The sequence below is a fragment of the Heterocephalus glaber genome, unplaced genomic scaffold, assembly GCF_053883595.1.
Source record: "Heterocephalus glaber isolate CG9 unplaced genomic scaffold, H.glaber_assembly_v1.0 deba00001572, whole genome shotgun sequence".
Lineage (NCBI taxonomy): Eukaryota > Metazoa > Chordata > Mammalia > Rodentia > Bathyergidae > Heterocephalus > Heterocephalus glaber.
The window spans coordinates 20,104,417-20,176,505 of NW_028258357.1; the positions used below are offsets into that span (position 1 = coordinate 20,104,417).

Here is a 72,089-nt window from a genome sequence, read left to right on the forward strand (position 1 = left end):
AGAGAGGTAAAGTCCATCTGCATAAGATAAGCACCAGAAAACAAACCAGAGGGGCCCATTACAAAACAGAATTCTCCTTTAGTGTTTTTTCAGTATCTTAAACAGTAGCCCCACATAAGAATTTAGACTCTTTGGGGGCCAGGGATTTAGCTCTGTGATTCTGCCACCTGCCTTGCAAGCGCGAGGTCCTGAGTTCGATCCCAGGTACCAAAAAAAAAAAAAAGAATTTAGACTGTTTTATAAATGGGTGCTTCTCAGAGCCTTCACCTATAATAGTGCATAGAAGGATTACAAAACCATCCTGCTCCCCTGGTTATTCATGGAATTAATACAAGCAGCAAAGTGGACTTGAAATTAGCAGAGTTTGGAGTTGATGTTCTGGCTCATAGTAAGTTCTCGATTTCTAGAAGCTGATCCAAGCTCCAGGTTTAATATTTCCCTGAATAAACAATACAAACTTTTAATTTAATTTCCTCCATGATTATCAACATACAGGAACCAAATATTTAAAAGGAAACACAAAAGAAATTTGATGACATACTGTTTGTGAGTTACAACAAAGATTTTTTTAATTTGGTACTGGGGATCAAACTCAGACCTTGGGCTTTTGAGGCAGGCACGGTGCCACTGAGCTATATCCCTGGCCCTTTCTGTTGATTTCTTTTTGTTACAACAAAGATATTAAAATACTTTCTATTCTACTCAAATATTTTAATCAGGAAGTAATTTGTATGTATTATATCCTAAGTCCCCAAACTTGAAAGGGATATGCACTAAATATAATGCTCCAAAATATCTAACAGTCTAGTAAAACTAGGTTGAAAATGAAAAGATATAATTTCACTTTTTGATAAGTTTGTGGCATTGATCAATTAAATCATACAATTATTGAGTATTTATCCATCTATATATGCTAGCTGAGTCAGGTAAGATGAACAAGAAGTAGAAATAGCATTCTAGTAGCCCCCAGTTTAGCAAGGGATACAGACACACAAACCAATAGTTTAAAAAACCCCTAACATCAGGCCTAGAAAAAAAGAACATGCAAAAGCTGGGCATAGAAGGTACACAGAGGCCAGGACTGCAGAATGGAGGATGCACCAAGAACATAAGAATCCTTGTCACTTTGACCATTGCAGACCATGCGAGACAAAACTGATGACAACAGACACCTCCTTCAGATAGATTTGAAAAAATGAAGAAAGTATTGCATCCAAGGAAAAGGGAATTTGTTCTTTTAGCTGAAATAGAAGATTTGTTTTCTATGGATATGAAATGCTATATTTGTAAAACTATTTTTAGTGTTTCTGCATTTCAAGCAAATATGATCGAAAGCAGTGCACAATCAGAAACATTGCCTTTTTCCCCCAGAGAACAATGCAGTTCACATAACATTTTATAGCCAATGTTCATCTCTATGTATTGGGCAAATATGCCAAGTTTCTCATGGATAAAAGATTTGTGTGCCTGGAGAAGAGAAATCTATTTCTGAAACTTGGTGCTATTTTCCATTTGATTAGAAAATATGCTCCCATTTTCCCTAACTGGAGAATATTTTTGCCGATGAACAAATTTATCCAATCTTGTCACACCTGCAATTTTTCCATTATACTCAAAGAACATCGTTGGCCTGATTCTATACACTACCTGTAATTATAGTTTTCTCTTGCATGATGAAATCAAGCTTTTTATGTCTATGCTGTTCAGACACTCAAGGCAGAGGGGACAGGCCTCCTATCACATAGGCTGTGCCCACAGGCCAGACTCACACTTTGGCAGGCCATCTTGCCCACAGACTCAGAGAGCTGATGATGAATGGCTGTGAAGGCTTTGTGATTGCTCAGGCTCCTTTGTGGGACTGGACAATGGAGGAGGACACAAGTCTGGCCCAGGAGAGCAACGGATGAAACTGCTGGGAAGGAAGGCGGTCTCCTGTCGACACGACCACTTGTTGACATTGAAAGAATTTCACAACAAATGAGCAGAAACAGAAACGATTCTGTTCAACAGGGCTATTAGTTGCAACGTGTGGCACCGGAGCAGTCACTCCTGATGTGTTTCCTCACTAATGAGCTCTGAATGCCCATTAAACTGGGATGCTATAGGCCCAGAGCCACCCGGACAATGGCATGCATGAATGCCTTCCCCTGTTGCTATTGGCTGGCCCAAGGAAGAAACAACTGGTATCACTCAAATTTAAACAGAGTTGACAGTACAGTTAGATGATCATTAATTAGAGTTTATGGGCAGATAAAGACTCAGAGACATTTCCAATGACAATATAGGCTAGCATGACTCACTTGGAAGCCTAACCCAGACTGACTCTGCCCTATTTCTGGGGCCATGTGGAAAGGGATTTTAGACAGGGTAAAATAATCTATACAATATTATGTTGGGTAGGATAAAAAGAAAATTGCATAAAATATAGGAGGAGTTTAGGGGATTAGTAATACCACACATGGTAGTGGTGAGTCCTGAGTCAATTACATACACAGACAGTCCTTTTGCATGTGGTAGCATGATGGGAAGTGCAAAGGACTCTGAGTTAGAAAGCCCAGGCTTGCATCCTGACTCTTAAATATACTTATTGGGTGACCTTGACCATCATCTATCTCTGTTTCCCCACCTCTAAAATGGGGGTACTCTTGATGCCAAGTTTACAAGGTTGTCATAAGGATCCAACAGGAAGACCTTGTAAGTTATATTGAACCCCAAAACAGTTGGTTCATCTAGCACTTTTGAGTGATATAACCTATGCATGGATATGATTATATTGAGTAAGTGGTCTACTAACATATAGAAAAGTAAAAGTAAGAAGTATTCTACTGAAAGGGTAAATTTAAACTTTTCCCCTCCAAAATTCATTCTGATAGGACTGATTTCAGAAATCAGCTGAATGGTGAACAGATTTTCAGCAGTAGCTATTACCATCAGAAAATTAACCTTTTGTTCAGGAAATAAGAAATTTCCCCATGTATATCTTTGATATAGATGAACTTCTCTATGCTGGAGCACTCCTAAATCTCTGTCTAGAATCTCATGTGCTCTCCTGTGATCCAGATGGAGAATTCAAACTTACTGCTCAATATTACTTAAATGGATATTTCACAGGTATCTCAGGATCTATATGTCTGAAAAAATAGCTTTTGTTGTATAATAAACTACCTTACAACTTAGTGATTCAAAACAAGAAATATTAGTGTAGCCCATAATCATATGGGTTGGTAGTTTAGGATGGGCTCAGCTGGGTGGTTCTTCTGGTGTTGGTTGGAGTACTCATATGTCTGTGATCAGCTATTTGATCAGGGTGCTGACTGGTGCAAGGATGCATCCTAATCTGGGTAAAAGCAACCTTAAATTCATTCTGAAATATTCTATGCTGACATTTAGTGGGTGCTGTCTGCCTTTCCTTTTCCTTTATTTTTATTTTTATTGAGACAGATCTCACTATATAGCCCAGGCCAGTCTGGAACTCATTATCCTCTGCCTCAGCCTCCCAGGTGTTGGGATTACAGGTACAGGTCACCACACCCAGCTTTTATAGTTTTCATTTTAGCAGATACACTGTACTCATTTGAACCGGGATCATTACAATAACTCAATTGGTTTCTCTATTTGCAATGTTATGTTCCATATTAGTTTTCTATTGCTAAGCAAACAATTGTAAGAAATTTAACCTATTCCAAGCTGCTAATATAAAACATAAAACAGCCATTTATTTTCTCAGTTTCTGTAGTTCAGAAGTCTAGGTATAAGTTAGCTGAATTCTCTGCTCAAGATCTGACTGAGGCATGAACAGTAGTGTATTAGTACTTCCAGAGTCTTTGCAGCTTTAGATAACTTTATGGAAACAAAAAAGCAGTGTTTAACCCAAAGGTAAACAAATATTTAGCTGAATTTCAGTTGCAATAACCAAGAAGCCAAAGTGTTTGGGGTCAAGTTCTCTCTTGCATTTCTCAATTCACATAAAATTAAAGCAACCCAATTATATTGTATGTAAAATGTCCTACCCAACCTGATACATAAAGTCATAAAGTAGATACTCAACTAATATGAGTTCTTCTCTTAAAGCCTTGCATCTCACATCTGGATGTGTCTGGAAGTATTTTTGATTGTCAGAACTAAGGGGACTCTGATGGCATGTATTTACATTACTTAACCTCCTAGGGACCAAATTATACACCTCCCTTCCCAACCAAACATTACCTGGCTCAAAATGTCAATGCTGCTGAATTTGAGAGGCCCTGGTTTGTTTTATATTAGCAACTTGGAATAAGCTAATTTCTTTTTTAAAAAATGAAAATAGTATTTTTCACATTTGGAATTCTTCAAATATGTTTCTCAAATTTCTTATTTTGTGAATATTTACATGAGCTTCCAAGCATGGAAGTACTGGTTCTAACCAGACTACATATTTACTTATTCTTTATATATCTCTTTTCAGCAAATGAGGCCATTTACATGAATACTATAATGCACTCAGTGGCTTAGCTCTTCTAATTAAATCACGGTTTTTCTTTAAATAGCCTTTAATGCCATGATTGGTAATTGTTCTTTCCACTTCTGTAGGAAAAAAGTCCCCTCCTCCATTTTTGTTAAGATATTTTGCTTAAGTAGAAGATACTCAGTCGCAAAGCTTAAAAATGTTCAAATAAAACTTTGTATTTTACATTTTTCAAAAGATCTATTTTAAATAGCCAAGGGGAAAAGCATGGTAGGGCTGCCACTGAGGGTGGTATGTGAGAAATGTGGTCTAGACAAGAACTTTGAGTTAGGAACCCTGTCTGTTAATCTGGTCCTCAAAGTGTGATCCCTGGAACATCAGGAAGATTAGCTGAGGAGTTGTGAGTGCTTGGCCCCCACCAAGCCCAGTTCACCAAACATTCTGGGGCTGCAGTAGAGCAAACAAGCCTTCCCAGAGATCTGGTGCACATCAAAGTGTGGGAATCACAGACCAAAAGACATTCATTCCATTTCTCACTTGGGCAAGGCAGTTTCTTCTGTGAGCCTTGATTTCTTTGTATGTTTGTCTCCTTGGGTAAAAGCAGGGGACTTGGATATAAAAGTACTTTGTACACTGAAAAGCATAATGCAATAATATTAATCCATGAGGATAGAAGACCTGTACCTCATTTTCAATCTATACATGACTTTTTCTGTCCACGATTCTCAAAGCAGAGATGTCCACTGCTGGACAAGTGGTTCAGGCCATTTATTAATCAGACAGAAGGTTCATGGAAATGTTTCCATGTTTACCAGGGTAAACAAGAAAACTTGCAAGCTTTGCAAAAAAAGATACCTCCAAACATCTAATGAGTGTTTGTATCCTGGCATAATTGTAACTAGTCTCTGTTGACAACAAATTGTACACTGAACTTCAGTTTCACCGATAAAGTCCAGGAACTAAAAACACACTATGGTAACAACAGCTGGTTCTGGTTGGTAACCCATCACCTTGCAAAAAAAGCAGGGGAGGGGGACTTAAGTCTTTAGAATAATTTTTGATTCAATAATTTCTAAATTAATCTGTCATGCTCTTATTTCCTTCTCCATGGTTAAGGTGCCACACTGGCAATGCTTCCAGAATAACTACCAATGGAACACTGTATAGTCATTGGCTTATTTTTTCTTATGACTATAAAATAATCTGGAGATGTTTTTGTCTTCTAATTGAAGTTTCACCAAGATATAAGAGAGCATTTACCTCCCCCACTCACTCCAATTACAGCTTAGCAAACCCTCTACACCATGGAAGCCAAGAGTTGCAAGCTATCTTGTTTCTTCTGTTGCATAATGTCAAGAGCATCTTAGACAAGCATATGGCACCAGTCTAAAATTGTTGTAAATGGTACTTCCATTTGGCATGCAGAAATGTGGGCTGATTATTCACAGCTAGTTCTAGCCTTAGTACCCATTAGGAAAGGTAGAACAATCTCACTCTTCACCTCCCAGAATTTTATGGAGAATGTAGTAGCATACTAAGACATTTAGGAATGTACAGAATTTGATTTGCTCATTTGAAAATATATTTACTCTCTAACAGTTGGCTCAAAGACTCAACTGAGTCTTTGAAGCTCTGCTCTAATTTTACCCACAGTGTTTGGATTTTCTTGGCAAGCATGGCTATATTCACTTGTGAAAATTGTGAACATAAAGACAGGTTTTACAACCACCATAGGTATTTTTGTTTGTATATCTGCTTATGGAGCAACGTGGACAGGGTTTCAGTCTGGACTTGGTGTTTGGGTTATAAAAGAACATTAGTGGAACAATTGATTTATATGTGGGCATATCATTGCAGTTGCTGATAAAGAGTCAAATGGAGCAAATTTTGACTGCCAAAATGGGGATCCTGATAAAGGTGTCCTTCACTTCCTGATGACATTTAAATCTGAGAGATAAAAGCATTTGTCAGGATCTTAGAGGGATTCCTAGACAAGCTGCGCATTTGCCAGCATTGCTACATGCACTACTCGACCTTTGTCCCGAAATCTCTAATACAGCAAGGGTTATTAATAAACATAGTGATGACTCATTGAACATTCAGCCTTGGCCAACAAAGTGTTACCACTAATTCATCTGCATAGCAATGTGCTTCAACAGTACAAATGGCAGCACCAGCCTCCGCTCTTACTGAGTTCCCCATTGGGTTCTTTGTTTATCCACCATAGGCTTCCCTAGAGGAAGACATTTCCATCATTCAGAATAACGAGATCCAGAAAGGTGATGTGACTTACTAAATATCATATTGTGAGTATATGTCAGAGACTGGATTTAAAGCCATGCTTGCCAGATTTTTAACCCTATTTTATATTCACCATTTCTTGGCATCTCCAAATGAGTTCAGTGTTTAGTCCTTTTGGTTTTGAAAACTATAAACTCTAAACACTTGTTCAATGAAGTACTTGTAGATCCAGAATAACTTTCCACTTCCTTTGTTGAAAGTTTGTCTCAGGTTAAACAATGACTGCTACCCATGGACAGCTCATTTATTAAACACCAAGCATCATGAATTCTTTCTTAATTTTCCTTGTCTAGCCCTCACAGCAATCCAAATCAACAAGTGCTCTTGCCTGTTTTATCTGTACCTACAGCTAGAAGACTGAGTGCTAAGTTGAAAACTGGAATTTAAATCTAGTTTTCTAATTTGTGTACTGGATTGGCTTCTATCCTGAGTAGTTTGGAAAGGGAGGATGAGTCATGTGGTAGGAAGTCCTCTGTGAAGATCAGACCAGTGGGTGGGACTTCCATTGATGCAGCATTTCTCGCTTCTTAGTGAATGGTCGTTTCTGGTTAATGTTGAAGTGAGATAGTTTACCTTGGTCATTTGGTCTTTAAAACAGTCTTATAAAGGGCCGGGGATTTAGATCAGTGGTTCTGCCACCTGCCTCAAAAGCGCAAGGTCCCTAGTTTGATCCCCGGTACCAAAATAAATAAATAAATAAATAAATAAATAAATAAATAAATAAATAAATAAAATAGTCTTATATATGTAGTTGATGTTGATGTTTATATTTTAAGATGGAGGAACAGCTAGCATGACCTAAAGGAGCTAGTTTAATGCTATAGGAGTTTACCTATAGAAATATTATAAGATTATGGTTTAATTTCTTTCTGGTAAACTCTGCAAAGACTACCTGGGCATAGCTGTGATTTAAAATAAAAATCTTAAAGTTCCAAATTCTTATTTCTCAGCTTATGATCTTGAAGGACTTAGGTTCATTCTCTTTATCTATCAAACTCAGCTAGGACTACCTACTTTCCATTAGTACTATGAGGATTAAATTTTCACAATGTTTTATGAATAGAAAATCACAGAGAAAGGGGAAGTATTAAATGCTCTGGTGTTATTTCTGTATTATTATTACTATACTTATAATTATTACCATAATATCTGTAATTGTTATAATAATAAAGTTATTATAATTATTATATAACCATCACTGTAGTTATTAGTACTATCATATTACTAGTACTATATAAGTACTATAATAATTGATTATAAAATTTATTTATAAAATGTAAATTAAATTGCTAAGAAGCCTAGTTTTGAAGAAGGTAGTAGAATGTTCATAGATAACTGAGAAAATGGGGGTGGTTTCTCAGTATAAATATTTTATATCAAAAGCCCTAGCCAACATAAATGCTTCACAAGTTAGTGGGTGTTAAATACTTTGTGCTGTGATCAAAATCAAAACCATCTGGGGATATACAACCTGGCCAAAAAAGTTAAAGCAGGTAAAGACTTAGACATTTAAATCCTACTCTCTAATAATTTCTAAGATGTTCTATCTCTACAGAGAAGTTTAAAGTTTAAAGGGTAAAGCTGCATCACAATAATGAAAATGGACTAAGTTGTCTTTCATCGCATTTAGGCAGAGATCAGAACCAATTAATCTTCAAAGAAGTGAAAATAATCTGTTCCTGAACTTAATTATGCAAATAAAAGCTCAATTCTCATTTCAAAAATGGCTAGAGAAGGTGCCTTGCCAAAGAGGGGAGGGAAATTAATCAGAGGACAGAGGACGGAGGGGTGGACTTGGCTTGAGTCGCCAGGCTGAATGGAAGCCTTCCCCATGGCTGTGACCGTGGCAGCAATGTCATAGAAACATAATATTCTGAAGAATGCTGTATTATTAGAGTTTCCATGAAATCCAGGACCATGCATCTGCACCGAAGAGCAGTGTCCTACCCTGCATGTCATCCATACCATCTGTCCAGGGAGGAGAAAAGAGACAAGAGCTGTGTCTATGTAGGAGCCAACTTTGGCAGGCTGTCCCCAGGGGCCATCCTGTCCTTGCCCCATGGAGCTACAGGAACCTGGCCTCCCACTCAGTCACTCTCAGGTGCTTCTCACAAAGACCTAGGTGTTCCCACTCCCAAGGGTTTGAAATGTGACTCAGGCATAGAGATCAGCCTCTGGTACTTTTGTGATTTTATATCTGCATTACCACATTTTGTTGTCCAAGTCATTCAGATTTCATCTCGGCAGGAAAGGCAGCATAAGCACTTTGATGTTCTTACAGGCAATCCAGGTGGAAATTTTCTTACCTAGCACAGATGGGATGGATCTATATACTTCTCACAAAATCTGTAGACTTTGAACCAGAGGCATTGTTTCAAAGTGAAGTGGGGAAGTGAGGGAATTTTAGAAATTATTCAGGTGGAACAGACCATGTAGATGACAGATTCTGACTTTTTCCTACTTAAAAATTTCCTTTCATCCTGTACTTTGTTTTTAATGGGTAGACACTTTTCTGTCTGCTCTGAGTGGCTGTGTTAATCAGCTTTTTGTTATTGTGACAAAATGCCTGATCATAAGCAATTTAAAAGAAGGGACAGTTTAACTGGACTCATGGTTTTAGAGGCTCCAGTCCATGATGGGCTCACTCCACTGCTTTTAGACAAAGCCATCATGGTAGAAGGGCATGGCAGAACAAAGCTGCTCACCTCATGGCCTCCACAAGGCACAAAGAGAGCAAGAGCCAGAGAGGAAGGGGTAAGAGGCAAGATGTAGTCCCATGAGCACAGCCCCATGATCCACACCCTTCAACAAGGCCCTGCCTCCTAATAGCCATTCCAGGAGGAACTCATCCATTGATAAGTTAGAGATGAGAACATGATGGGGTCCTCATAATCCACCTACTTCACAGAAGCTCATCAGTGGCCTTCAGGGGACATATTTGATCGAACCCACAACAGTGGCGGCAGTATTTTCCCCTGTGAAACTGAAAGAGCAAGGCAGACAGTGCTCAGCTGGTGGTGGGAAGTGGTGGTTGGGTGGGAGGAGGACTGCGGCACCACATGAAATGCTTTGACCTCTTAATGGGTATGAGCCAGGGGGCGGTGCCAACAACTCTGTCTTCCCATTCTGCCAACCCCTCTCTCTTTTTGTTTTCCTCGGTGACTGCTGGTCCTCATTAGAAAGGAAGAGGCAGTCACTCATTGCCAAGATCACCACCCGTGCATTCCAGAGTTCCACTCATAACAGTGTAGAGCTGGCATTCCTGACAATAGGCAATAGGATTTCTGCATCCTATATTATTTTTTTCCCTTTGTGTCTTAGATGGATAATTTAGGGTAAAAGTTAAGCCCTTATTCACTCCTTCATTCAGGAAGTATTTACCAAGCACCTACTATGTGCCAGGGAGGGGAAATAAAGAGTGTTGGCAGAGTTACAGCTTTTAAATAGGATTATGAAGAAAGCTCTGGTGATCAGGTATTTTTGAATAAAATCTTGAAGGAAGAAGGAGAGCAAACCTGTGGGTCTCTGTGTCCCAGCAGGGGCACACAAACGCCAGGGTCCCAAGATAGAAACCTGTGTGGCATGGTGAAGGGGCAGGAGTGTGTGGAGCAGGGGAGGCGGAGGGTAAGGGGGCCAGAGTTGATGACAAGCTGGATCTTTTATGAGGACACCATTGGGATCAGGACAGAGAGCCTGCTCCCAGATGCAGCCTTTTGGCCTTTGAGGTCTACTTCTTTTCATCCATGCATTTGCAGACCGTGATCCCCGGGGAAGCATGTGCCTGGCTGGGATGCCAGGGCCTCTCTCACAATGAGTAGAGTCCTCTGCTCAGGTCAGAGCTGTCTCTGGGTCTTCAGCTCTAAGTTCTCAGCCACTGTGACTCCAAAAACTTAGATCTAAATCATTTCTTGGGACTCTAAAAAGTCTTTCTTTCCATGACAAGCAGGATTTGTTTTCCTTGGGACCTTGTTGTAGAGAGAGAGGGTAGAGAACTAAAATCAGCCAAGGTCCCGTGCTGAGCTGGGAGTTACTGTGAAGAGCTTGGATGGTGGTGGCACAGGCTGCCTAGGTGGAGATCAGAAACCTCAACAACTGCAAGGAGGCTGAGGGACTCAGATGGGGGACATGGCATTATCTGAAGACGCTTTTCTGTTTGTCACGACTGCCCAGGGCAATCATTCTAGCATCCGGTGGGTAAAGTCAAGGACACTGCTACTTATCCTCAACTGCACTAAACAACCTTCTCCATAAAAGAATTATCTGGGTCAAATTATCAATGGTGCTAAAGTTAAGAAATCTTTATAAATAAATATATATGCATAGTGCTTATAAAAAATTACTTGCTCATTTTTTGGTTTTCCTAACTTCTATGCTTTAAATGTTCTTGACAATGACCCTACATTATTTTTAGAGTATGAATGATCATGAAAATATTATCTAATTGAGGGAGGCTGCCCTTGCATCACCACATTCTCCTTGTCTCTCAACTCTGCAGCAACTTTTCTCTCCCTTCCTCTGAATGACTGTAATGCTTTTGGCTTAGTCTCCTCACTTAAGTCAATTAAATTCCATTTGCTTTTATTCTGGTGTAGCTTTCTGTGTATTCATCTCAACTGTCCAACTGAATGACGAACGCTTTGGAGTTAGGAACCATGCAAAATTGGAGGAGAAGGGGCTGCTTCTCTGACATATGAGAAGTTCTTGGTTACCTCTTCAGGAAAGCAAGAGAGGAGGGAAGGAAGGAGGGAGGGAGAAAGTGAATTTTCTAAACTTTATGCTTTCCCTGCCCTGCCTCACAGTGTAGCTGGTACAGGAAGCCCACAGACCACCAATGTGGGATAGGAGGAGAGCCGTGCGGTGAGGCACACAGTACCAGCCGCTGGCCTTGAGGCTAGAGAGGCGGGCTCAGATATTGATCCTGAAGCTTATTAGTCTAGTTCATGCTTTTTATTTAGCAAACGATGCTTCCCAAGCATGTCCTAAACTTTTTGTGTCCATGTACTGTGTTATCTTAAAAGAATATGTGACACTTTCAGACTCCTGATTCTTCCGGCAAAATGGGGACAAGATACTTGGCAAGGCTTTTTCCAGTTTAAACACAAGGATGTATTAAGTGCTAGGGCCAGGCCATGATGTATGACAGCCACTCCATAAATGGAGTGAGCATCATCATGGCGGCAGTCATTCCCCTCATCATTCTGATCATCTGGTGATTAGTTCTTAGCTGGCCCAATAGACTACAAGACTTTAATAAGTATCTTGGAACTATTTCTACAAGTGAATTACTAGCTTAGAGAATTGCATAGCTTTTGCACACATTTGAAGGAAGAAAACTTCCTTTGGGGAAGACCACACTGGCTGGCTGATGGTAGAACCTGGGGCATGTTATAGAGGGCAAGCAAGGAAAAGGGAAGCAGCCACCCAGCCCTGTCATCTGAACTGACCCTCAGGATCAGTGGGGTCATCTTCCCATGCACCAGTGATCAGTTTTATCAGCAGTCTGTCAACTTCTCTGTCTTTGGTTCTTGGTAAGCACATGCTGTAGGCTGCGGAAGGACCATGGAGCTATAGAAGGAAAGTAGGACTATGGAGAGGGGCAGGGCTAGGACCCAGGAGAGTGCTAGGGGGTGAAGCAAAGAAACCATAAGCAGCTATGAGAGGAACAAGTATTGAGTTTTCAAATCTTGCACACGATCCCAGCCTGCCACACTGCATAGACTGGAGTGGCGTCTGGCTGCCCCTGCCGTCTGCTCAAAGCTGGGTCCGATGGGAAGACAGATGGGGCGGTTGGATAGGAGAGACCCAAGTGGATGGGACAGGGTTTTCTTGGTCTTACTTCACTAGTTTATTCCACCTACCTCCCCAGCTTTTCCTGCTTTTTGGATTTACTCACCAATCAACCAACCAAAGTGTTTCTTTAGCAGTCTAAGTGATGATTCTTCTAACTTTGGAAAATTTCATTCAGAGATCAATATATCCCTCCTCCTACATTTTTTATTATCTCTTTGTTTATATTCCTTTTTATGGTGCATGTTTCTCCACTCACACCTCCCCAGACAGCATTGGAGGGCATTCTAGCCCAGTCTTTATCACTCTCATTATTGTAGGAAGCTGTGTGATAATTGTCTTTTAATCCTGCAACCCAGCCTCTGGCATTAGAGGACCTTCCAGCACACCCTGGTCCAAATATCTTCTTGGCTCATGTCATGGGAACATCTGTTCCCAAATGCTGCACCTTGATTCTGTTCTCTCCCTGGTCCTCTGTCTTCACAATGCACCCTCTCATGCCTGGGTCCCATGAAAACTTCAGCCTGACACTGGGAATTCCAGCTAGTGAGACTCCAAAGTGTTTTCCTATCCCTCTCCCACAGGGAAAGGATGTATCCCATGGAGATTTATATGATTCCTTCCTGGACACAGTGGACACCTGACAGTTTATAACTACTGCTGCATATGCAGACAATATAGCTGTACTTTAGTATGTTTTTTTTCTAGAAAATCCCAGCTCAGTGAATGAAAACCAGCTGCAAGGTGCCATAAGACCAAAGAAAGGGGCAAACAGGTTGAGGAGTGCACAAAGTACAATTATAGGGGACTTTTTGACAGGAATGGTCCCAAGCAGCAGCAAGACCAGGGGATTCCCATGATTTGGCTCATGGGGAGGTTGGTATGTAGTGATGGAGACAAAAGTGACTTCCATTCAATCTGGGAGGTACCCGATTTATCTTAAACCAATATCAAAGACATCAAGCATATTTCTAGCATTGATGGTACCGGGCCTGGGTCATAAAGCTGCACATTATCACTGCAATGGTTTTGTCTGTTTATAGTGCGGTGGGGAAACAGACCAGCTGGGGCCATTCAGGGCCACTTGGGTCAATCACAGTAGTTATGACTCCAGATGGCTGGGGCCAGATCAAGCGGACTCCCTGTAATGTCTCATATGATTAGCAAGATGCTTCGGTAATATCGCTATTGTCTTTAATTTACGGATAAGAGACCCAAAACGTAGTGAGGTAAAATAACTTCTCTGGGATCACCTGGCCCATGGGAGGTAGAGCAGAGATTCTAAGCATGTTTGCCTTCAGAGGCTGTATTCTAGAGCTCCATCCGAGATGCCTTGAATAATGATTTATCTCTAATCACCACACACATTATGGTTTTTGAGAAGTTTATTGAGCCATCTAATTGGATCCTCACAATAGCCCCAGGATTTAGAAGAGAAAATGCAGGCGGAGAATGGAGATCAGGGCTCTGCCTGGGTTGGAACCTCCAGGGAGACAACTCTCAGGCAGAGTTTAGTGTTTGGGCAGTTTGATGGGGCATGGGCCAGGGATGAACCCTCCAGGAAAGGAAGCAGGGGTGGGCAGAGGCCCAAGTCAAGTTCAGCACAGGCACAGTTCCAGCTGAGCCTGGGAGCAGGGTACAGTTCGGGTTTGGTTTGTCCCAAGGCTCCATGTGTGGGAAGCTTGTCTCCCTCTGGCCATACTGGGAGGTGGAGGACCTTTTCGGAGGTAGGAGCTGATGGGAAGTCCCTGGCTGTTGAGGGTGCTACCTCAGATTCTTCAGTAGTTCTCCAGGGAGGGTTGTTTTCAGAGGACCAAGCCTGGCCCACCCCCTCTCTGCTTCCTGGTTTAGGACACGTGGCATCACTTTTTCCCACAGGCTTTCCAGTAACTGTCAGCTGCCATGAGGAGACGCAGTCCTCACCAGAACTGGACCCGTGCGGGGACCCTGCCCTGAACCCCCAGAACCATGTGCTTTTTTTTTTTTTATAACCTTAGCCTGTCTCAGGTATTTCGCTAGGGTAATGAACACTGAGTAGGGGAAGGCAGAACAGTCCTGAGCAGGGGTCAGTGTTTGAGCCTTCGTACCTCACAGTAATGAATCACTGGGCACAGACTTTTTCTTTTTTCAGTTATTTAATTAGGTTCTTAATAAAATTTCAGAACACCAATTTTTGAGGGTACATTCCATTTGACAGAGCAAAAGGGGATCACATGTAGCCCCAGAGCTGAGGGACAGCTTTGATTTTTGGTAAAATCTGCGAGTCCACCGTTCTCTGATCAGCCTTGCGCTGCTCTGAAATCTGGTGTCTGTCTTTCTCAGTGTCGAAGACCTCACCCTCCTGGAGTCCAGGCTCCCGCAGCTTCTTCTTCTTGAAGTAAGCATGAGGTGTTTGGGGATTTTCACGTTGCTGATACCAGTTTGGGTGGGTTACCTTGTGTCTCTCAGCCTTCTGACGCTGCCGTGGTCTGAGCAGGGGCTGGCAGGTGAGGGGAACCTATGCGGTGCAGTGCATTGTCTCCATACCGACCAGAGTCAGTGCCCTGGCCACAGTGAGGTTCCAGTCCCTTTCACTCTTACAACACCAGACGCCTCCAGGTATGATACAGAGCTGCGTTCCCAAACCGGATAGTTCCCTCATGATTCTGAAGCAGTCATAATCCAACAATTCATATTTATCATCTGGATGCTTTTAATCACCTGCATAGGAACTCAGAGTAGATGCTGGTGGGTGTGCTAGTTTTGCAAGAAATGAAGAATTCTGAATTTGGGGGAAAATATGAACAAAATGTGATACACGAACACAAGTCCTGGCTTTTGACTGTTTAAGTTATAAATATACTGTATTTCTCTAACCACATTTGGGTTTTTTTGTTGTTGTTGTCCAAAACTACATGCCAGTTCAAAAGTCATAATCCGAGAAGTATCTTTTCTCATTTCCTTCATGTCATGTAGCTGACTAGATTTTCCTCCTGATGATTTTAAACAAATATCTTTGGCTTAGTTAAAGCCCCTTGGCTCTTTAAATTTCTAAGATTCTTTAAATTATCTATCCTATTTCTGGTCCTCCCAAATCTTGCTTTTATTTTCTGTCTTTTTTTAGTAAAAACTCGATCCAGAAATATCCCGCTCCAAAGAGTTTTCTGAGAGAATTAGACAGTTATAATATTCAGGTGGCGTCTGTTGACGGCATTTTTGCTGGTTAGGGGTATGTGGAGTGTGCAGTGTTGTGGTAGCGTGTGTGGGTGGGTGTGACACGGGCTGATGGTCTTGTGGGAGGAGATCGTTGCTAGGTAACGGCGATGATGTTGGTAGCGGTAACATTGACGACAGGATGGGAGATGGTGGCCAAGCATGATGGTTGGGCATGGGTGTGACAGTGTCAGTGTGGGGAGTTGATGCTATTTTAATAGTGAGATGATGAATGGAGGATGCTGCTGGTGGTGGTGGCAACAAACGGATGATTGTTGCTGCCGTTGATGGTGACGGAAGGATGTCATGTTGACGGTGGCGGTGATGGCGGAGGTGACAGAGGATAATGCTTTTGGTGATGACAGAAAGATGTTCTCACACTGCAAAACCCACATTTCAGTCCATCTACCAAAAAACCCTTAGATACAAATTAGACATGTTTGTTTCCTGTCTTGTTCCTTAAAAATATGAGTCTGAATGAGGATGATTAATATTGAATACAACTCGTTTCTAAGATTCTCACTCAAAATTCTTGTCCAAGAAACTATTCTTCATAAGAAAACAAGTCAGAAAAAACCACCTGGCACATTTTGAGTAGTGGAACGGAGGCCATCATTGTCCCTCCTGCCTTGGTTTCCCGTTAAGCGGATTCAGTACACACCCTCTGAGACAGCCAGACTGGCTCCTCCCTTTGACCCTCACACACCAATTGGTTCATGCTCCATTTGGCTTTTATTCAACCTCTTGCTTGTTTCTTACACCAACCCATCCCTTCCTATTCCTTTACAGTTCAGCCCTTCAAGATTCAGCTCAGACTTAAACTCCTCTAAATATTTAGCTCTCTTCCTTTGTAGAATTCCTATTTCTGTTACGGCCAATGCCACACAGTTCAGCAAAATCATGCATCTGCATTGTTCTTCAGTGGAACCAAGTGAGTTCTTCTGGTTTCCCAGCTGGATTTTCACCTCCATAGGAAGAGTACCCTGACCTCATACTTTGTATGTATTTCTTATAGTGTCTAACCTTTAGCAGATACTTAATGGAATGCAACATTTGGTCATAAAACCCAAAGAAAGAACACCAAAGTGGAGCTTCAAGCTCTAGCTCTGCCCTGAATACATTGCATAGCCTTTACTTACGTCTCTGGAGTTCAATTTCTTCAACAATGAAGTATAATATCAAACCAGCACCATTTTCCAGGCATGTGGATGATATATAATTTATTTTCTTGTGTTAAAATGCTACTGTTCACTGAATTGAAAGTATAACTTTCGAATTCACCATTTGCTATTCCAGGTTAAAAAATAACTTCAGAAGTCTTATTCCAGATGTTCCAGCTCAAGCACAGACAAAATTACTTCCATCCTTTTCTGCACTCACAAGAAATGATATGAATGAGTATTTCAAGTGATTAATAAACATAGAGCTGACTTCAAAACAAAATAAAAAAGGGGGGATTTCTGGTGACCAAAACTATGACAAGCCTCTCCCTCTCTCTCTCTTTAAAAATTATATATATCATACAGAACTCTCAGAAGTGAAAATGGGCTGACTTTTAGGTCCAGAAAGGCTAGAAATGGAGGGATTTGGGTACTGAATCTGTTAAGTTTCTTTAGTAATAATTTAATTTTAAATTTGAGTTTATTATTACATGTGTGTAGTATATAATGTTTACATTCCTTGTGGAAAGTTGGTGCATGTACATGATGTATTTGAATTATTTTTTTAATCCCCTTTCCTTTCCCTCCTTCCCCCCTACCCCTGTCTCTTTATCCCTTTTCTTTTCTTTTTTTGTTTGTCCATGTTTGCAGCACATAATGTTTACAATCTACAATCCTTGTATGGAGTTGGTACATGTATGTAACACACCTCAATTCCTTTTTTTCATCCTCTATCCCTTCCCAAGAGAAAAATCCAGCCCCAGATGTGTGCAGTTTCAAAGAAAATATAAACATAGGGTTAAAGAAAATATGCTAAGAACATTTTGTAGTGGTGGAACTATGAAAAATACTTATTTTTTTCTTTGCTCATTCTGTACTTTTCAGGCTAAAACAGATAACTGTCATCCCATCTCCTCCTCTCATCGCTTCGTGGGTCTGTCTTTATGTCCTGAAATAATCACCAAAGCATGAAGCACCTGACTGCTAAGCCCAGCCTCCAGGTGGGTAAAATACACCCAGGACGTTGGGTGGAGAATCCAGACCAGGAAAGGCAGCGACTTCCTGGTTGTCCCGGTAGCTGTGCTTGGGAAAGCGAGGTGGGATCATCCCCATCTGCCTGGCTCCTCTGTCTCTTTCTCACTGTGTTCTCACACAACAATACAAACATTTTGTCATGAGAAGCTAAAATCCCAGCGCCTTCTGTCTTGGAGTCAGTTCATTGTTTTGATACTGTGCTCGCGGCGGAGATGAATGGCAGCCAGGCTGATCTAATCTAGTCTAAATATTCTGAACCCGGGAAGGGAATCCTCTGCTGCAGGATGCCAACCTACGTCGTTTAATTGCCTCGGCTCCTGATAGATTGGCTCTTACCCCCTTTGAATTCCTTTGTTGTAGAGGAGTTAAAATTCATGAGCGTCCCATGCCTGGGAATACTCACTCACTGCTGCTATTTTTTGGAGCCAAGCTGGCCAACACCGCAAAGAGTCGGAGGTCTGCTGGGCCATCTGTTACATAATAGTCAACAATCTCGAAAATCTAGGGGCACAGGGATGGGGGCTCGAGGATGAGGAGGCATAAGCAGAACAGATTGCTGCCTTGCTTGCAGGAGAAAAACAAGGAGCGATAATATGCTTTGATTGAAGCAGAGACAAGCTTTATTAGCATAGGGAACAAAACAAACTTTAAAAAATGCTGACAGTCTAAAGAGGCTTGGTGACAAACCCCATGTTGAATTGTAGGTCACAGAGGTCCCCGATGCGATGCACACACAAGGGCCACATAATGTATGCGCTCCACACAGACATGTGCACCCAGTGACAAACTGCTGTGGGCTTCAGAGGCTAAATACAAGCCCTGCTTGAGTCTCCAATCTTGGAGACCTGCAGAAGGCACTTTGTCCTGTCTTCCAGCAGCACCTTCATCGCAGGGTGAGAAGGTCCAGAGCTGGGATGATTTTAACACAGCCTGGGCCTTGTGTGCGCCTGGTAGACTTCTGAGCTTTCTCATGGAGCTGCTTATAAACTTTGCCAGTGACTCACAGAACTGACTTCGAAATGCACAAAAACTGATAGCTGGGTAGGAGGGTCAATAAAAGGATTAATTTGCAATAAAATAACTATAGATAAGTTAATTTATGGAATATAGAGGTTAGTACATGGTAGGCACATGTAATTCTTTTGATTTTTCTGTCTTTTGAAAATTTCCATAATAAAATGTTAGAAGGAGACCAATAAACATTGTGACTTCAAAAATCAAAATACAATGAACACTGAAAAAAAGTTTTTTTTAAACCTTAGATTTTTTTCTAATTAAGCATTCTTTTAATTTAAATTTTCCATTCCCAGGACATTGTTTCCAAGTAATGTAGTTAAAAAGTTGAAATGAAAGAAATGGATTAAATTTTGATCACCAAATTTGAGTGACTAGTGTTGATATTTTATTGATGTTATGTCTTTATTGCTGTTGTTTTTAGGAAGCTAAAATTAATGAGATTAGCAAAAGTCTTAATTTGGTATAAAATTTGTACAAGGTAGATTTTTACATCATTTCTTCATGAATAGACTAAGATAAACAATATGAATTCTTATTTTCTTCTCCCAGCTCACAAACTCTTCTCCTGGAAGACAATCCTTCAAAACAAAACAAAAAAAACATTTAAAAACCTAAGCTATTTCAGGGTGGTAATTTGGAATACTTTTTGTCAAATTTCATTGTACTCAAGGTAATTGTATGTGTCTTATTTTTCTTGAACACCATCACCAGATCTTAGTATCTAAGTTTGGAAGATTTATTTTTCATTGAAGGACTGGCTGCACATTTAAGACTTTTGTGTACAAGTGGAGGGAGAGGACACACATTTATTTATAAAAGCATTGAAACAAACTATGAAATAACAGTTTTATCTCAGTGATTGGAGATATCAGAAAGGAAAAGGAAATGCAAGGAACAGCAGGTACGGTTAATATAAACCTAAAACCTTTGGTACATTTGTCTGTGTGTAGAAAAAGTTTAATCTCCATGTTCAGGGCTTTTTACATCTAATGCAATATGTACACCAAATATCTCTTTCAGTAACAACTAATAGTTATACCAAATCCACTTAGTCTGCTAAAATTTTAAGCACAAGGCATTGAATTTCAAATGAAAACAAACATCTGTGATTCCATTTAATACACAAAACTGCATCCCAATGAAGCCTCACACTCAGAATATGAGCACTCGGAAGGCAGCAGGGGTGGAGGCTTGGGTTGGCACAAAAATCTCTGCCTGTGAGCAGCACACTTCAGATGGAATTTGACAGGGGAAGAGTATTGTCTGCAAGTTTCACCCCAGGAACAAAAAAAGAGAGAGAAAATGTGAAAGTATTGAGCAACTTTTGCCTCTCCTCTACCCAATAGCAGACATGGGGATGTCCTCTTTCCCAAGCCAGCAAGGGTGTGGTCCACATCCTGACCCCACGAAAGGAGACACTGGGAGTTGAGTAGCTGGTTTGGGGCATGTAGAATTGGAAAACTACTAAGTAGAAGTGGATGCAACTTACAATAGCAAAATAATCCAGAGGACCTAGAGGAGTCCAACATCTCGGACTGCTGGTTTTCATCAGTGGCATTACTAGCCTTTGTCACTTTCTCCTTGCCAAGTTCACATCCCAGTCCTATGGAATCAGTGGGGTCCAGGAACCTAAGACAAAAGTTAGCGATCAGATCCAGGGACCTGGGAAAACTACTCTAGGTTGAGAAGCAGACACCTCCTCCCACCCAAATGCCAGGTTATTTCCGAAGATTCAATACAGGCTTTCAAAATCTTAACTGATTTATATAAAAGGAATTGAAAGTAACTTCACCTTTCATAAAAAGTACCTCCAAAGCCTGCAGTTCCAAATAGTGTCCACAAAGTCTTTCTCTAATAGAGAAAAGAGCTTTGAAGAATCTGATGAAGTCACTTAAGTGTTTGGGGAAATTTTCTGTTGTTATTATCCATGAAACACAGACCGACAAGACACAGACTGATAATTCCACTGTTGTGTACACTGAGCTAGGTTTCTGTGTCTCTTCTTTCAGCTTTCCCACTTATAAAATGCAGATGATAGCATACTACTCCTGCTGTAATCATTACCACTTTTATTATTATTGAAGGGTTATTGTGAGGATCCAATGTGATAATACAAAGAGCATATACCATGATGCTTCACAAATATAACTGTTTAATAACCCTCATAAAGAAGGATAAACCTGAATCATTTGTAGCAAAATGGTTACACCTTGAGACCATATGATAAATGAAATAAACTCAACACTCAAGCTTCAGTATCATGTGCTTTTTCTTATATGAGAAACTCAAATTATAGATGAGGAACAAAATAAAAGACACACAACAATAAGTAGGGAGACAGATCTTTCTCAGATGAGAAGGGGATCAGGAGATGGAAAGGAAGTGAAGGAGGCGAGGGGAAGGAAATGAAAAAGGGATTCTGAGGCATTGTGTACATGTACCAACTCCACACAAGGACTGTGAGCATGCACTACAAACATGTGGTAATGAAAAAAGAACTCAATCACTGCTATATCCATCCTTAATATTGTACTCCAAGTCAGAAAGAAAATACAAGTTTGGGAGGTGAACACTTAAGGGGGGAATCCCAGCTAAACAATCTTGGGTGTATAATTTTTGCAGTTTGGCTTGAAATGCTTTCATCGTGTTAACAGAAATCAAGAAATTAGAGGAAGACTAGAAGGAGAAGAGGATAGAACAAAATAAAAGAGAGAATTTGTAGGTAATCTTGGCTGTGATTCTGAAGCCCGTATCTCTCCAGAGATTTGTGGTTATTTGCAGTGACCTTAGCAAGACGGAGGAAAGTCCCCACTACTTTCTCACCCTTTGGCCACACTGAAAGAACTTAAGGTGATTCCCTTATGAAAAATGAGATGCCATCGAGGCAGAGAGTACAACATCCTGGTGTTGCAATGGGCCAGGCTGCTAGATGCTGGTATCTGCTTTCTGGCATCACGTCACAGCATTGGGAAAGGCTCCCAAAATGGATTTTTAACACACACTTCCCATGATGCTGAAAAGAAACGTCTTAAGAGGGTGATATAATAAACAGTTACTTAGCATTTGCAAATTCTTTTCAAAATCACATTATTTGCATGTAGTTGGAATTCTGACTTAGACAATTTAAGTGAAGGGAATTTTTTCAGAAGGGTGTTGAGACTACTTGGGAAGAGCAAACTTAGAAGGAGCCATGGGCACTGTGCAGGGCTAAACTGTATGCTTTGACTGATAACCATTCCTGGAAGATTCGAAAACCCCAGGGCAGTGAATCTGATTGGCCAAGGCCAAATCACGTGACTATCCCCAGCTGTCTGGGGATGGGTTGGGACTGGGCTCTTTTCAGTGGACGCCATTTCTTCTCATAACTGAGAAAAGCAGAAAAGCATCCGGAAAAGCAATCAAGATCCAATGAAGGTTAGTATCGGCTATTCGACAGCCCAAGCCAAAAACCAAAAAAGGCATTCCTATATGCTCATTTTAAAAATTCCAAAAAATTCACAATTAAACTCTGTTAATTCTAGTCATGGTTATTATCTTTGATACAATAAAATAACTTTCCCATTATTACTCCACAAAGGTCGTTTCTTAGAGTTCTGACTTTCTAGTGCTGATCCATAAGATGTGAATGCTTCACCAGTCTCAGAGAGCCCTAAGAGAAAAGCAAGAAATGCTCACAGTTTCAACAACGGCTTCCTGTACCCTCAAGGAGCACCTGGGTGGCTTTCCAAAGTCCGGGTCTGAATTATGTTTCTGTCTATGAACTTGACAAGTATAAAAATAAAACAAAAACCAGTGGTGCCGACATTGTAGCAAACCAGGTACTCACTCACACATTATTGGTAGGAGAATAAATCAATGTGGAACCACACGAAGGGAAATTTAACACTGGGCAACAAAAACCTTAAAATGTCCACATCCTCTGACCTAGTAATTCCTTTTCTAGGAAATCTTCCTAAAGAAAACCGTAGTAAGAACCCAAAGATGTTGTTACACACATCTTTATGCAACTTTATAACAATGTTGTATATAATTGTGAAAAATTCAAAACCACAAAAATATTCAGAAAAGGAGGAATTGGCTGATTACACTATGGTACAACCACACGATGAAACACTTTATGGTCGCTGAAATATGTTATGGGAAAATAACATTTTTAGATATTTATGGTGTGTTATAAAACAACAACAACAAAACCAATTACAAGAATATATGAAGCATAGTAACCTAATTTTTAAAAATGCTGTTTATGTGGATTAATAAATACAGAGATGGAAAGAGAAAAAAATAATCTGAGGGAATTGCACAAAATGCTAATAGTGACTTCAAGTAGTGGAATTATGAATGAATTTTAAGTTTTTATGTGTGTTCTCTCTCTCTCTTATTTTTCCTTTTGTGGTGGCACCACAAATTGGACCCAGGGCCTTGCACTTGCTAAGCTGCCACTACCCCTGAGCCAGACCCCTAGCTCCTGATTGTTTCCATTTTACGTCTTACATGTGTAGTTAAAGCATAAAAAGAAATTTACAGGGTTATTTTACATTGAGAATATATAGATTAGTATAAATAAAACTTAGGAAAGACCAATGTCACATGGTATTCCAGAAAGTGTGTAAGTTGTAAGAGTTCAGGGGGAAAAAACCCCTTTACACAGTCAGGAGCATCTTTATACGATTATGAGACAGAGAAGAGGGTTGATTTAAAAAAATTCTTTATTTACATGACGGAGGGTGAGGCTTTTTTTTCTGAACAGTTGCCACCAATTACAGTCACCATTTACTGTGAGACAGCAGGAGACCCTGAGCCTCCTTGGTCCATGGTAGAAGATGAGAATTTCATGCACTTTTAAAGTGTTAATTTATTTATTAGCACACGTTTGTAGTATAAAATACTATTTTCACTGTGGGTATTTGGGGCCTGCACATCACATATCCTAGCTTCTTGATGTATTACCTTCCCTTCCTTTCATCTCCCTGTCACCTTCCCATTTGCAGTCCATCTATCTCCCTGTTTCCTTTTATCTATCTTCTATTTTACTCTTTATTTATACTTTGGGGTTCTCATATAAGAGAAAGCATGCAATATTTAAGCTTGTGTGTCTGATTTATTTGACTTAACATTATGATCTCAAGGTCCATCCATTTTTCTACAGATGACTCAAGTTCATCCTGCGCTATGGAACAGTAGTACTTCACTGTGTGTAAATACCACGTTTTCTTTATCCATTCATCTGCTGATGGACATACAGGCTGCCTCCAAGATTTAGCTGTTGTGAATTGTGCTGCTGCAAACATGGGCATGTGTGGATCACTATAATATTCCGTTAGCTCTTTTGGGGGAATAACCAGTAGGGGAAAAGCTGGGTCCAATGAAATTTCTAGTGTGAGTTTTCTGAGGAATCTCCACATTGATATTCATAGTGGCTGTCCTAGTTTACATTTCTACCAACAGTATGGAAGGGTTCCTTTTTCCTCCAGCCTTGGTGGCATTTGTTATTATTTGACTTCTTGAGAAAGGCCATTCTTTCTGGAGTAAGACGCAATCTCAGTGTAGCTTTAATTTGCATTTCTCCAAAGGCCAGCGATGTTGAACATTTCTTCATGTACATATGAGCTATCTATATTTCCTCTGAGAAGGGTCTGCTCATTTCAGATCCCCATTTTGATAGGGTTTTTATTGGAGGGGTCTAATTTTTTGAGTTCTTTATATTTTCTAGATATTAATCCTCAGTCTGAAGTGTAGCTGGCAATGTTCTTTTTCATTCTGCAGGTTGTGTCTTCACTCTTGGTTGTTTCCTTTGCTGCACAGAAGCTTTTTAATTGGAGAGAATCTCATTTGCTGACTCTCAATATTATTTCTCGTGCAGTTGGGGCTCTGTTCAGAAAGTCTTTGCCCACAAGTATGACGTCAAGAGTTTCACCTATCTTATCGTCTAGCAATTTAAGTGTTTTTGTTTTAATGTTTAGATCTTTGCTCCATTTTTATTTTACTGTAGCACATGGGCAGTCCTAGAAAGCGCACTAAGGCACCCACAATACCTCAGCCTAAATACCCTTCAGACTGGCCCAGTTGTAGGCACAGTGGATCTGGCAGCAAGCCAAGTGGCCCAGGCCCTATTTCTAGAAGGGCAGCTTGCCTTGCAGAGCAAATTTCTGAGGGCGGCCCTATGGATCCATAAGATGTACCACCTAAAGTGACTCAGGATGAATTTTGTACACTTTCCATTGAAATTTCGCCTTCCGAGTAGTTTCTGCAAATAAGAAAGCCCAGAAAGCATGCAGGAAACCAGGCACTGATGCTGCCCTGTGCTGTTGACAAAATTAAACCTCAAAGGAAAAAGACAGTTTGGTCTACTTCTCTTTCCCTGCCTTCTGCTTCCAGCTTTCATTTTTCTTAACAATTATTTTCAATTCAGATGGCTACTAAGAACTTTCAAGTCAAATGATGAAAGACACTTTGTAAAATGAAGAACTTTCATTACAGCAAATTAAAATTGGGGCCTTTGCAGTGAATGAATCATTTTCTATACAGAAATCTATGGCTATGGCCCAATGCAGAGGTTAAATGTTTTCTTTTTTTCAGTTCTAATGCAACTTTCTCCTTTTTTTTCTGCCCGTTGTCTTTGTGTCTCAGAATTGAATGCAACCCCCTGGCCTACGCTGCTTGCTCCTTCCCTTTTCTGCGGAGCACAACAGTAGCTACTACAAAGTACGCTCTGTAAAGCAGCAGTTGTGCGAGGCTGGTGTCCACCAGGAATGTTGGTACAGTACATGTTATCGTGTTTAGGTCCCTGGCTCCCTTTTCTTTTTGGGCTTTGAAAAACCTTGTTCAACCATTACAAGACAGAGCAACATGCCCCGCAAAATCAAATGCAGGAAAAGGTTGTAGAGATGGTCTGTTTACTCAGGACTCACGGACCAGCAGCTAGAATAGCCGGAACAATTTTGTGGTTTAACTTAAAGTAAGAACCATGGGACAAAGCTCCCGGGGAACAATGAGAGAAATAAATGTTGATAGCATCCCCTCCCTGTTTTTATTAGTCATACAAAAGAGAATCATTAAATTTTAAAAGGACAAGCACAGATGGTAGAATCACGTCCTTTTCTATCATTGACGCTAACAACACAGATGGAAAAATGAATTAGCTTCATTCAATAAAAGCAAACAATATAGATTTATGGAACTGGATCCTCACGGCAGGGTACCAGGGGCATAGTTAGGCTTATGTGTAGGTGTGTTTCAAGCCCAATTATTTTAGGTTCTTAAAATATAAGGGCCTTGCTAATTAATAAAGACTGTAACTGTATTTATCACTCCATAACTCTATCAAGAGTTAAGCTTTTTTACTTCATTGCTTCCAATCTCAGTCCAAAGTATCTTTTAATTTAATCCTAGCCACTCAAGTCAGTCTAATTATGTTTTAAAAGGTCTAATTTATAACCCTAATTTGTTATGGTCTTATTTTTGGCTCATACTAACAGAAATACTTAGTTGAAAATTCTCTGCAAATCCCACTTTATTTGTTCTTTGTTCTCCAAATTATTTCTTAATTTATCATCCTTTTTTGAAATATTAAAGCAATTTTGAAAAGTGTCAATAAGGAGGGTACCTTTTCTTTTGATGCTTAGATTTGCATCATGAAGGTTTATTTAAAATTCTCCTTTCATTTCTAAATATTGTTCTTGGGGTCTATAAAGCATGGAGTGAAAAGATGCTAAATGAGACTTATCCTAGCTACTTGGATTTGCTAGTAGCTATCAGTAGTAATATGCTCACCTTAATAAAAAGAGGTATATGGGAATACCTGAGAAATAAATCAGCATTATTTACATATTATCAGCATGTCTTTCATTGTCTCTGTAATGTAAGTAGAGGAGGTTAAAGTGTCACTTTCCATGGGAGAAACTCAATCACAGATTGATTCGTTAGAAAAAAAAATCACGCTCTATTTTGCCCTCTTAAAGACAGAGTTAAGGAAACTCTAGAACAAGCTCCCTGAGACATCTATGCATCCAGATAATTATTATTCATTAGTTCATTATTATTCAAGAAAGAATTTGCATGCCATAGCGTTTCTCATTACAAATTTGTATTAAGATTGCAAAGCTGTAGAGTTGGCCTACTTGGGACTTCATCATTCGTATTTACCCTAAAAGTCAAGTTCCTTTTGTCAGGTAGTTCAAATACCTAACCACTTGCTACCTAAATGTTTATTTGTCTCCCAAAATTCATTTTGAGGGCTAACTGCAGAAAGCCAATTTTCAAAGATAGTGCTTAAATTGAATCATCCTTTCCCTGACTTTCAAAGGGATGCCCTTGCCTAGAAGAATTAGCTTTCTGTAAGTAATACAACTGAAATTTTCATCCTAAATTTGAGGGAAAAAGTAGTGCTTCCCAGAACATTGTGTAATTAGGTTGTCTTAAAAGATTCCACCACTAAAAATAATATATTTAGAGTTGTCCATTTAGCAACTTAAAATGCAGGATGCCCAGGTAAATTTGCATTTTGGACAAACAATGACCATTGTTAATATAAAGAAATATAGGTGTGACTCTCTGTCTTCAGAAAAAATGTCCAAGAACTAACCTAGCCGTGAAATTAAGATTTCAATTTCTCTTCACTCAGTTTCTTTAGTGGAGAGCATTTTTAAGTTTAATATTAATAAAAGTATCTATTTTATCTTGCATAGATCAAGAAAGCATCAGCAGCAATTCGTTTTGCCTATTTTTCTATAAATGGACTCATACAGTTTGAATACATGGGTCAGTCTTCTTTTATCAAGTGTCTTTTCTTATAGAATGGATTATTTTTGTACATACATTAAATTTTTCAAGTTAGACCAAATTAAGGAATATATAAAAGCAAATCTTGGGAGATGAATATTTAAAACCAGATTTTAAGATAATGACTTTACTTAATACATCTCTGTCACTAAGACACTTTGGGATTTTTTCTTAGTTAATTGCTTAATAGACATTAATGGGTACCTGGACTACATCAGGCACTGGAGACATAAATATAAAATAATGTGCTTCCCTTCAAAAATCTTATAAATAGACAAAAACAAACATGGCTACATGGAAGAAAGATCAGAGTTGCTATATTTCTGTTAAGAATACATATTTGGGAAGCTGAAGTGTTTTTAAAACAGTGACTGGATAAATCATTTTAAAAGTTAGTTTTTATAAAAAGCTAGTCTCTGTGCTAATTTAGGTGAACTCATAATCAAAATGAATCTTAATTCTGTGACAGACAATTTTGTGGCTAGTAAAAAATACAAAGTAGAAAATTTAAAAATGTAAAATATTTATAACTACCAAAATAATCAAACACAAATGAAAAATGTAATGACAGATATTAACACTGAAAGCTACAAAATATTGATGAAAGAAATTAAAGGAGATCTAAGTAGGAGGAATATTATGATAATAGATGGACTTACTATTGTAAAGGTAAGGAGTTCTTACAAATTAATCTATACACCAAATCCAGACCCATGATAGGTTCCACCAATTTTTACTTTATTAGATAAATTTTTTAAATTATTCTAAAATTCACAAGGAACTGTAAAAATCCAAGAGAAACAAAGAAAAATTATTATTATACATCAGTTAGGTAGGGAGAAAATTGTTTTCAGTTAATGGTAAATGTGTCAATTGAATATCATCACAGAAAAAAATTGTCTTAAATCTACCTTACCCTAGATACAAAATTAAATTCAATATGGATTGCAGATTTAATTGTAGAGGATAAAACAAAAACAAAAAAAAGATGTTTAGAGAAAAAATACAGGAGAAAATTTTCCTCTCTTCAGTATAGCAAAAATCATTTTAAAACATAAAACATGAAGCAGGTGTAAAAGATAAACATCATTAAATCAAGGTATAACTAAAAATTTTCAAGAGACTTGAGTATGACCATTAAAAGGTAACTGGGTGGGAGTGCATACATCCAGCAAAGAATTCATATAAGAAACAAATAAAGAGCATTTATAAATCAACAATCAAAAGCAGTTATCTCAATCAAAAAATGAACTAAAACTTGAAAAAATTCCCTATCAAAGAACATATTCCATGGACAATAAACCTGTGAAAAGCTCATATTCATTTGTCACCAGAGGAATTCATATTAAAACTTTTGCACACAAACTAGAATGATTACAATGGAAAAAGAAAAGGCACAAGTATTAATAAGGTCATACAGCAACTGAACTCTAATACAGTAATAACAACATAGTAAATTGTTACAACCACTTGGAAAACTGGAAATATCTAAAATATTTGAGTATATATTACCCTCGCATAGACCATGGCCCAGCAGTTCTGTTCCTAGATGTGTGCCCAACAGAAACTCAACCATGTAGTCACTAGAAAACAAGTCCTAGAATATTTCATAGCACCGCCATTCCCAGTAGCCAAAAGCTGGAAACTTCCAAAATCTCCATCAATAGCAGACTGGGTCAGTAAATTGTATATTCATACAGTGGAATACTATACTGCCTCAAGAATGAACAATCTATATGGACATAGAAGAATATAAATAAATCTCAGAAAAAATAATGTTGATTAAAAAAAAGCCAGACCCTGTCTTCAAACTGTATGAGTCCATTTATAGTAAAATAAGCAAGATGAAATGCTGCTGATAGTTATCAAGATGGTGGCTACCTCTGCGAGGATAAGGGATTGTAATGGCTTGTGAAATTAGGGGAAGATTTTCTGGAGTACTGGTGATATTCTAGTTCTTAATCATGTGCTTGGCTGTCAAGCTGAGCTCGATTTAATTTGCAGCAATTCATCAAGCTGTGTAATCATAATATGTACACTGTTCTGTAGGAATGGTGTACCTCGGTAAAAATTAAAGGTAAACAAGCAAAAATAAAATACTCGACACTTTGTGGGCAGTTCAGGTACTTATCCACAGCCTGAGGTTTAGAGCAGAAAGAGGTAACCTATGTGGGTTACCTCTGAGTGATAGAACCCAGCCCAGTTTTTAATTGGATTGAAAATTATTTGCAGAAATGAAGAACATATGAAAAATATTTGAGTTTAATTAGTAGTCAAAGAAATTCAAATTTAAAGTTGAAATATCAGTAACATGGAAGATACTTATGATAGAATATTAAATGGGGGTAAATATACCAAAATAATAATAGCAATTATGTGACATGTAGGAAGGTAGATGCTTTCTTTCTTCCTCTTTAAATGCATATTTTCCAAAGGTTCTATATCAAGAATGACTTATTTTTATATGAAAAAAGGAAGAAAATAATTTTTTCCCAGAAAACAATAACATGTTCAGATAAAACAGAGAAATGATTGTTTGCCATGAATTTGCTGGGCTAAAAACAACTTTCCACTTAAAAATGAGTTGAATTATGATTATATATTTGAAACTATCTCTTAGTTTGGAGTTGTACTTTAAATTTCATATGTCTGGAATAGAAATCACTACCCACACACCAGTACTGCTTGAAAAAAAATGCCTCATCTCGTATTTTTGACAGTAAAGTGGTATACAAAGCTGAAAACTTCCATATTTCTCTCTTCATTATCCTAAATCAATATAAATCTCTCTCCAGTCCACTGTAGAAAATTGCATGGGGTTAGAAATTCTTCTGGAAACACGTATGTCTGAACATATGAGTCTCTGTTCTTTATTATCATCACCCTACCGTAGTTCAAGCAATTATCCCTTATGTTATTCTCTTACCAAAAGTTTTATTTCTGCCAGGGCCATGGCCAAACCAAAGTACTTCATGGAGAAACCACATGAGATCAAGTGGATTTGGGGATAGGTGGCAAGCATGTCCATCTAACATGGAACCTTAAACTGTAGGGAATGTCACTTTTTTTTGTGGTTGTTCAGTGGTGAAAGGTAAAGCCTAGTCACAAATTTGTTGATTTTTGTCCTCTACTATATCTTTCTTATGAATTATAAGGGCTCTGATTACCAAGGCTGCTCAAGTTGCTCCCATGGTGTATCAGGGACCCCTGCAGAGGTTCCTGATCTCCTACTCAATGCTACAACACAAGGCAAGAAGAAAGACTTAGAGACAGAATTAAAAAGAAACAGGGAGGGGCCGGGGATTTAGCTCAGTGGTTTCGCCGCCTGCTGCACAAGTGCAAGTTCGATCCCCGGTACCAAAAAAAAAAAGAAAGAAAGAAACAGGGAACTGGGATGGTCAGTGCTGAGCAAGCAGCAAAGACCTTGAACAGCCAGAACCACTTATATTTATTGGTTACACAATCATCCGTTAAATTGGGGTAAGGGGGCTACGTGTGGTTGTTAGGAATAAGTTGCTAATGCAGGCAAGACTTATAAAAGAAGAGACAAAGCACTCTTGTGTTAGGAACAGAACAGACAAGATATAGGTTGTGGCTAACAATTAACCTCTTTTCAGTTAAGAAGGTTTTAATTCTGGGAACAGAATTTGGGTAAGAGTCACTCTGACCTTAGCTGCTGTGTTATCTCATATCAAGCCCAACAGCTCCATGGGCCATTTCCCTAGCCTCTGCTGTGGCCATTGGCAGGGGTTGGTACTTACCTGTGTGCTGTCTACAATGCTCCTATGAATCACATAGGTTTCGGCCAGACTCATTTCTTTAAACAAGCCAATTGAGGGGTTCACTCTTTTCACCCTGCACTGCTCACAGCCTGCTTTGGACATAATTAACAGGGTGGTCTCTCACAATGGTGAGCTGATTTTGTGAGCAAAGGATTGTGGGTTGCCTAGCAAAAGAAAGGGCAGCTCCTCCTCTGGCAGGTGCCCTCTCCCTCTCCCCATAAACACAGGGGATGCCTGGATTGCTCATTAATAGCATTTCTGTAGGGTTGATTAAGACTATCTGCTGATTAGTCACACACATATACACTCACACATACATATGAGGTGTGATCAAAAACTATGGTGAATGTTTAAAAACTTTTATTGCCATAAAAGACACATTGCCAGTGATATCCCTCAAAATTCTCCCCCTTTCTTTGGCCACACTTTCTGAGGCAGTTCTGCAAGTCCTTTTTCATGAGTGTTTAGTTGTGCTGGCATGGCTGCACTGACATCCTGAATTGACTCAAAATATTTACTTTCCATGGTCATTTTGACTTTGAAGAAGAGCCAGAAATCTCATGGTTCCAGATCCAGTGAATAATAAGATGGATAAGGACACAGCATCATGTTTCTGTTTGGTAGAAATTGCCATAAATGTTTAATCAACAAGAGGTGATCAAAATATATGGGAAATGTTTTAAAACCATTGCAATAAAAGATACACTGCCATTAATCAAAATATTCGAAATACTCCCCTAAGTTTGAACACATCTCATTGTTTTTGACAGTGTGTCTTTTTCTGTACTAATTTTTAAAAATTTAAAAAGTCACTTTATTTAGATCATCATGTAATATATATATATATATATGCACATATACTTTGAAAAAAATTATCCCTTTGCAATCTTCTACTACTTATATTTACTTCTTATCACCAGCAAATTATGGTTTAATTATTAATATTCATTCATAATTTGTTAGTGTTAATCATTAATGGTAATTATTAACAGCAATAAATCTCTTAAGCAGTGTCATGATCCTAATTTAAATGATCTATCTACTAATAAACCAAGGCTTTGGTCAGATCTGCAAAAATGTATGTTTTCCAGGTCAGTTTGAACATGTAGTGGCCAGGACACAATCATTTCTTTAGACACTTAAAGTCATAACTTGTCTAACCTAGCCACAAAATCATACTTATTTATTTCCATAAGCATAAAATCCGAGCCAATCAATCCATGATGCTATTTCTCAGGTCACAACACAGAGGGGCACTAGAAAGGGACTGAAGGGACAGACAGGCCCCCAGGTGTTTAATGTCTCCCTTTCCCAGCATCAGGCCCACAGCAAGATCAGCATCTAGTTGAAAAACCCCACTGAGCTGTGTATTTCTGTTTTATTGTGCACTCTGATGTGGAGTCAAAATTTTAAAAGACATTTGTTCCAATCCTTGTCCATAAGTGACTTATATAAAATTATTGTGCATGTCAAATCGTATGGAAATTTAGAGATTAAACTTTTATAAAACTGTTACTAAAAAATATTTGATTGATTATGGATTTTCATCTTAATTTCCACTCTATTATGTTCCAGGAAGGACTTAAAGAAACAAGGAGAAAGTCTCTGTAGGCTGGTGGCATGGATGTCAGTCATAAAAACAGGAGCTAGGAGGCCAGGGATTTAGCTCAGTGTTCTGCTGCCTGCCTCACAGGGGCAAGGTCCCAAGTTCGATCCCCCATACCAAAAAAAAAAACAAAACACACACACACACAAAAACAACAGCTAGGGATTTTGAACCTCTGCTGTGAGTCTCAGTGTAACATGTGGTATCTCTAATCTTCCACCATCCACTGAACTAAGTTCTGCTTTTCTCTTTTGCAGAAGGAGAAACTAAGGCCCAGAGATCTTAATGAATTTATAGCAGGCCACATAGACTGAGTCAGATTTGTTACATTTCCAAGCATTTTCTTTTTGGACCATGGCCCCTTGCCCATATGGCTTTTCCCGGACAATGCCCCTTTGCTGAAACATGGCATGAAGACAGTTTATCTGCTGAATCCCATCTACTGTCCAGGGACTGAAAGCCATGTGTGTCCATTTCCAATTCTTAGAGAATCCATAGTCTGTGGACATAATTTTTCCTCTTTCAACACTCTGATAATACATTGGTGTTTCAAGTTTTGCTTTGGTTTCATAAAAATTAAAAACTGGATCACCAGTGTAGCTATCCTAAAGCTGAATTTTTTCATCAAGAACAGTAAATAAAATAATGAGACATTAGTCAGGAGAGTGGATAATACTGTCCCATTTGCTAATTTCTGAGAAAAAAGAATATTGAGTCAAGATCTGAAACGGGGGCATAGATCCCACTTGACGGTCATGTGGAATCCTTTGCAGGACTTTGAAACCCTCTCCATGAGAGATGAGTATATTCTGTTTGTGTCCTTACAAAATGAGGGAGTAAAATTCTACATCTCGGATTTTTCAGAAAAAAAAATAAACAAAGATTAGACTCATGATTAGGTTCATAGGATTGCTTTATGGACAAATTCTTCTCACTCTTCTTCCCTTTAACTGCTCTCCATCAAGGTCACCCCACTTCCCTGGAGCTCAAGGATGCAAGTTTAATGCCCAGGATGACTTAGGTTTCATTCCCCATCAAAACTCTGCTGGACACTTACTGTATCCCAGACAGGCTGGACGCCAAGGTGACGATAGTAAATCAGAAATCTTTCCCACACCCAGGTGAAGTTTCACAAGCCCGTGATCCCAACCACTCAGGAGGCAGAGGAGGATCACAAGGGCCACCTAGGCAACTTAGCAGACCCTGTCTCAGCATTTTCAAAAAGTACAAAGAGCTGGGGATGTAGCTCAGTGTCCCCTGGGTTCAATCTCCAGTACCTAGAAGGAAGGAAAGAAGGAAGGAAGGAGAGAAAGCCAGAGAGAGAGAGAGAGAGATCTTTTCTGTCCTCAAAAAGCTTCCATTCTCATCAGTAATGGGTTTGGGGGTGTAGTACCCTCAAGACCACTTGAGAGCTGGTCTGAATCTATCTTAGCTACTCCCAGACCACCAGTTCACTTGGATTGAGTCATCTGAAATGGAATCTGCTTTCTACAATAAACTCCACTTACCATTTTTTCAGTCTCCTCTCTCTACTGAGGCTCATATTTTCTGTTGTCCCATCTGTCCACCTGCTGTGATAGTTCCCTCCACTGTATCCCATGAGTGTGTGTATGTGCACGTGGGTGATATCCCTCCTTGAAGGCTAGGACTCCTAAATTTTAGTCTGTGTATGCTTAAATGCCTCATTCAAAGCGAGTCTTCAGTTGGATTAGCTGAAGAAGTACTGTTCACCAGCTGAGTAAGACTGACACTGAGACCACCAATTCCTTGTTACAAACCAGGTTGGCTAATCTAGAAGTATTTCTCTGGGATGAGGCCACCTGACATCAAACTGCAGGGCATGATTCAATCGGGCTGTTTAGCTCATGGTGTCTGATATGGTATTAGATGCTTAGGGTTTTCCAAGTGTGACTGATAATAAGCATTGAGCTTCCCTTGTCAGAGTTAGTTCAGTGAGAAAAAAAAAAGTAATCTGAAAGTGGTAAATAAAAGCAATCTTTGGTCCTTCCCAAACTCTGACTTAATATCAGAAATTCCTGAGATTCTACAACAAAGTAAAATGGAATAATTCCAACAAATGTTAAGAAATATGTAGAATTATTATGAGAAATGCAGTGCTAGTCAATCCCTGACCTTTCTTACCTAGAAAGATGCCTTGTTATTCTAGTGGTTGTTGGGGAAGCCTCAAAAAAGTGTTACCCAATGGAATAGACCAATCCCTCATTGTTCTTAAATACAATTTTTTCTGTAAGAAAATAATAAATAAATAAACAAACAAACAAACCAGTATTGGGACTTGAGGTCACCATGTGCAAGGTACAAGAGGGATTTCTCAGAGAAGAGCCATCAAGACTATTACCAACAGAAACTTTCCTCATTCGCCCATGAGACCTCTTGCTGAGTAGCTACTCCATACTCAAGCAACCCAAACCTTAATGAGTCCCAGCCTGCACCTCCCAAAGGTGGTTAGACTCTTATCAAGCCAATCTTCATACCTCTGATGATTTCCATCCAATGGTGCAGTGAAGTTCAGGGACTCCACCAGACTGTGACCCTCAGAGAGACAGGGTATCTAGATGTGTCAACACAGTGTGGTGGCTAAAAGTCAAATTGCCTCACTTTGTTCCCGAAACACCGTTGGATTTATCTGAACCCTAGTCTCACCCCACACTACATGGTTACACTGAGCACTGCTTAATTTCAGTGTGCTCAGCTTTAAGGTGACAGAAGCAGTAGCAACCCTTGGTAGGCAAATCCAGACTGAATTAGACAACTCGTACGAAATGCTGAATATAGCATTTAGCACAATCACACTGCCTATTTGTGCCACCATCCCTTTCTGGGGTGGAGTGGGCTCCACCACTCTTGCTCCTGAATGGATTGTAACTCTCAGGGTTCTTCCAGTCTTGTGGGGCATCTCCACTGTTTAACTCTGAATCCCAAACTGGAAGAGGAATCTCAGTGCCGCCATATAATTAAACATTGCAAGGCTGTCTGGCGAACTAGACTCACCTTAGCAGGTCCCAAATCATGTCCTAGCCAATTTGGGCTCTGCCCACTGCTCATCCAGAAAGCCCTCCCCATTTTTCAGCTCTTCCTTACGGTATCTCTGTCCTGAAGGTTATCACAGACAGTGCCATAGCAATGTTTCAAAGAACGCATATAGGAAGGAAGCCTATGTGGCTTCACACCGCACAGAATTTCTCCTACTTATCCTTACCACACATACTGTGCTGATATTTTGGAACTTGTATTCTTTAGCAAACAGGTTGGAAGCAGAGGACTGTGTCAAGGACAGCCATAAATGACGCTACTGGAAACACTCAACATTTCATTTTGCCAAATTCTCAGAAAAAAATTTTTTAAAATATTGAACACAATTAAATTCTCCCTGGCAAAATTATGCCACCTGGCCAAATACCTGGTCTGGCATGGTAACAAAGACTCTGTACACATAGACAACGTGTTTGTAAAAACTTGAGGTACTCAATAAGCATAAATAGCTTGAGTTTTATTTTGATTCTCCCAAAAGAATGGTGTATTCTTTGGAAAACTGACCACTGAGTTTCATTCTACAGCAATATATCTTCCCCTCTCACCTTCCCTTTGTGAGGTCGTCTGTATAGAATGGGTTCCCACAGGTTGAGGGGAAGAATTAAAAAAGCCTCCACCATCACCCCCACCCGACCCGTCCTCCAGTCCCTTCCAAGGCCCCGAGCAGCTGGTAGGTTTATTGCTCTTCGCGGCTTTGGCTCTGCTCTATACATGCGGCAAGATTGATTCTCCTCCTTCTAAAATGGGGAGATCTGGGGTGTCTGTGTACCTCTGTCCTGTGTCCCTCTGGAGTAAAATGGCCTCAGCCACACCCAGTAAAGAGGCAGCACATTTTGGGCCATCAGCAAGTGACAGTGACAGTGTGGAGGAGACCACTCCACCACCCCATCCCCGTCCACCTCTACCTGGAGCTCCAGACACACTGAAGATACGTGCAGAGTGCTCGGCCCCACAGATCCCCAGGGACTGGTTTCTGCAAGGCTGGGAGCTGAAGCCACCACTGAGACAGCCTCGCATGCTAAGGCTCCTTCAGGCACCACTGCGAGGCTCGGAGGTCCCGCCGAGGTGCAGGAGTCCACAAGCACTTGTGAGTGCACCCAGACACCCAAGAGGTGGGCCGATCGAAGGCCGCTTTTGCAGCTTTCCTCTCCGACTCGGCCTGCCCACCTCCACAGACAGTTTGCACAGCCTGACTCTTCAAGAATCCCACCAGGCTCCTGGCCTTTGTATCCCCAATTTGGCTGAAACAGAAACTCAGAGCCCCACTCCCACCCCCAGACTGAGCCACTCTTCCAGACCCAGCCAAGGCTTGGCACACAAGCGAGGAGCCAAAGGAGCCAGCCTGCAGGCAACAGGGGAAAGTAATTGCTCTTCCCACCAGCGCGGCTGCTCCTCTGCTTAGCATCTGAACGAGTTAATTTGAGGCCTGGCTTTCTGGGAAGACATGGCACTCCTCGCAGCATCCCACGGGTTCATGGGGAGAGAGGCCCTTTCGCCAGATAGAAACAGTAAATTATATTTGAAATCCATTGCTACTGAAGGAAGAAAAATCCTATTTCTCCCCCAGGAGTCATTCGTTTATTTATTTATTTTGGGGGCCTGGTTGCACCATTTAATATTCATTGTCCAACATCAGAAGTCCCTTTTGCTCACATAAGCATCAAGCAACTAAGGGAAATTTTGCTAATCAAACAAGGAGTGGTTTAATTGAATACAGAATTGCATCAAGAGGCTAGCCCTTTGCCAATCCTGGGCTTCCAGGCACTGATCTCAGCAGCATCGAAGTCAGACAAATTGGTTAAATTGATCCTGCTCCACGGAAAGGGTGCTTCATCTACACCCAATCAAGGGCAGATTGAAGTGTGATGTGCAACCAGGGGAAGGAATCAGGCAGCCCGCTATTTCTGGGTTAGGAATGGGCCTTCACGGAGCAAAAACACCTCCGCTTCCTGTGGGCTTTATTACCCCCTAAACACCAAGGGTCTTGAATTGTGAGCCGGAGGCTCACCCTTGCTCCTGAGCTGGCCATAAAGGCTATGGGCTCAGACGGGAACAGCCCGGTAAATCGGAGCTGGGCATCGTGCCTTTGTTCAGTCTACAACCTGTCAAATCAGTATCTGGCCTAATTAATCACACACACTGCAGAGAGCAGCACTTCCATGCTTCCGGCACCCAGCTAGCTGTTTTCCAGAATTGTTTTTCACATCACCGACCCAGAAAGTCAGTCAGCACAGTTGAGGAAGGTGGCCTTAGCGTGCTTCCCAGGTCCCCACGAAGAGCTGTGTGACTGGGGACAAGTTACTCGAGTGCCTCAAGCCAGTTGTCTCCTCTGTAAAACTGGGGTTGTGACTCTGCCTCGTTCAGAGGCTCATGGGGAGAACTGAATGTGGTCATTCTCAAAACAGCATCTAAAAAAAAAAAAAAAAGGCATCTTGTACAGTGGTTATTCTCCTTTGAGGGAAGAGGCTTCTTCCAAGGGGAACGAGATCAACTCGTCCCTGTTGTGGATGAGTCACTGATAAACCACGGTGTGAAGGGCTCTCAACTAGATTTATTGGACACCAAAGTCCATGCATTTCCTACCATGTCACATCCCAGCAATCCTCACATGCCCGGGCCTATGCACTGCTCAGATCTGCAAAGAAAGACCAGTGAAATCTAACATGTCATTTCTCTTCACAAAAGCAGTCCAGACAGTGAACATTAATGTTTGGTGCCGACCATAAAAAAAGCAGGTTCTCCAAGAGAGACTGTCACTCCAGGTGTTACAGTCCAGCTCCTGTCTCTGTACAACCCCATGTAAACTGGCTTGAGTTTTAGGAAGGCTTCAGTAGTTACTTCTTGCTCCGTGATACCACAGCTTTGTATATGCTTCTAGACTCCCACCTCTCATTTCATGGAAATTATACACTTATATACAACTCTCTCTGCCTCTGGACAGCAGCTCCTTGAAACCAAGGCCAATGACCAGATCATGTTTGGATTTCCTGCACCTGACCCAGTGCCTAAGATTTTCATGGTGGGTTCTGAGCAAACAGATGCCAGATGGCTGGCTGGCTGGCTAGCTGGCTGGATGGATGGAAGGAAGGAGTCCATTCTTTTAGTTACCACTGAAGAGGGCATTGCTTGCATAACTCCTCCCTAGGCATAGAAGAGGACCAATACAAGAAGACATTGTCCTGAAGAAATTTACATAGCATACCAGCATTTTCCATTCACTGATATTCACATTAATATTTTCAGGCTCACACTTCTCTTTGGGCTGCTTTTGTAAGCCTTTCTTCCCTGTAAATCCTTTAGCTCTCAGGGAACATAAAACGAGCTGAATACTCGTTTATTTACTTAGTGTAACACCCTGCACGATAATAGGCTCACATCCTGTTATACTGAATTAAATTCTGGTCTAGTAAAAGAGACAAAATAAATTGGCAGGTAACTCATGTCCATTAATATATTTGCTAATGCAGAATACTGGGATATTAGGATGGAAATATACTCTGAGTTGCGGGAATTTGGAGGAATAGGACCCATGGTACTTACATAGCACAGACATCTTCAGACAAAGACATTAAAGTTTATGACCACCTGCACACCATCACGTTCATTCTCTTCATGCTGAAATGGCTTTCCACTCTCAAAAGCCCACACTTATGCCCATGTACAATGACATAAAATACACTTACATGCTGCCAATTCTTGATTGCATATCAGTGTGTTCACTTGGATGTCTACGCTCACATGCAGCCTCTGAAAACTGACATTTTGCTCCTCTTCAAAAGCTTGCTTCTCCATCATTCATTTAGTGGCTCAACATCAGTCTGGACTTTTATGAATCTTTTCAAAATGTTACCACTTCACACAATTTCCCTAATACCTTAGTGCAAGCTCCCATCAACCTTTTACCTTCCTCATTCGCCAGTTCAATCTTTTTCTCCTCCACACACTTAGTGCCTCTTCTCTACATAGTAGTCCATGATTCTTTGTTAAGGGAAAGTCAGGTCGTGCCATTGTCTTGCTCGAAATTCTCTTGGCTGTCTGTCTCTGGAGAACTCAGGGCTCTCCACGCTCCCCGACAAGGCTCTCCCTGCGCTGTGCCCTGTCCTCTTTGCCCTCGCCCACCCCCTTTCTATTCAGTTCATATCCAGTGTACTCAACTAAATTCAATATATTCTAACACCTTGTGAAGTATGGAGAATACAAAGATATATCTGCTTCTTGCATTAATATAACTAACACTCTGGTTGAGGTAACAAGATATTTTAGACCTTACGGAAATCGTCTGGTCCAGCCCCTTCAATACAGAGAAGAAAAATTATCTTCTTAAGGTTGCCCAGCAAGATAAGAAGCCACATCCCTATCTTTTTATCCAATACTCTTTTCACTGTGTTTTTCTTTCTGTGAAGAGTGAATAAAATATACAGTGAATGTTTAAATTTCTAAAAAATTTATTACAATAAAAAGACGCATTGTCATTAATTCTCCTCAGAATATTCTCCCTTGCTTTGTACATACTTATCCCATCATTCTTGCCACTTTCTGAAGCAGTTCTGGGGGTCTTCTTTCATAAGTGTCTTTATGAGGTGTGATTTAAAAAATACAGTGAATGCTGCTGCTGAGTGCCATCTAATAAATAGGCAGGTTCCTGAAAACCTGACGTTGTGTCCTCATCCACCTTATTCATCAGATCTGGCATTGTGCAACTTCTGGCTCTGCTCCAAAGTCAAAACGACCATGAAAGGGAAATGTTTTCAATCAATTCAGGACATCAAGGCAGCCAGAACAGTACAAGTGGGATGCTCACAATAAAAGGACGTCCAGAAGCTACTGAAATTAGTGAATAAAATAGGTCTCTCCAGTGCCATAGATTCCCCAGTGTGTGACAGCAAGAAAAAATAGAAGGCAGGGGCCGGGGATTTAGCTCAGTGGTTTCGTCACCTGCTGCGCAACCGCAAGGACCCAAGTTCGATTCCTGGTACCAAAAAAAAGAAAAAAAAAACAAGAAAAAAAAATAGAAGACGGGAATAGAAATGATAAAAATGAGGGAAGTTGGGATTTCTCTTAGTAGAAGTAACAAATAGCACTGAGAAGTCTGGCTGTAAAGTCACCAATGATGGTGATAGCTATACTGTATTGTAGAGCTCCATTTTATGGTCTGCTTACCTTTTTAGTCACCAACGTATCCATTTATTCTTCACAACACCATATGTAATGTTTAACATTTCCTCTGTACCTAAGGAAGCTGAAACAGGGGCTCCAAGAAGCAAAAGACATGGTGCCTGAGTCTGCCCTAAATTGAGGTGAGATATTTCACTACAGGGTTATGAGGCAAACCCAAAGTCCTGTGTTGACATTTTATTTCCTAACAGATTTTATTGGACATTCTCAGAGATTTCTACAAAATTTTTCCAGCGTTGGATTCTTTTCCGGGAATTTTCTCCAAAAGAACATGTTGTAATTATCCAATTCTAAAGCTAACATCAGCCTACTTTGTGCCTACAACCTGATTTTCAGGAAATGTCTCTTTTAAACTTGTGCCCTATGAGTTAATAATTAAAATTCACACCCCATAGCCTTCATGAGTGTATTATTTTGCATTGCCCAATAATGGAAATCCGCAGATAGAGTTTGAACTAAACAAGGCTTCCAAACGTGTGTCTTCTCTCTAGGAATCAAATGATCCTTTGGGGAAATTACCACCAGAGCTACTGTTAGAGATAAGCCAGCCCAAGTCCTCTGGTTACAGAGTGAAATGAAGGTAGCAAAGAGTTTAGTGATTCCTGCAAGGTCTCAGAACATTACTATGCATTCATCTCTATTGCCGTCTATGTGCTCTATACAGAAAATCATGAAATATAATCGATCAGTTATTACCCAGTTTAATACCCTCATTTTGTAAAGGAGGAAGTGGAGTTTCGATTTCCAAGTAGAAAAGCTCAACTCCGGCTCTCCCAATCTCCTACTTGGTTATTTTGTGTACAATAGTGCTTCTTTCTAAATACAGATACGGGCACCTTCATGATTAAAAAAAAAAACCCTGCTTTTCACTCTGGGCATAGAATTATGATTTCTGGTAGTAGCTGAGCAATCTGCAAGCCTCTGTCCAAAGAACTCCTGAGTCCTTGCTGTGTGTTTCATACAAAGCTCATGTCTCACATGTGTTAAGATAAACTCTGCCTCCCTCCTGTATCTTACACCTTCATAGAAAAGAAACCAGAGACTCTTTGTAACTTTCCTCAGACTTCCTCTGCTTGCTCCTTTTCTTGCCCCAGTGCCTTCCATGTAATAAGTGCTTCCTCTTCCTCTCTGCAACTCTTTCCTTTGACAGGGGAAGGAGGTCGGAGATAGGCGACACTTCACATTATGGCTTTTTCTCCAGTTTGGTCCTCCATTCAAGTCTCTCTCATCTTATTCTACCTGAGCAGCTCACTGAAGAAGCTCAAGTATTCCCTTTCTAATCCCTCGCTGAGACAATACCAACCCTAAGTTAAGGGTTATTGCATAAGTAAGACAATAAGAGATACAAGGGATTATCACAGTGCCTGGCTCAAGGCGAATACTCAATAATGAGTGAAGCTCCAAGTCACATCTCCAGGCCTGCTCTTCAGTTTTACACGTCTCTTAACTCTTCTGACAACTTTTAGTGCTATCATTAGTATTTTCATTTTATAAGGAGGAAACTGAGGCACAAAGAGGTACACAACACAGCTAAGGGCCCAGAGTTCTGCCAGTAATGGCAGAACCAGGATTCAAAGGCAGACTGTCTAGTTCTAGAGCCTGGGCTCTTTACCTGCAAACCATACTGCCCTGAAACCGAGTGCAGCTGGGCGACCACATGGGGAGGTCATATGGAATGCTCTTGGAGCTCAAGTGCCATAAGATCCCACCACCGCCATGTGCATTGGAAAATGAAGAGTCCGGGAGCTGTTACCCCTCTGATTCCCACTCAAAGGGGAACAGTGCACTTGTTTTTCTAAGAGGAGCTGAGGACCAGTGGAGGCTACATTTGAAGCCAGCAGTAAAAATATTGTCCCCAACCTTTTGATCTATGCACTCAATCCATTTGAGTTTATCGTTATAGTTGGTGAGAATGTGTCTGGGACTATATGGAGTACTCTTTTTGTTAAGGCAGCACTTGCCTGCATTGACTTTTTTCTTAAGGAGGTACTGGGGATCAAACTAGGGACCTTGTGCTTGCGAGGCAGGTGGCGGAACCACTGAGCTAAATCCCAGCCCCTGCATTGACTTTTTAAGTAAAGCCAAATGGAAGACATGTTTGTATAAAGATTTATCAGAGGGTTGGGGATGTAGCTCAGTGGTAGAACATGTGCCTAGCATGCCTGAGGCCCTTGGGTTTAAACCAGCGCACACAACAGATGGTCACATTCTGCTTACTAATAGAATGACAACTCACAAGCCCGTACAGTGGTAAATGCCCGTAATCCCAGCTATTGAAGCAGGAAGATCACAAATCTGAGAGCAGCCTGTAAAACAAGCCAGACCTCATCTTAAAACAGAACAAAATCAAAAGTCAATTCACAGAGAGGTGACAAATGTTCTAGAGGCGAAATGGGCCTCCATAAAGAAAAGTGCCGAATGCTCTTCACGTACTAAAGCAGATCAAAATATTCAACTACAAGTTACCTCAAGGAATCTGTCCAGAGCTGCCCAAGTGAAAACCAACTCCTGCCATCTACACTACCTTTTCTGACTGCTGGCTTCCAGAGGGCTGAAGACAAGGAGGCCCCACACCCACCCAGTAGCTAGAACTGTCAGAGTAATTTTTGGAGACAAAGTTTGAGAAATAGGACAGAAGCCTCAGAAAGGGAAAAGAAAAGTCTGTCGGAGCATAGAACTGCCTCTGTCCAGGGCAAACCCTGCTGAAAAACTGACTCTTGTACAAGTAATCAGATATTAAGACTCTTTTAAGGAGCACAGAATAGTTGAATTCATCACCATAATTTAATTGTGCCAGTTATGAAAGAGCAGTTTGCCTCCCCTCCTTCTCAGGCACTGCTTCTGTGTATTAAACTCAGACAAATCAGATCGAGGATTCCGAGAGTACTGTATTAGTCATCTGCATCCCTTTTAATTTGTTTAATGGCCTTGTGTGTGTATGCATGTCTGTGTGTGTGTGTGCGTGTGTGTCCGAGCTGTACATCATTTAGCCTCACGACAACATGTAAATAAAGAATGGATAGGGAAACCTTTACAGAAAAGAATAAAGCGTGCCTCTTTCTAAAGTTACATTTGATGTTTGAGTAATTCATGGGATGCGGACTGCAAGCCGCAGTGTTTATTATTTCCACTGAGCCGTCTCCAGACTGAGGAGAAGAGAGAAGGCAAAGAAAGGAAGGAAGGAAGGAAGAAAAGGAGTCTGAATTTACACTCACCGCTTCAAAAGCCCTTTTGTGCTCGGCCAACTTCTCCTGGCTGAAGATGCGGTACTTGCCAAAAAGTCGCCTGCAAGAAAGCGCACAACAAAAGTAGAAAACAGCCCATTAAAGGACTCCTTTTCTGGCGACCCCCACCTTCTTTTAATAATTTTTCTTTCACATAAAAGACACATTTTTAGAAAGTGGCACTCACTCCCGGCCTTACGAATGCTCGCTGGGATTAGAAAATCAACCACTTCGTTAGTGGAGCTTGGAACTGGGTTTGGCTGTTTGGGTCAATTGTCTTTTCACCTGGCTCGAGCCACTGAGTCAACGTGGCCTAAGAATGGGGGTTACTTAGCATGTAGGGCCCGTCGGCGGGGGAGCCCCAGACGGCTGTGAGAATGGCTGTCTTGTTTGGGCGGTTGCTGCTCTTCCCTGCACTTGCACATTCAGACTTTCTGTCCATTCAGCCGCGGAGGCCACGTGTCCCGAACCTTAAAGGGCTGGGGCTTTACAGCAACTTGGCTAAACTTGCCCTTTCATCTGGAGGGTTTTCTATGTGAGGGACACTTGTGCAGTTTAGAGAATTCTCTCCAACATGAATGCTTTTCCGTGTTTGTATTTTCATGGGGGTGCTTGAACAGCAGCCTAAGTTGTGGGGTGTGTGGGAGAAAAGGAAAGAGGAAAAAGTAGGAATGAACAAAGAGTGACAGTAACCTCTGCCACCACAGGCTGTGTGGACACCTGCCACAAAACCACAAGTCCAGTGAAATGACCAGTTCAGCGTTTTGATCTTTGCAATGCCAACGGGGTGACTTTTCCAGTGAAATGATCAGTTGGTTTGGCATCTTTCAGGAACAACCCTGGTTCAATTTGAATTATTTAGAAGTAATTACCCCATTGGTAGATCATCAAGGTCTGAGCTTTCTTTCTATTTCCTTCCTGGGCACCTGCTTTTCTGGTCCATTCTAATACTAATTAGTATCCCCAACCTGGGAATGGGCAGTTTAGTTTAGTTCGGCAAATATTTTATGGAATATTTATCATGTGCCAAATACGCCTTTAGCTTCCAGAGCTAGAAAGAGAGAGGTGATTGGTGCCCCCAGTAGGTCTGAGATTTAATGGGGGAGAGAGAGCATTTCGAACCAAGGCCAAGGACAGGCCCGGGGTGGCTTAGGACGACTCGGCGGGGAGACGTGAGCACAGTCCAGGGCTCTCGGGGCTGATTCCTCAAAGAGGTGCAGACTGGGGTGATTTCCAAAGGGTTGGGGAAATAGACCGGTTAATGAAGAGGGAGAAAAGGGAGTCAGGAAGCAGAGAGAACTGGAACATAAACTCTGAGGACAGAAAAAGAGGGGCTGACAGGGAGAATCAGGACAGGGGACAAACTTGGGAGGGTCCAGCACCAGGTGACAGCAGCCATACCTCCTTTCAAGGGCAACACCAAGGTCAAATCAGGGCTGGGAGAAGATGAGATCTAAACTCAGTTTGGTCTTCGTGGAAGTGGACTTGAAGCCTGGCCACGGGGGAACGGTTCGCAAGGAAGGAAGATCGCAATTCTGAATGAAGGATTTGAGGTGAGATTGGGGAGTGGGGTGAGGAAGGAGATTTGGGTTTGCAAAGCATAGGGCAAACAAAATGGGTGGGATTAGGAGAGGAGAAAGATTAGGACAAGCCCCAAGCTTCTAGTTTAGACCACAGGGTGGTGACAGTGCTATTGGGCAAAAGAAGACATCAAAGGAAGAGGGTATCAAGGTAGGCACAGGAGATGACGCAGGTGGGGATGTGTGTGGTTCTGAGTTCAGTGGGAGAGCGTGCGGGGGGAGGCTGTAGATGCAGGTGCTGGGGCTTCCACAAGCTGTGATGTGAATGGTGCGTTCCTGTGGGGCTGGTATCTCAGGTCTCCAAGGAGCTGAAAACATTCTTGATGAGGGGAGCGGGCAAAACAGTTCTTAAATATCACAATAGCTTCCAGCCCTTTGAAGGGTCATAGTATTCTTCCATAGTATAAAAAATTCCAAGGTAAGAAGGGGAGAAAGTTAACTGGAAAGTAGGAAAAAATGTTCAAAATCCCACCTCCTCTGGGGATGGAAACAATGAACGAAAGGTGAAGAATCACAGACTTACACCATGACTTTATTGTTGGATGTTAAAAGCAGACAAAGAGTATATTTCATTGGCTGAAATGGAGTTTGGAGCAAAATTTGAATTGCAGAAAAAGCCCCTGGATGCAGTGTAGCATAGTCCTCTTGTGTCGGGATCAGACTGCCTTTAACATTCCGATTCCAGGATTTCTACCCCCTGTGGTGCTGGTTCAGTATTCTATGTCAGTAGAACCCAGGAATCTGATTTAAAATAAACCAACTACTTGCCTCTTATGCCCTGTCCTAACTAATTAAAAATGTGTGTATCTGAGATTGTGTTAGAAGGAATCTCTGCACAATGGATACGAAATTAGACAGAGGAGAGGCAGTGAGAAAGCTCTAGCATCTTATGAGTGGAACCTGGAAATGTGGGTCTTACTTTTCAAATCTTAGAAAGGGAAACACATCATTCTACAAAGAGAAAAAGACCAGAGATGGGGGAAGCTCTGGAGAGGTTGCTCTCTCTGTTCCCACTTAAAACACCAGTGGTGCAAGGGAATCCACTGGAGAGAGGTTCTCATGGGCACTGGAGAAGACAGCACCACATAAGCCATGAAAGTGCCAGCAACTTCACTGTATACCAGGTGCTCCCTAAATTCATGGCCATTGAAAACTCATTGATGAATAGCATTTATGGAGATTGCCTGAAAGATCCACAACCAATTCACACTACGGCCCCTCTGCATTAGTCAACTTTTTCTCTGCGACATAATACTCAACCTGCACAACTTAAAGTAGGAGAGGTTCACTTGCTCAGGGTTTTAGTCCATGCTTGGCTGCTCCAAGGCAGAGACATGGTGGTGGAAAGGTGTGGTGGAGCAAAAGCGGCTTAGTCCACTGCAGCCAGAAGCAGAGCGAGGGAAGAGTGCCAGAGCAGAAGGAGTCACAGACCCCAACCCTACTCCGCCCTGACCCACTGAGACACCAGTTCCCAGGGGAGACCCCAAAACCTATCCAACTGAAACTCCATCCGAGTCGCTACATCCTCCATAAAGCTGCCTCTCAGACCCTGTACTCCTGCCCTACCTCATCACACAGGCAGGCGAAGAGTTAAGACATTTAATAAAGCGCCAGACTGACTCCGGAAACTCCTTGGGCTTATACTGAGTTTCCTTTGAAGAGAGCCCTACCCGTTCTGTCACCGTGTCGAAGGGAAGGCTGCCACTGAGTGTGCCATGTGCCATGATTCTCTCAGTAGGTGGTGAGTAATTCTAGTAGGGTTCCTCTCCTGTTATTTCTTTTAAACTTAGGAACACTGAGAATTGTATGTCTCTCCTTTCTGCGTTTAGGCTGCTAGAACAGCAAAAGCCAGACTTACTCACAAATAGCAAGTAGAAAGAACTCAGTACTAGGAGTGTTTTTATTAGCCTTGCTCTTACTTCAGTTTTAATAAACATTGTCCATTCCAGCAGTAACAGCGTTGCGCTTTCTCATTATTGCTGTGTTCACTGGAGTAGTAGACTTTTAACTTCTAAGACCCTTTCCTTTGCTTTCACGTCTTGGTTACCTGCTTGGTATAAGAGGCCTAACTTTCAACCCATCTTGGCTTTGGACACACCTTACTCACTAAGCCTAATCATTTTTAGCTTTTCTTGTAAAATGAGAAACGTATCACTCTTCTTTTCCCTTGGACACTTCAAGTCATCGGGGGGCGATTCGTTGATCTATTTCTCTATTGTTGTGTCTCAGGGAATAGGGACGCTTGGGAGGACAGGGAGAGGGGAGCATTCGGTCAGTGGAGCAGTGAAGACTCATGCATTTATTGATTAAGTTCTGTTTTCTATATTGGTGTGATTCCCGGTGCCCCAAAATAATTACAGAAGTAACACCAAAGACCACTGATCACATGGCTGGGCTGTGTAGTTCAGTGGTACACCAGGTGCTTAGCATGTGTGAGGCCCTAGGTTTAATTCTCAGCAACATACACACACACACACACACACACACAAGCACTGATCACAGATCTTTGTACCATATACAATAATAATGAAAAAAGTTTGGAACATTGTTAGAATTACCTACAAATGATATAGAGACACAAAGTGAGTCCTTGCTGTTGGACAATTGATATAGATAGACTTGCTCAACACAGACTACCACAAACCTTAGATTTGTAAAACAATAATGCCTAAAAAGTACAAAATAGTGAAACTCAATAAAACTAGGGTGCCTGTTCTTTAAATCACCTCTAGAGTACTTATACTACATAAAACAATGTAAAGTCTATGTAAATAGTTGTTAGATTATATCACTTAGGAAACAATAAGGAAATCTTCGTGCTCAGTATAGATACAGATTTCCTAATATTTTAAATCTGCAGCTGGCTGAATTTGTAGATGTGGAACTCGTGGACTTGAAGAGTCAACTGCAGTTCCTTCTTGAGGTCCTCTTTTCTTGACAGAGGAGGTCGGGGTATGGGCCTCTGGAATTGGCCCAGGAAGGTTACCAGGTCTGTTTTTAGGGTCAGGGTGTTAGAACAGTCTGTTGCCTCCATGTGGCTCTACATACTTAAGTTTGCCTTAACCAGGAGCTGTCTTCTGGTATCACTTCTAAGTCTACTCAATAGTAAAAATGGTTTTCTTTGTGTTTTCCTTTTGTGAGTATCTCTCCACGATCCAGCAATAGTGGTAGTCAAAGATAAGGATTTGGGGGTCTCATCTCTCATCCAGACAATTTGGGTTGGCTGGTGTGGAACTGAATGTGATTCTTCCCCTACGTTTAAGTCCCAGGAAATGGACACTGTCTAATCTGAATGGCAGAAACTTTTATCATCACATCATGGGGACACCAGAACCTTATGTTAATTGGTCTTCATTTTGGCTGTTATAGATAGGAATGTGATTGATTACAAGATAAAAAAATAATTAAAAATAAAAACAATTCAATAACTTATTGAATGTATTTTTGGTGAAGGCAAGACAATTTCTCAAAGCACAGGACTTGGGTGGGAAGTAAGGCAATGAATCCGAAGCGGTGACATACATACCTGAAGTCCAGGGGCCCAGGGCACACCAAGCTCTAGAGTGACCATCACACCTACTCTCACTGCCCTTCTTATTAAAGGGGAAGATGGGTCATATCGTTTTCTTAATTAAAAGAGAAGTGTGAAGTCAGAGGACAGATGGAGCTGTGAACATTAAGTTCTTCGTTCTTCCCACTTTAATGTAAAGGTGCTCACCATTTCTCTTGACTGTTTACTGGTATTTTAGATTATGCTTTGTTACAAGAAAGGTTTACCACACCTCACGAAAATAAAATAAATTTCTTATATATTATACCATAAAATCCTGGAGGAATGCTCTAGGCAGGTTTCACCCTACTCTTGATTTGTTTAGGGTTGGCCCTGAATACAAGTTAATCCTGTTGGAGGGAAAAGACTAAAAATGGCCCAAAATGCTCTGTCTTATTGTTGTTATAGAGAGCTGATATTTATATAATACTTATTAAAAACCACATATTATTTTAAATTGACTTTTCAGAATAAATTTACAGATTAAATCATTTAATTCTCACACAAACCTTATAGGATTTATACAATTATCATTTTTATCATTTTAGATAAGAAAGCTAGAGTACGGAGAAGTTAAAGAATCTTCTCCAGATCTTCACACTAACAGTGCATGTGCTCAGCATTGACATCTAGACAGTATGGTCCTAGAAGCCAATTCTTACTACTAAGCTATGCTGAATCTTAAAAGGGACCAATGAGATGAATGCTGGAGTTACGCTGAAGGTTCCATTCTTTATAGGAAGACATGATCAGAGTGAGGGAGCTCTCTTTGTCATCTAAAGCACAAGCTCTGTCTCTCTAGTGTCTGGCCTTTTAGTATCAGTGAGGATGGGAGAAAATAGCAGGTGAGAAGCTGATGGATAATTGATACTGACATATGTGTGTTACCTAAGCTCACCAGAGACAGGAAATTAATAATGTAGAAGGGCCCGGCATTGTCATCTTCTGAGTAGAAGCTGCATCCTGATTTGCCCTGCAGTGAGATTTGGGGAAAACAATTTGGTTTTCCCTTTACTTACATAGTATTTACTAGCTGCACTGGAATGGCACTGTTCACCTCATACCTCATTTATTTGTTTGAATGTATCCTGAGTCATAAAGAAAAGGATTTAAAGGACTTTCTAAAACTACATATGCCAACTTATTAAAAACCAGGTAAATTGGGATAAGGGGATTATCAATAAAGAATGCATGCTCTTTTGCTTTTATGTCTTTCTTTCTTGTTAGAACTCCTGAATTTTCAAGGGTAAAAGTCCATCCTCTCATGCATGTGCCTTGGGTAGGAGCAATTTTTACCTTCAGCTCCAGAGGTAAGCCAGGAGTGGATTAAGCTAAAGAGCATCTCTACCACATTGGTTCAGAATGGACACTTAACAGAAATAAATACAGTGAAAAACACAAGAGAAACCAGGAGTTTGGGGAAACAAAAATGTTCCTTTTCTTTACTTGACTTGTTTGTGGTAAGGTTTGGAGTCATAGAAGCCTTTCTGCTACCATCAGAGAAGTCAATCTGCGAATGTAATTGCCTCATGGGAGAAGACAGAGCACAGTATGAAACTCAGTGTGGTGACATAGCTTTAGCAGCTCAAGAGTCCTCCTGGATTGTCCTGATTATTGGATCGATTAAAATAGGTTGAGTTGATTTTCTGCTACATAAAAAAAACAAAAAAAGAATCCCCATTAAAACATAAACCAGGGCCGGGGATTTCGCTTAGTGGTTCCAGCACCTGCCTCGCAAGTGCAAGGTTCCGAGTTCAATCCCCGGTACCAAATAAATAAATAAATAAATAAATAAATAAATAAATAAATAAACCAAAAGATAACCAAATAAGAGATATAAGATAAGCACAGGGCTGATATTAATATACAAAATGTATTTCCTTGCTTCAGGTAGATCACTGATTTGGATATGAGCTTCTTAAGAGCCAATACAAAGACTGACATATGAACAATTATTTTTGAGTTCATAGTGTCTATAGATTAATATAAGGCAGATGCTCAGAAATAAAACAATGATTCCTAGAATCAAGAACCTAAAAGGAATTTATGTATCTTCATAAAAAATGCATTAGTGGGAGACAAAGCAAGATAGCAGAATAAGAATTTCTACCCCAGCCTCTTCACACAAATCCTGATGTGACAACCATCCATGTGCATAAAAATCTTCCCAAGAGCTCCAGAATTCACATGAGAGATTATAGCATGCAGATGGGGCACAGAAGCCAGAAAAGTGCATTGAAAATAGTAGGATGGGCAGTTTCACTCTACCCAGATCATCCTTTCCTTAATTCTGTACAATTCAGGGTTAGAGAAATACCCTTCTCCTGGGAGCTCTCCTGTGAGAGCCAAAGAGTGAGGTGAGCATATGAATTTTCTGTGGATCCAAACTCCAACCTGTACTAATATCCCAGGCATCAGGCTTGCTCCAGTAGACTCAATATCAGGGCAGCCCCATGAACCCTAGCACCAGAATCACCAGCCCACAGGCAAGATGTCCAGTCTACTTCCCCATGGATATCAGCAGCAAGTCTACTCACAGTCCAAACCTGACAACTCACTCTGAATCTTTAAACAGGATAACTTGTAAAGATTGTTTCTTGTTGAAGCCAGTCTACAAAGATTGGAAAAGGTTAACTACTTTTTTTTCTAATATACAGACAACAATGCTAGCTTACAAGAATCATGAAAGATAGATAGCATAGTACTATCAAGAGAGCAAAATAAAGTGCTAGTATCCAACCCTATGGAAATGAAGATCTAAATCCTGTCTAACAAAATATTCGAAGTAATCATCATAAGGAAGCTCAGAGTTCAAGGGAATACCCATAGAAAACTAAACAAAATCAGCAAAACAATACAACCACAAAATTAGGAGTTAATTAGGATAGAAATCATGAAAATAATCAAACAGAAATTCTGGAGACAAAAAATGTAATGATTAAGCTAAAATGTTCCATAGAGAGACTCAATAGCAGTCTCATAAAACAGAAGAATTGATGGGCTCAAAGAAAGGTCATTTGAAATTGTGCAGAGGAACAATGGTAACAGAAGAGTAAAACAAGTGAAAGAAGCACTTACAGACTTGTAAGGATAAACACAGGGCTTAAGAGATACTATTAGGAATATCGATATACACGTTATGGGATTCTCAGAATAAAAATAAAAAGAAGAAAGGACAAAAAGCTTATTTAAAGAAACAATGGCTGAAAATTTTCCAAATCCAGGGAGGGAAATGAATGTGCAATTTCATAAAATGCAAATGATCTTAAATAGATTGAATCAAGGAGACATAATAAAATTAAATTATCAAAAAATTGAGTAATATGATGAACCATATGATTCAGGATATAGCTAAAGAATTTGAAATCAGATCTTGATGAGATATCTGCATTCTCATGTTCACTGCAGCACAATCCACAGTAGAATATAAATAAAAGCAAACAAATGTCTGCTGATGACTGAATGGATAAAGAAAACGTGGTATGTACACATAATGGCATATTATTCAGCCTTTTAAAAGAAGGAATTCTGTCATTTTTCAAGATAGGATTACACCTAGTTTTGTAATTTCTTCTGCCTTTTTCCTATATCTGGAAAAGGCAGCTAGCTAGACAGAGAACTGTTCCAATCCCCAACCTTGCATCATCACAGGACATATTTTTTTTAAGGATTTTTATTATAGTTCCCTTATTTCATTTTACTTTCTCAATTTTGTTTGGTACCAAGACAGTAAAAAGAATGCTATTTATGGGACCCACGCAAAAGCTGCTAAGAAAATGTTGATTTTCAGTTATTGTCGAAGTTAAGTGAGTTAATATTACCAAAACTTGTGGAGTCTTGAGCAGTTGAAACTCATAAGTACTCTAAAGTACTTCCTCTCTGGTTTAGTTAATTGGAAGCCAAGGTTTATTTGTGTTTTTCTTGAAATTGACAAGAGAGTTTAACTTTTCAGATGGGAATCACTTGGGATATATACAAGCTATGATTGAAAAATACAGTGACTGCTTAAATGTTTTTTACAAAATTATTATAATAAAAGACACATTGTCATCAATCTCTGTCAAAATCCTCCTCCCCCTTCCTTTGAGCATACTTAGCCCATCATTCTTGCCACTTTCTGAAGCAGTTCTGGAAGTCTTTTTCATGAGTGTCTTTAGTTGCACTGCCATGGCTGCCTCAGTGTCCTGAATTGATTCAAAACATTTAATTTTCATAGTCATTTTTTACTTTGAGGAGTACTAGAAGTGCCAGATTTGGTGAATAAAGTGGCTGAGGAAACCTGGTAATGTTTTTTTAATTAATTTTATTGGTACATTTTAGGTATACAGTATAATTACATTCATCATTGGAGATTTGTACTTTGATATAATATATCTTGATTCTTATTTTTCCCCCTTCCCCTGCTCTCCCTTCAACCCCTCCATCCTTCCCTATTTACAAAGACATTGTTTCCATTATTTCATTTTCTCATGTTAATTTCTTTCCCTTCTTTCCTTTCCCTTACCCCTCCCACTTCCCCCTCCCCTTTGCCCCTTTTCTTTCTGTTTTACATTATCTATTATACCTTTTAGACCTTATTTACACTTTCAGCTTCTCATACCAGAGCAACTATTTGGTATTTACATGTGTGTCCTATTTATTTCACTTAAGGGTATGGCCTCAATGTGCATCCAATTAGCTTTAAATGTCTCTAATTTCTCATTCTTTATGACTGAGTAGTACTGCATTTTATTTTTAAAAACCCCACATTTTCTTTACATGGTAATGTTTTTATGAGCCTGTCTTCAGTGGGATGGCATTCACTGTATTTTTGATCACACCTAGTCATGACAAAACTGCTTCAGAAAGTTGCATCGACAGGAACCTATTAACCTCTATGAACATAAACATTATATGTCATAAACATGAGATAAGATTAATAATATTGAGAAGAATGAAAATAAAGAAAGGGGATTTAGAGGAGGAGGGAAGGAGAAGAAAGGGAAGGGGATTAAAAAAAAGAAGCAAGTTGTATTTCGTACACGGACCCACTCCGCAAGATGATTGTAAACTCCAAAAGTGTACTAACAAAAAGATGAAAAGAAAGCAGTAAGAATAAGTGCGTTCAAACTGAGGGGGAGTATTCGGAGGGAAGTTAATGACAATGCGTCATTTAAACAATGTGGTAAATTAAAACTTAAATACTGCATTTTGATCACACTTTATAGATTAAAATCAGCATCAACAATGTTGAAGTACAATGACAAACTCAATTTGACAAATATAAGAAGATGAAAATTTCCCTGATGTGCTCAATCAAAAAATAATACCTAGTATCTTGTTAGTGACAAAAGGAAGAACACAATTGCTTGATATAAATCCTCGACTTTAGGTTATAGCTCAGGTAAGTGTAACTAAATGCCATCTGAAGAACTGAGATGTATCCCTAGGGAAGATGGGCACCTAGCACTTTCGGCTACAGAATGGCAGAGTTGGGAGGGAAGAGCAAGGGTTTATTTCTGGTTGATAGGGCATGGCTGAGGGAACAAGTGGAGCTCAGGACCAGGTAGCCTTACCCTGTCAGCTAGAGCATCAGTGATGACAAAAGCACTCTTTCAGTGGCAGCAAGCCCAAGTCCAGTTCTGTCTCTGCACACACAGCTCCACTACCTGAAATTCACGCCCACAATCTTGGCCCTGGAGGATGCGTCAGAACAGGAAATTAGCAGTTTGGAATGTTTTCGGGTCCAATAGTCTTAGGAATGTCTACTAAGAAACTTTATAGAACTGCTAGGAGTCATTGCTCTAAGTGATACACAGCTCTTCAACCTTTGCGGACACACCCTAAAACTCTCAACTTCTTAAATAATCCCACATTAAAACTGTCAATCCGTGAACTCATTAAAGCCTTTTAGGATCTGCTTATTTTTCCAGTTTATGCCTAGCAGATTTTCTTTGCTGTTTCCTGATAAAAAGTTCATTTTTTTTCTTTTAATTATTCCAATGATTATGTCTACTGAAAAGAGATTTCAACTTTTACAAGTTGGCTGAAGTTGCATGGCATTTATATATCCTTTCAAGTTGATTTCTCTTTTCTATTTCAATAACTAACTCTATGTCCTGATGGACTCAATGGTCAAAACAAAAAGAACCTGAAGTTAAAATGAGGGTAAACTTATCTTACAAAGAAAATCATTTCTCTTTTCAGACACTCAAAGCGTTTTTATAGCAAGGAATGAGCACAAGGTACCTTCTCATTATAGAACCGAGTGGCATGGCATATTTCACAAAACAACCAAATCTATTCTACTTATGCAAGCTTAAAGTCAAAATATTTCATGGGATGTACCCAAAAGGCAGTAATCAACAGAAAAAAAAATCTGACAAGTTTTTTGCTTTAAAGTCAAAAACTTCTGAAACATTGTACAGAGCATTGAAAAGACAGTCTCAGAGTAGAAGAAAGTATTTGTTATATTTATCTAATTTATATTTATATATCTAAAATATATAAAGATCTTCTTTAATTAAATAAGTAAAGGACAACTCAGTAGAAAAATGGAAAAAAAGGGAAAATCCAAGTGGTTAGTAAGTAAGTGAAGAGATGTTCAAGTTGAATATCATCAGAAATAAAAGACAACCACAGTGAGTCAGGGATGCATATCCAGCATATGACTGTAGTCAAAAACAAACAAGAACAAGAGCAAAAACACCCAGTACTGATGAGGACGTGAAGCGATGGAAACACAAGTTCTGTTTGGGAAAGTAAGCTGTTGGAGATTAGCTAAGAAAATTGAAATCTGTGTGGCGATATCTGAGCAATACTACTGTAGTTGTCTACCCAAGAGACACACACATAACACACGCACCAGCAGACATTTGCACCAACATTCAGAGCTGTGTCATGCTTGGAGCTGAAGGTTGGAGTCAGCATACATGAGTCGCTACAGTAGAATGGATAAATCGGGGTATAATCATAAAAACAACACCGTCAGAAAAATGAATGAATTGCAACCAGTGTTCACCCTTAAAAATACAGTGCTGAGTAAAAAAGCCAGATTTTTTAAAAATGTATAAAAGGTACGCTGAAGTGTGAAAAGTAAAAAGTACATGATGAGTAAAACCAATCCAAAAATCTGAAATCGGAATGCTCCAAAATCCAAAACTTTTGAGTCCCAACATGACACCAGGAGTGGAAAATCCTGCACCTGACTTTTGTGATAAGTAACAGTCAAAGCACAGGTGCACTAAAGAATGTCGCATGCACCTCCAAGCCCCACCATCTTCCTATCTATCATCCATCTATCTAGCATCTACCAAAAAATGTATACACAGTTCCCAAAAAGAAAAACTTGTATAAACACTTTAATACTAAACTTACTGAGACATCATGGGATTAATACAAGTTACCTTTGGCCTCTACAATTACAAGAGATGCTCAAGGTGGTGGCCATTAGTTTCTAGACATTTATTTAGTATGGTGAACTGCTGCTTAGGTAACCTTGGTCATTGAGATCGCTGCTCATGCATTTTCAGTTTCTTCTCTATGGGCTGGCAGTGTGGTGGGTGGGTTTTCTGCAACATCCTCCAGGGTCCCCCATACGAAAGTAACACCATCTGTTAAAAAAAATCATTTTGTTTTTCTTTTCCTGAAGTGTTTATACTTGGGTTCCATTCTAGCCCTAAGAAATCTCATCATACATGTTCAGTATTTTCAAATCTGAAAAAACCTAAACTTTGAAGCACTTGTGGTCCCAAGCATTTGGGTAAAGAATATTCAACCTACCTGTGGAAGGGGTAGGCACAACAGTGCTGCAGACATTCAGGGTTCTGCTGGGAAGACTCTGCTGAAGGCCACGGGAATGACCCCGGGCCACAGGAACTGGCCCATCCCAGGCCATACCCCTCTTGGGCTCTAGCGAGTGACAAGCGTCTGGTGACAGCCTGGAGTGGGGATGCCAGGCCCAGCTTCATGCGCCTCGACTTAGGCCTTGGCCAAAGCCAGCCGCCTCCAACATGTAGGTGAGATTGGCCACTTCTGCTGCAACCATGTCGCTGCCCAGCTTCTCTGTCTGCTCATCAGCCTCCCTGATCCCTTACAGGCGCATCTCCCAAGAAAGCTTCTGCCTGCTCCACTGTGCCCTAGAGTCTATCTGCAGGAAAGTCCGAGGCAACCTCTGCTGGCTATCTTGGAGGGAAGCTGAGGAAGGGTTTGCCAAGAAGGGACACGATAGGGCTTCTGGCTACTGTCAAAGTCCTGGTATAGCTACACCCTGTTTTTCACCTGATTGACAATTACACATGCATTATGTCTAGAATACACTCGTCTTTTGGATCTTACAACTGTTATATTTCACACAATTAAAAAGCGACTTCTATTCCTCATGAGGGAAGTAACAAATTTGTATTTATATGAAGTGTAGTGCTTGAAAACAGCTTCCTGTAGCTTCTTTGTCTTTCCTCCCTTTTCATTTTTTTCTTTTTTTCCCTGTGATACACAAACCTTTCTGCCGTCACCTTCATCCTGGTTCTGGAACTTTCGCAGCGCTGGGCCTCTGTAACAGGACTGAATGGCATCAAAGGCCTCCAAGCTACAGGGAAAGAAACTGAGGGCCACCTGAGGCTGTATGACTGCACCTTCACACACTCGTGTTTCCTTCATGCAGCATTCTCACCTCGACTCCACAGAGGGAAAGCTTTGCTCTGTGCCATGGGTGGTCAGGGAATTGTGAGTGGAAGGACAGATGCTTCCTCAGAGCAGGGGTTCTGGTTCTTTTTTCTTTTCCCAGTATCAGGAATTGAACTCAAGACCTTGTACTTGCCAGGCAGGTGTGGTGCCGCTGAGCTACATCCCCATCCCTGAGAGAAGGGGTTTTAAGACTCATTGCATGACTTGTCATTGACCCCTTCCCCTCTACCATGAGACAAGCAATAATCCAGGTAGAGTTTGCTCCAGCTGCCTCGGTCCTGAAGGAAAACTGCACAGAGCTCAGCTGACCCACTATGGACACAGCATGATTAGAAAATCAGCTTTTGTTGGTGTGAGACACTTTGTGGGTTGTTTGTTATCAGAACACAATGCAGACTTATCTGACTGATACACAGAGTCCTAGCAGGCAATCCTGAAATCCCAAGCACCATCCAAAAATAGCTGAGCAACTACAAAGACTCCTTTTGCAATGCACTTTTCAAGTCACACTGCCTCCCTTTATATGTTGAAATGTACACACACAAACACACACACACATATACACAAGCACAAGCAAAAGTGGACATAATGAACCACGGCTGATAAACAACATTACTTCGAAGGTGAGATTTTTCTGGTGAAAGAAAAGATTAAACCCAAAGAGAAGAACAATGTATACAAAACGACAGCCACGGATTTCATCTTGCTTAAAAGCGGCTCTGCTTTGAAGAGCTCATCATAACCCCTCTGCAACCAAGCTGAGAGATCTTTGATTGAACCACATTTCTTGCTGTCACACTTGAAATTGCCTGTGACCACAGTACAAAGAAGGTGCCCCCTTTTCATCTGGGTCATCACTTGAAACAGCTCCTTGGCACGTGGGACACCCCTCCGTGAGTGTGTACTGGCCCCCACGATCACCGCCATAAAAAGGCTGAGGAAAGAGACTTTCCTCACCCAGGCTTGTGGGCGAGCTTAATACAGTCTGAGCGGCATGCGCACAGGCTTCACGTTTAACTCACACAGACTCTCCGTGACAGCTGGCAAAACCTCCATCAAATCAAACCTTCAGAGGCCGGGACTCAGCCACACCGGGCCAGGGTGGAAAAGCTTATTTTTCAGCCACGTCCATGGGGCCTCATCACCTCATTCTGTCACTCACACTTCTTCAGTCCACCCCCAAATCCTCCAGGATTTATTGCAGATGTAGCAAGCTTGCTGGAAAGAATGGTACAAGCTAAGAGGCTAGTCGGCTATCGACTCCAAGCTCTGGGTAATACCGATGGGAAATTATTCCCACAAAAGGTGCGCTGGGGTGACAAATGAAGAGGGGGCTGGCCCATTGAAGATGCGGGCCTTAGACAAAGCTAACACACTAATACCAAGCCACTAGCTTTATCTGATTACTTCTGGGGCTGATGGATCCCCAGCCGGCCCCCTTCTTTGGCCCTTCCCACCCATCCTCTTGGGTAAAAGACACAGGTTGCTCCCTTTGGTGTGCAGTCTACCATGAAATGGTAATCGAGAGAATTACTACATTTATATAAACCACAAAGTGTCTCTATGCCCCACGGAAAGACAATGTTCAGATGGACAATAAATTTGTTCTTATGTTGTTGACTAAAGGAAAACAGAGCAGGCAGAGGAAAGTGTTAAGTTAGGGCACAGGGAAGGAAGATTGATTTTTACCCAGAAAGAGTAGTTTTTTTGGCTTTATCTTGGACACATTTTTCTTAGACTCCAGCCTGCCTTACTCAATTTAGGAAAATACTCAGAACAATAGCAATTCCATTCTTCCCCTCTTCTTTTGCAAAAGAAAAGGTGATTTATTTTTTCACTTTTGTCTTTGAGGAGACGTGGCTTGGGTAACTTCCTGCATTCATTTTTGGTTATTTTTTCTCAGTTTGCTCTCAGTCTAAGCAGGTGGTGATGCTGAATCCTGTGTGATGCAAAATGATTTAGTGTTCCTCATTAGAAAAACTCTCAGCCCTAAAAGTGAGAAAGAATTATCCTCATGAACAGTCCCTCTGTTTTTCTAATCTCCTTATTTTCACAGAAACAAAGTGAAATTCTTTTCATCAGAGTCTCAACTGCCTGTTCTCATCAAGACCAGCTCTTCCTGTCAACATTGCCTGTCCTCAAGTCTGGTGAAAAGTAGCATAAAACAAACAAAGCAATCAAATTTGTGGATCATTAATGCAACTCATCAATGTGGTTTGGGGAACAAGAAATTACTGGTAGAATGTGAGGTCAATTTTAAACAAAAAACTTTCTTCAAAATGAACTTTCCACATCCATATTTCATGGAATGACATAACTGAAATAACGTATGGTGAGATGCATTTGAAAAGGCAAATTGTCTACCTCATTCACAAAATTTCCCTACGATGTCAGTAGTCTGCAAAGCACTCATCCTGTTATGTGAGAAATACATGTGTCTCGATTGTGCCAGGGTCTAGGAGACACAACAGAGGATGAGTGACATCTGCTTTGACATTTAGAACATATGTCGTTAACTGGAAAGCTGGTAGTCTGCACCTTGCCAGCAAAGTTTCTGTCTCTGATCTGTTTCTTAGCTTATATCTTGCCATTCTTTGGGGTATGCTCAGCACAAGATGCTCTGCAGGCCAATACACTTCCAACAGTGGCATCCATTTTTGAAATGGTCAAGTCTGACCTGATCAGCCACAGCTCCGCCCATTGAGCCACTGTACTGGGCCCGTTTTTCAAAGGAGAATTCTTGGAGGGTGCTCCTCGGAAAAGTTTCCCTTCTGAAATGATCGTCCAGCAGATTTGAAGGTCACAAGCCTTGATGTCTCGTCTGGTGACCCCCATCTTTGGCTCTTCCCTGTTGTTTGTGGTCCATCACCCCTTCAAGTCTGGGTTGAACTTTTAATTCAGTAGCACACTTCTATTTGTGGGGCAAAAAGAACTGTGTGCCCCACTTTGATTTCTAGCTTTTATTCTTGAACAAGATAAATGAAACAAGCACATTTAAACAAAATTCTGTCTCACTGTTCTCAGCCCTTTTCTTTAAAAGTCCCCCTTCTTGAACTTTGAGGTGTTTCCTCCACATTTCTGAAACATGTGCTTCTCTTATTATATCCATGATAACCATTTTCTGTTTTCTTTTTAATTGAAAGGCAGCAGTTCATCACTTTACGTTCCTCCCAATGGGCCAGGCCATCAACCTTTGGCAACAAGTCTCCACCTTGAGCGTCACACAAGACTGGGACTCGATCTCCCTCCACTTTGATAATCACACTTGACTACAATCTTAGGAAAGATCCCTGGGCCGGAAGACCCCAGCTGGGCCATTCCTGGATTTGTGAACCAGTGTGAAGTGTTAAAATTTGTTGTTTTAATCTGCTACATTTTGAGGTAATTGGTCACCCAGCAATAGTAGCTAACACACATGTCATTTATCAGATATAAGTTTATAATATTTACCCCAGTCTTTGTCTTTCCCTTTCTCTCCCTTAACATTATCTTTTGAAGAGCTTTTTTTAAAAAAAGTAAGCAGTGTATTTAAATTTTTTTCTTTCAAAAAGTATGATTTCAATCTTATTCAAGAAATTTGTACCTTACCCAGTGTCTCAACGATTTTCATCTATGTTTTCTTTCTAGAAGTTTAACCATTGTAGGTATTATAAATAAGCTTTTGGTTTATTTTGAATTAAATTTTGTGCACTGTGTGAGATGAGGGTTAATGTGTGTCTTGTTTCCATAAAGGTGGCCCCTTGTTACGTTTTCTCCATGAATTCCTTGAAATCTTTGACCATATGGTGTGCTCTGTTTATGGACTCTTGATTCTGTTCCATGTATCCATATGTCTGATCTTATCTCAGTACACACTGTCTTGTTTATTCTAGCTTTATAGTAGGTCTTGAAACCAGGTAGCGCTCTAAATTTGTTCTTTCTCTAGATTATTTTGGTTATTCTAGATATATTGCTTTCTTAGACATTTTTAAATCACCCTGTCAATTGCTTTCTTCCTTTTTTTTTTTTTTTTTGGTACCGGGGATCAAACTCAGGACCTTGTGCTTATGAGGCAGGCACTGGAATTGCTTTCTTAAAGCATGCTAGAGATATGATTGGAAATGTATTTAATGAATAGATCAATTTGGGGAGAATGGTCACTCTATAACAACATTGGGACTTTAAACCCCTAGACAGAGTATATCTCCCCATTTTTCAGATCTTTAATTTTCCTTTATAATGATTTATAGTTTCAGATATATAGGTTAAAAGAAATAAAAGTTATTCGACTGAACCATTTTATAAATATAACTTCAATATCATTATTCCCCACCTGTCTTGGTTACTTTCCTCATTGCTGAGACAAAATACCTGACATCCAAAGTTGAAGGAGGAAAGGTTTATTCAGCTCATTGTTTGTAGAGGTTTCAGTTCATAATTGGCTAGCTCCAAGGCAGGGTGCCATGGAAGAGGGGCATCACAGAGGAGAAATAGTTCACGGCAGGCAGAAGGCAGCAAAACAGTGAAGCAGCAAGCAGCAACAAGGAGCAAGCAATGACAACAGCAGCTCTCTTTCTGTCTTTTATAATTTATCCAGGCTACCAGAGGGTAGCACTCATACCCTTAACCCTAGCATGACTCCACAAATCAGTCCCAGCATCACATTATTGATCCCAGCATCACACACCCTAGATCCAACCACCTCCCAAAAGCCCCACCTAGGACCACATGAGGCTTTGGGGGGACACCTAGACACAAGGCATAACACCACCCAGATCAACAATTATTCTTAATATAAAATATCTGGTCAGTGTTCATATTTACTTGATTGCCTTATAACTGCAGCTCTCTTTTTTATAGTTTATCTGTTCCTAAAAGGAGGTTTATTCAATGTATCTGATATTTCTTTAGTCTTAATTGATATCCCTTTTCTTTTTTTTCTCCTATAATATTTTTAATATTGTTGAAGAAACAAGTTACTTGTTCTGCAATGTCTCAAATATTTTCAGTTTTGGTGACTCATCCCTCAGGTATTGTTGGATGAGTTCCTCAGTTCACCAGATCTGGTACCGTTTGTCTTCTTGCTCTTCCCCAAATCAAAATGACCATGAAAGATAAAAATGGTAAATCAATTTAGGATATTTATTTTTTGGTAAATTAGTTGACCAGATAGAGATTCAATTTTGCAGTGTGGGAAGAGGACAAGATTATGCATGGATGGTGTTGTGTACATCCATCAGAAGGCATATGAGGTCTGGTTATCTCTTTTTGTGATGCCACAGCCACTAATAATCATTACCTATATACATCAAATCATTATGGGATGAGAAATAGGAAGCTGGTAATTCTATTATTTCATTTTTACTTGTTAGCTGGAATATTTCTGTAAAGGAACACATATGCCATTAATTGTAGAAAGTATGATAAAAAATACTGTGGATGTTTAAACTTTTGAAAAAACTTACTACAGTAGGAGACACATCGCCATTAATCCCTCAGATTTCTCCCTCTCACTTTGAACACACTTATCCCATTGTTCTTGCCACTTTCTGAAGCAGTTCTGGAAGTCTTCTCCTGTGAGTCTTTTTAGTTGTGCCATCAAGGCTGCCTCAATGTCCTGAATTGATTCAAAATATTTACCTTTCATGGTCATTTTGATCTTGGGGAAGAGCCAGAAGTCACATGATATAGATCCAGTGAACACACTGTAATGTTTTTAGGACCCTGCCTTTTTGTTGGATGGCACTCAGCAGCAGTATTCACCATATTTTTTTTATCACACCTTGTAATGACACCCAAGAGAGAGGACTTCCAGAACTGCTTCAGAAAGTAACAAGAACAATGGGATAAACATGTTCAAAGGGAAGGAGGTATTTTAAAAGAGATTAATAGCAAAGTGTCTTATTTGGTGATAGATATTTTAAAATTTAAATATTCACTGTATATTGTGATTATCCCTTGCATCTGGCTATTCTAAAGCAGTCTTTGTAACTTATATTGACATCCTCCTGAATTTAAGAGAAAAAGTTTGTCCTCAGATGTGTTTAAAGATATTTGTTAAAAAAATAATAAAAATTTTTAAAAATGAAGATCTTTGTTAGTGTCCTGCATGTTAAATACCTGTTATATATGTGTACATATGCACAAACAAACTCATAGATGTATACACATTCATACATATAAAAGAATGTTTAGCCACGTATGCATGTATACTCAGTTAAGATGATCTATAACTTTAAATGATAACATAATTAAAGTTATACAATAGAGAAAAGCCTCTGCAAGCTTTGAATGTTTTCATCAAATCTCAGGATAGGATCATTACTTAAAATGCTGGGTGAATAAGGTAGCTCAGTGGTAGAGTGCTTGCCTAGTATATGTAAAGCCCTGGATTCAACCCCCTTCCCCCAAAATATACATAATTATGTACATATAAAGATTCAGAGCCACGATGAAAGGCAATGTTGGTCAAATAATAGAGGAATCCTCAGGCTTACTGTGTGCTAGGTTCTATCCTAGGCACTTTTCTTAAGAGATCTCATCTTATTCTGTAAACAATAATATAAAGCTATTCTCATTCCCACCTCAAGGAAGGAGAAACTGATGACATGGAATTATTGGCTAACCCAAAGTAAGTGATAGAACTAAGATTAGAATGGGGAGAGGGTCCTAATACCAGAGCCTACTCAATGTTATCTTTACTTACAATCATACACATGAGAAAAAAGAACCTCTTTATTGAAGAGAAGTAAAACATTTTGTCCCAGTCAGCTATATAGACAATAAAGGGCTCGAATAAATTTGGAATGTGTGCTCCTAAGCCCAAAGGGAAGCTTGGCTGTCTGGACCACATACATATATGCTTTGCTGACAGAGCCTGGCCTCAGTGTCAGCAAAATGGAATTCCTCCCGGGAAGACTGATCTTTGCTCTTCTTCTCCTGCGTGGTTTCACCATGTTTAGATTTCTCCAGGAGCTGTAACACACTCATGAAAAAAGTGAAACTCAGGAGTAAAATAGGAAAAAAAAATCAAAAAGAATCTAGGGCACTGAGAAAACTCACCAGAAAGTTTCAGGTTGCTGTAGTTTTACTGTCTCAGTTTTGATAATAAGACTGAATCCCATAGATTGATTGATCTTTTCCCATAATTTGCATTAGAAATCTGAGTTCTCTCCCTTTGGGCTGAGTCACAGATTGCCAGGACAGATTTTCCTGGGTCTCATTCACCATAGATTGACACACAACACATATTGGACCAGTTATTTTCAGCCCCATCCAATTGCCAATGACCAGATGAAAGGACAATGGCCATGATTACCAATAATGATGATTAACTGGTCCTCACTAAACACTTCCTCAACAGTACTCAGCACCATGATAAGCACCTCCTAAATAATACCTCACTTAATATTCAGGTGATTTAAGTCACACAACTAGTAAATGGTAAAGCTGAACTTGGCCACACCAGGTTGACTGGGGATCCTTACCCTAAACAATCACACTACAGCTGCCCTGACTGGATGCTTAGTCTTTAAAATATTAGGTGTCCTTATTATCATAGAACATACATAGAAAAATCCCATTTGCTACGGTTTGAATACATCAGTCAAGATTCATGTGTCGAATCCTGAATCCCCAATCCAACAGATGGGAACCTTCAAGAGGAAGAGGTTGGGGGGAGTGTCCACCATAACTAAATTAAAGCCATTGTCACCAGCCTACAGTAGGTCAGTTCTAAAAGGAGGGAGTTTGTTCCCTTCTCTGTGGTCTTTTCTGCCCCAGCGACGTGCCATGGAATGACACAGCTCTCGGCAGACTTGATATTGGATCACCAGACTCCAGAACTGTGAGAAATAAATTTCTTTACTTAAAAAATTACCCAGTCAGTGATAATCTGTTACAACACCAGACAGTGGTTGCAGGGTATTTTTAGAGATTCATATGATCATACAGTCTGCAGTTTCTCTTTCTTTTTGCCCTGTAAGGATGATTCCGGGGCTATTGAAGACCCCTCATGAAGGCCTGTGGAACGATGTCCAGGTTTGTGAGGGAAAAACTGAGGCACAGAATGACAGTCTGACCACCACTCTTTCCAAGTTGCTGACATATTCAGTTCTACTGACTGAGTCCTCTTTCACCTCAGTACTAACAGCCCAGCACCTCCTACACAAGATCTGGTTTACCCAGCAAGTGGTGATCTATATTGTGCTAACTATATCAAAAAGTGGTTACTTAGGAAATTTACCCTGTGTGATGAGGATGCTGATGTAAAACATATCAAAGCCAATGTGCAAAAGAGCAGGTCTTTCCCCAGGCAAGACATCGTATGATGGAATGTCCCCACTGCCATCATCTGTTGTGTGGAGACAATTGTTGTCCGAAAGGACACCATTGAAAATTCCAAGTGACTGTCTCCCTCTGCACTAGAGCAGGCTACTGAATTTCTTATTCGGGATTTCATGTTCATGCCACACCACTACCCCCACGACATTTCATACCTGGATCTCACTGCTTATGTTCATCCTACCAAATCTCACTAAAATTGCCAAAGGAACATTCCCTTCTCCGCAGAAAGCTGCACTGTGCTCCTCAGGAATGAATCTACCACTCAATGTTCCTCTCAACCAAGAAATATTTACTCAACGAAAGAGGAATTATCAGTTTTTCTAAAAATGAAAGGCAAAATTTCAGTGAAAGGGAAGGAAATGAATATTCTTGAGCCCTCATTCTTGCCAAAACATTGTTCTAGATTTTCAAAAATTAATTTTATTGGTACATTTTAGGTATACAATATAATGACATTCATCATTGGACATTTGCACCTTTACATAATATATCTTGGTTCTTATTTTTCCCCTGTTCCCCTACCCTCCACCCCTCCCTATTTACAAACACTTTCTTTCCATTTTTTCCTTTTCTCATATTAATTCCATTCCCTTCTTTCCTTTCCCCTACCCCTTCCACATCCCCTTCCCCTTTGCCCCTTTTCTTCCTATTTCACATTACCTATTATACATTTAGTCCTTATTTACACTTGCAGTTTCTCACACCAGGGAAACTATTCGGTATTTACACGTGTGTGTCCTGTTTATTTCACCTAAGAGTATCAGCATTTTATTCTGTCAATACTAAGACCAATATCAATACCAACCCTAATACATTGGACTAACACTGACACCAATAAGCTAGTACCAAGCCTATTGCAAATACTAGTAAGAAATACTAATATTAATACTAAACTGGATGTATGTACCAATATTAGGACAAATATAAATATTGAGACCTGGATTGGTACTAATAAAATATTTTCAGGGTTTTTTAGAGATGGAAGGACCTCTTATGGAGTATCCTTCCTGGTTGCTCACCCCCTTCTTACTGGTTCCTTTCTGCCGAGAATGAGTAACCTAGTGGATGGGTAATAGCCACTGATAGTTAAAAGGCTGTCATCTCTAAAGATTTATTCCCTCTTTATCTCTCTACTCAGAAACAGGGCACAAAAGGCAGTGATCCCAGATAAGAGCATCTGCTCTGTAGGACCAGGTGTCCTTCACACCTGCCTACAGGTGTGCATGTGAGGCTTGGTGGTGCAAAAGCAAGCCAGCCCAGTGGCCTGAGCAGCCAAGAGCACCCTCCTCCGTCCTAGCTCTAACCACAAGAAAGCAGACCTTGGGATGTCCACTCTGGAGGAGAGTGAACATTCTCAGAAATAGTGAATTTCTGAACATTCTGGATGGGAAAGAAAGACCTGGAGTTAAGGCTGCCTCTGCTGCAAATTTCTCTGCTTTATAAGAAGACAGAAATATCTCAAATGCGCACCTTTTAGAAGGGAGACAATAGAGCTCATTCTTCCGTGCCACCCCCCATCCCAAGTGGTAAAGATGGTGTGGAATTAGGCTCTGGATGTGGAGTTCTCCCATTTGGAGTCAAATTCACAGCTGGGCTCTGTCCCACAGCAGAGACTCCCTTGCATGAGGGCAAAGAAGCCAGGACAGCCTTTCTGTCTCCTCTCCCCATCCTGGGACGAGCCTTTGCCAGGGCCCTGGGCAACACTCACACTGGATTCCAGGAATGTGATGCTTCCCAAGGTAACAGAGCTGGCGAGTGAGGATCGGCTTCTTCGCAGGTTTGGGGGGCCCAGTGGGTGTCCTATAATCTCCATTCTTCTAATGTGTGACCTTCAGGCCCAGAATTTCATCTTCTGCCTCTGAACAAGCATTTACTTTTATCTTCCTAATATGGAACCCCGTGCGGAAGGCAGGACGGATCATTCCAGTCCCACTTGTCAAATTTTTCAGAGAAAGGGCCAAACCTGGAGGTCTTCTCGATTTCTCAAAGTCACACAGAGCCCAAATGCCACGTCTTCCTCCTCTCAACCAAGTCCTTTGTCCAACTAACATGATTTTAAAATTCTGACGCAAACATTTTGAAAATACCCAAAGATGTTTGTTGAAAGTTCTTTAAGAAAATGAATGACTCTCTTGCCTCTTTCTACTGTCACTGTTTACTCCAGAACACACTGCACCACTCCGAGCCCTGCAAGTCACTTTCCTGCTAACCCTACACTCAGAGCTCCTTGCATGGGATCCAGCCTGAAGTCCAGCATGCCAGGAAATGGTCTTCAAGGAGAAAGAGCTCGTTGTCCCGTCTCTCTCTCTCTGTTTCATCACGGCCTTTCCTTGGGTGCCCTCCCTCCTACTCTCCATCCATCCGGCTCCTCCTGGTCCCAGATGAGGGCATCCCCATAGCACCTTCCCTTACCACCAAACCTCCTGGGAGTCTCACCTTGCAGTGAAATCCTGTACCCTTGTTGCCCATACTGCTCATTTGCACATCTCATCATCTTTTTCGAACTATGAGAAGAAATCCCCCTCCAGACTCTGCTGTTTCTGAGGTCAGGAAGATGTTGTACCCGTTTCTGGCCACAATAGTAGCTCCACAATAGTACTCCACAATAGTAGCCCTCAAGAAAACCACTGGAGGTTGACAGTGATGGCTTCTGGATTTTTTTTTTTCATTTACACTCGTTGGTTTCTCTAATATTGAACACTGGGATTGGAATTGGGGGCCATAAAGATGTTACTGGCAAGTTCCAAGAGCTCAGTATTGCGACAACGGCTTTACTGGAATCTCGGTTCTGTCTTAGATAATTCTGGTATCACCCCGTGGTAGAAGGCACAGGCCATGTGTCTACTTGTCATTCAGATCAAAGTCAGGCTGTGATGGGTGGCTCAGGTTTGTGGCCATCAAGCAGATGGTGGTACTCAGCCATCTCCAATTGTGAGCAGAGAAGGATGTGGTAGAAAATGAGAAAAGGTATTTTTTCCTTCTGATAATTTTCAGACTAGATTGAACACTCCAGTTTAAAGAGAGTCCCAAAAGAAAAATAAATAAAAGCAAAAACAAACACCCTAGAGATAATTCCATTTAATTACCCTCTTACACTTGAGTCATTGCCTCGGGCCTGCTGTGGGGCTCTGAACCCTAGACAGGAGGAGAGTGCTATAATTTTTTGAAGTATTAATGGTTAAGGTATAAAGCAGAGAGTAGACAGTTAAAAAAGAAGTTGGAAATCATTATTGTTAATGTTATTAACAGTAGCTGGCATTTATTGAGATGGTATAATTTCATCTTGTAGAATTTTCATTACAACCTGATGAGGGTTGTAATCATTATCATCAGTAATTTTTAGTGAGAAAACTGAGGCTTAGAGAAATTGAGATTAAGCAACTTAAAATGTGCAAATTACTTGGAAGCGGGTCTGACACAAGTCCTAAATAGATTTTCAATACCATTATCATCTTTGTTATAATTTTTAAATAACTTACACATGATCACACAGCTAGAAAGTGATGGAGCAGGGATTTTTAACCCAAATCTCTCTGACCACAAAGAGAAAGCTTTGATCTGAAATGCCTAACAATACTGATTCTCCATTGCTTGTTCTCATTGTCTCTAATTATCTTTGGGTGCTCAAAAATGATGAATATTTTTCACATATAGCCTGACTTCTCAATAAAGAAGAAAGCTGTCTACATGTTTTAGATAGTAGAAATTTGGCTGCTAAACTATTAGAATTTTATTTCTTCTCTTGTTTTCCCACGCCTTGCCAACCTCTGTGTCACCATATTGAAGCATTGCAGGAGCCCGCTATTCATACTTCTCTAGAAATTAAGACATTCAGTATGAAAGTAGATTAGCCAGTGGATGATACTATCACAGAATTTGATTTCTGTAATAGGCTAAAAATAGGGAGGAATGTCATGATTTGTTAGTTCAGAAAGCTATTAGAGAAATAGCACAATACCTGGATATCCAGTATTTTTTTGCTAAGTCTGATTTCTCCGCTTTCAGAGCATCTTACTAACAGGAAATAAGAAAGACAACAAGAGAAGTAAAAATTGTGAGGTTTGGCCAGGGATTTAGTTCAGTGGTTCCGCCGCCTGCCTCACAAGTGCAAGGTTCCAAGTTCAATCCCAGGTACCAAAAAAAAAAAACTGTGAGGTTCTTGAGAATAGGAACCAGGAGAGGCACATTCTTTTTTTTTTTTTTTGGCTTAAATTCTTTTATTGGTACATTTTAGGTACACAATACTTTTACATTTATCATTGGCTGCTTGTACCTGTACAAGATGTATCTTGGTTCTTATTTTTTTCCCCATTACCTCTGTGCCCTTCACCCCCTCCACCTTTCCCTATTTACACAGACTTTGTTTCCATTTTTTTCTTTTCTCATAATTTTTCCTTTCCCTTCTTTATTCTTTTCTACTCTACTCACTCTCCTCCTGCCCCAGGGGTACCCAGCTCAGACACTGCTGCAGAAGCACCAGCAAATGGTAGATAAATCGGGCTGAAGTTTTAAAATTCCACTAAGTGTCTCTATTTACAAAAAAAATTAAAGGTAATAACCTACTGAAAGGAATAAACAAAAGAATAACTCAATAATTACATAATCCTAAAGCCAGAAAGAGGTGAGGCCTACCTGCTTTCTCCTCAGCTCCCAGAGGAAGAAAGTGGTATCCAGAGAGATGGTGTGGCTGGCCTAAGACCCTACAATGGACAATTAACAATGCAGTAGCTGGAACCAGAACCAGGTCTCCCTAACTGGTGGTCCAGTGCTCCTTCTGTACCCAGCTCTAAAGATATTTCTGACAAAAACAAACCATTTCTGGTCAAGAAAATTCCAGCTTCCTTCATCCGCCAGCTGCCTGAGCTTTGTGACCAACCAACATACACCAAGCTATCTATCACTCACGTCCTCTAAGGAAACCCACGTAAGAGCTTCTACCTTTTTATAAGCTAATAAAGATGATTCTTTGAGATGGAAGGAAAAAAACAATAAGTCAAAACGAATATAATTGATCAAAAATATTTCAAGCCTTTTGCATGAAACTGCCTTTCATTTGTAGACATAACAGATTATACCAAAGATCTCTCTTTACATTTTCTTAAAAGGATGGCAGCTTCAGTTCAATAGCGTTAGTGAGACAATCCCTTAAGCTGTGTCAAAATGCCAGTTATCCTGGATGCCACCCAGATTTGAATAATTTAGCGAGAGACAAAACACATGCAGCAGAAAGAAGGAATGGCCCTTTGAGCAACACTGCCTTTGAGGAGGCAGCATTCTGGCCCCTCCTGCTTCCTGAAGCATCCTCCTCTCTATCAGCTGTGACAAGTGCCAATCAAGCCTTCCCTGGTGCAGGGCAGGGAGGGAGGGGAAGGGAAAGATGCATGAAACGTTCTGGAACAATTGCTCCAGGAG

At 40.4% G+C, this 72,089-nt stretch overlaps 1 long non-coding RNA gene across 2 annotated transcripts; it reads right to left on the reverse strand.

Moving 5' to 3' along the window:
* Window positions 1-18,447: 18,447 nt before the first annotated feature.
* Window positions 18,448-44,620, reverse strand: LOC147823614 (uncharacterized). 2 transcript variants are annotated; one of them, XR_015443576.1, is made up of 3 exons: window positions 44,550-44,620; window positions 20,426-20,565; window positions 18,448-19,514 (listed from the first exon to the last, which is right to left on the reverse strand). It is a non-coding gene; the product is annotated as an uncharacterized LOC147823614 (long non-coding RNA). The 2 variants fall into 2 exon arrangements; XR_015443575.1 differs by lacking the exon at window positions 44,550-44,620 and adding an exon at window positions 41,320-41,830.
* Between the last annotated feature and the right edge of the window lie 27,469 nt (window positions 44,621-72,089).